The following is a 72,089-nucleotide window of genomic DNA, read 5'->3' as shown; positions in this document are numbered from 1 at the left end:
CACATGACTTTAATTCTGATTGCATTGTATTGTGCAATCATGTGGCGGGTTATTAAGTTTTGCATTTTGAACTACAGATTTACAATTTGGCATGTTTACTTGCTGGCCTATTTATTGATGTTTAATGAACAGAAATATTTGTATGCTGCTCACTCATTCAAGTGTGGCTTAATCTGCAACCATGGTTAAATAAACCATGGCTTAATGCACTGCGTGAGCCCAATCTGCCATGTATTAAATATGAGGCCATATCTGAACTCAGAAACCAGAAATCAGTGCCAACTTGCCAAAAGAGACTAAATGCTGATGGAACTCCTTTGAGTACTTTTTTGGCAATGACTTTTGAAGCACACCATGGAGAAGGTCCTTCATTCCAGAAGATGCGCCCAGCATCTTCAACTTGCTTACGACTCAAAACTGGCAGGTGGTGGAGGGGGGGTGTCTCTTCTGAGCACCTGGCAAAGGGCCTTTGCAGTGATGAAGGCATTTTATACCCTTTAACAATACTGCTATGCTTTCTTTTTCTCACAATTGTTTTATTTTTAGCCATTTTTTTTGTTTGTTTAATTGTTGATCTATTTTTATTTCTTTATTTCCCCTTCTTTTCACTTATCTTGCTGGCAATCACCTTGGGAAGCAAGTGACTGAAGAGATATATACAAAAAGTATACATTGTATGAAAGAAACAGTCAATTTTCACTCTTTAATACCATCATAAGCCTGCTGTCTGTGGCATCATCCCCATCTCTTTTCTTCTAGATCTCCCATTGTGATCAAAACTGGAAACATACAACTAGCGTTTTCCAACCTGGCAATTTCCAGACGTGTTACACTATAATTCCCAGTCCCATTCTAAGACATAACAAATTGAGGAAGCTGCTGGAAACAATCCATTTTCAAGGATCAATGAAAGGGATGATGTTCCTGTTATCTTTCTTTATGATTCTAAAGATTGTTTTGGTCATGTTTTATTCTGTTTAACAGAGAAATGTCTTTTCTTTTTTTCTTTAGTTTTCTAATAGAAAATAATTTTTTAAAATAATTTGAGAATGTTTGCATTCATGTCTGGCTGCACATTTGCAGCCTTTCTGGATACATAAGTTTATTCATTAAAACCCTGTACATATAGCAGTAGACTTATATACCGCTTCATAGGGCTTTCAGCCCTCTCTAAGCGGTTTACAGAGAGTCAGCATATTGCCCCCAACAATCTGGGTCCTCATTTTACCCACCTCGGAAGGATGGAAGGCTGAGTCAACCCTGAGCCGGTGGGATTTGAACCGCTGAACTGATGATCTAGCAGTAGCCTGCAGTGCTGCATTTAACCACTGCGCCACCTCGGCTCTTCCATAAAGATGGTGATTGGCATAGAGGCAAAGTGTTTTTTTTAAAGAAATAAAGGCAGATATCAATGTCATGGCAAGGGTGTATGTGTGGAAATGTGCATGACATACTACCATAAAACTATGTATTTGAACCATATTATTCTTAAATGGATAAATCATTATTATTATTAGGCAAAAAAAGCCAAATGGTGGGAAGTCTAATATCCTTCTTGATGGACATTGTTGTATTTTATTTGTATACAACCCCTCCCCTCCAATTTTGGCTTGGTGAGAGTTAGTAGAGTAGATGCTAAGCTAACTGCAGTTTATCCAGTAGGGCATTTGAGGAATTTGTGTATTTCTGGGCATAGAAACTGAACAAGTGAAAATGGAGAAGGTCCTTCTACAAACCTGGGAATTTTCCTGGTAATGGTGGTTGTGAAGATGAACTTGAAGTCAAGGAAAAACTGCTTGAGGTGAATTTCCTAAAAATAATCACAACCAAATTCATGGTTATCACTTACCATTTGCTTAGTGCTTCATATGCATTATCTAGTTATAACCCTTACAACAATCCTGTAAGTCAAAATTATTATCCACTCTAAGGTATTTTGCAGGGATGTACGTAAGAGGAAAAATGGCTTGCCTAAGGTTAGAGAGTTCCTCAACATAGGTAAGATCTGAATTTAGTATGTTTGCAGTGTTTATATGCAACACAAATAAAAAAAAAACAAGTGAAGGTACACTCTTCAACTTTTACCAAAGTAATTGTCAGTTTCTGGCAAAAAAAGTCATAAATCGTGGTCCATGGGATACTGCAAATAGCCATAAATGCAGAGCTTAGTGCTCAAAATGCAATCTCTTGACAAGGGGTGGGTGGGGAGAATCACAAGAACAACTACTCTGGTTTGTAAGTACCATTTTTTGGGGAGGGGGTTGTTGAAACTTCAAGTAATTAAGTCATGAGTTGAGGACTATCTGTACCAATTTATCCCGTGTTTTCCTTATTGCAAGCCACTCCCACTTAAGAGTCCCTGTCTGCAACGGGCAGTTAAGAACACAGGTTAAGTAACCTTACAGGTTTATTGTAAGTTTCCCAACAAGATAATGTTTGTGAAGTGCTATACAAATGCTATGTTCTTACGTGGGATTTCCCACTGATTTTGAAATCCAGGTATTGCAAGTATTTCAATGAAAAAAAATATCTTTTTAAATGCAAAGAACAGACACTTGCTAATAGATGTCTTCACCAAATGGATGAGTCTATGGCTATTGTACTGAACATAAGAGGGGATGTGAACGACCTTTATGAATTTGTTAAGAGGACTTTTTTTTATACCACGCTAACATAACAGGCTCAAATTTAATTGCACTAAAGTTCAAGTATGTAATTTAATCTCATATAAAGCATTCATGTTAAACTGCAGTCTCTTTATTGATTACTGTTCTAGCACCTTGCTGGTTTATGTTTTTTAAATGTTCTACAGGGCAATCATAATAAGTTTGCTTAATAATCCTGCTCTTCTTAGTAGAGCTTAGTTCAATATTTCCTTAGTCAGTGTTCATCAATCTGAATCCCTCCAGATTTACTGGAATTACAGTTCCCATGCTTCCCAGCCAGAGTGAAGCACATCAAGTCAGCAAACTTTGTCTTTAAGAAGTCCAGTCTCTCATATTTTAAAAAATGTGGATTTTTAACATTTATGTAAAATTGCATTATTTTTACCAGAAAGAAAGCTAAAATGATATAGCTTTCTTCCCGCCTCCTCTACAACAAAACCCTTGTCTCTTTAAAATAACTGCATCCTTATCAGCCATATATGCATGCAAAGATGTCTTCCAGCTGTCAACATCAGCCAAGATAAGAAAAAGTTCAGCTTACATTGGATGGGAAACGGCATTTTCTCCCTTTTTGTTATAGCAACCAATCTTAAATTGATTTAATAAATGTGAGCAGTGACTGCTGGCATCTATAGTTACTACGTGTATCTGCACTGGTCAATTTTATTTACCAAGGGTTTGGGTTGTTCTTTTTTTTTTTTTTTGCAAATGTGTCAAAATGAATTATAGGTGACCCACCTGCAGGGTTGAAAACAATTATAGCTTAGATACAGCTTTTTGGTACTGTAATAAATATAATATGCTTCCCATGAAGCTTTGCTTAATGAATTGTAATGAATGTGCTTTGTGTTGGTCTAGAAAAAAATACTATGCTTGACAACATTGAGGGAAACAAAAGAAAGGCACATTAACAAATAAATAGATGGACAGGATCAGGGCAGTCACTGGAATGTCCTTGGAGGAGTTACAGGTTATTGCTTGGACAGATCAAGCTGATGGCCCATACAGTCTCCAGAGGTCCAACATAGTGTAATTCAATGGTATTTTACTAACAGCTTTTCAGTACCTTGGACAAGTCTACCAAGCAGAACTATAGTACTCAGATTCCCAGGTATACCCATTTTTACATAGCCACTCAAATGAGACCAGCATGGAACCAATATTTCTAAGTAGTCATTACTTTCTTCCCATTTCCTCACCCTCAGATTCTCACACACTTTCTGGAGTGGATATATGCCGCAAGAAAAGACAAACATAGGAACTTCAACATTTCAACTGAAGAGAATATATGTAGCTCAGGGGTTGAACTATGGAGTTCTTGGTGCTCTCTGAGCTTATGCTGCGCTGATAATGTTACCCACTCGGGTAATGAAATGTCTGCATGAAAATAAAGAATCTTAGAGAACACTAAGGACTCCATGCTTCAAAGTTTGTAGGATGAAACTATTCCATTCAGATAGAACATCTTCTGTGATTTTATTCCCAATTCCAAACAGATACTTTGCATGCTTGGTCATTGAATATGTTCATACTTCAAGAGTCTTGTTCAATGATTTCCTCTCTTTTAAAAAGGCTATTGCTTCCTCTTTTGTATACTACTTTGGTGTTTCTACATCAGGACCAAAATCCAGAGGATATGTTTAGTGTAAAGGTAAAGCTTCCCCTTACACATATGTGCCAGTTGTTCCTGACTCTAGGGAGTGGTGCTCATCTCTGCTTCAAAGCCAAAGAGAGAGCACTGTCCAAAGACGTCTCCATGGTCATGTAGCTGGCATGACTAAATGACGAATGTGCACGAAATGCTGTTCCCTTCCTACCAAAGGTGGTTCCTATTTTTCTACTTGCATTTTTACATGATTTTGAACTGCTAGGTTGGCAGAAGCTGGGACAAGTAACTGGAGCTCACTCCATTATGCGCGCCAGGGATTTGAACGGCCAAACTGCTGACCTTTCTGATCAACAAGCTCAACGTCTTAGCCACTGAGCCATCGTGTCCCATGTTTGGTGTACAGTAATAATTTATATAGCACCCCTGAGCAATCAGCGTTTGAGACATATTATCTTGTTATCCTTTCAACAACCCTGTAAGGTAGGTTATTCTCACTCTTCCTGTGCTGAGTCTAAGTGGCTTTCATAAAACATCTGCATAGATCAAAGCATAGCTAGCAATTGAACCAAAAACCTTTAAAATAATGGTTGAACCCACCCCTGGCACTTCTGTTCAAGATCCAACATTTTTCCACAAGTATTTGTGGGATAGTTGTGCAATATGAATGTATCAACTCTTCCTCTATCTGAGGACTCTGACATTCAATTGATAGTGAAGTTTTGAGTGGATTTTTAACGGATGAGTAACCAGTATGTATTTGCTAAAGCAGGTAGAGATAATCTTTGGTGCCTCTCATCTGATCCTAATGATTGTGCTCAAATAACAAACCTAATCAGATCAAATAAAGATTAAACCCACTAAAAACATTTGCAAATCCTAGTTATTATCAAACTAGGCTAGGGTGTTTTTGTGGCTTAGCATATTGTGGGAACCTGAGTCATTTACGGTAGTTAATATTCAGTTCAATGTATCATGCAAAACTAAAATATTAACCAGAATTACTTGAGTAATGCAGCTATGGAATAATACATTTCTCCCTATCATCTGGTAGTAAGATGAATATTTTTATATGGAGAAATCTGGTTGCCTATGTTGTTCTAATATCCAGACAGAGAATTTTGACTTTTTTCTCCTTCCTGGACTATCGAAATACTAACAAAGAATAGTAAGATCTTCTTCACTACAAAGGTTTGGCAGGATGATCCATATGACCAATTAACCAAATGGCTACAGATGCTTCCTTTCTTCTCCAGGCTTACCTGGAAGGTTTTGGAGTTTCAGTCTTATAGGTCTCAAAGCTCTCTGCTCTCAGAAAATCCTTCATTTCAGTACGAGTCATTTTAGGTTTTTCCTGAAGTCTTTGCTGCTCATCCTCAGTATATTCTTCATCAGGGGAAACCAAGCTCTGGTGAGATATTTTTGGGGTCTCTGACAATTGCACTACTGATTTTTGCTCTGGTTCCTTCTGTTTTTGCTCTTGCACCTTTGAAAGTGCAGAATCGTTAACATCTTTATGGAATTCTTCCTGGAATCCTTCTTGGAATGTTTTTGGGACTACTTCTTGGAATGTTTTTGGGACTTCTTCTTGGGGGTTTTGGGGGACTTCTTGGAATGTTTTTGGGACTTCTTCTTGGAATGTTTTTGGGACTTCTTCTTGGAATGTTTTTGGGACTTCTTCTTGGAATGTTTTTGGGACTTCTTCTTGGGGTGTTTTGGGGACTTCTTCTTGGAATGTTTTTGGGACATCTTCTTGGAATGTTTTTGGGACCCCTTCTTGAACTCCTTCATGGAATCCTTTTGGGAATTCTTCTTGCAATTCCTTTGGGAATCCTTTTTGCAATTCTTCTCGGAACCCTTCTTCAAATCCCTTTGGGAATCCTTCTTGCAATCCTTTTTGGCATTCTTTCTGGAGCCCTTCCTGGAAATTGAGGAAGTAAATAAGAAATAAAAAGATAGTTACATCTACCAGAAAAAAACTCGAGTGATCTACACTGCTAGTGATTTGCTAACCTGCTTAACCTAGTAAGCCTTAACAAAGGCATCCTAACTGTCCTGGAGGAATCTAGTAATGAATTTCACACACTTAATAAAATCATAATTGATATTATCTGAGGTGTGTATAGTGCCAGCCATCCCAGAGGCACTTACAAGACTGTGGTTCCAGCAACTGGCATCAACAAGTAGAGAAGGCCAGTTTCTCAATATCTCATATAATATGTGCTTTTGCCTCGTTACAAGGGAATTAGAAAAAAATTACCTGTTATTTATCGTACTGCCCTGTTTTCACTTAAGCTAGTGGAAACTGTCTGGAGCCTCTCCTCATCTGAAAATCATCTTATCATTATTTAATAAAATTAAATGTCTAATGAGTTTAGACAAGACGACAATGCTATGGAAATGAGCACGCTTTGCATGTGCGGCTGCTAAACAGAAACAATATTTTATCAAAAGTTTCTGATTCTTTTTCTGGATTTTTTCTGTAATTTTTTTTTTTTTGGTCTTATGATCAAGAGGCCAAATTGTGTAAGTCCATGTTTGTCCTTACAATTTCCTCATCGCTTGGGATGATTTGAATGCTTAGACTGTCAGTTACTGTGCAGGAGGTGGGTTGAGGTGTCAGGTAGCAAGATGGAGGATGGTGAAGAAGATAGACTAATGTTAACCAGCGTTCAAACAGAGCCTCCTCTTCCTTAGTAGATGCCTGAAACTGTAGGTAATAAGTCCGTCCATTGATCAGCTGGATTTTGATGAGTTGCTTCTTGGGATTGTAGATGGAAATCCGCACAAACTTCAAAGGGAGGAGTCTGAAATTATACCAAAGTAATAAATATATAGAACCTTTCATTCCAAGCACTCAAAGAACTGTGGATGTATTTGCCCTTTATTTAAAATATTAGTAAGAAAACAACAATGGTCCAAACAAATGAACAAACAAAAAGTGTCAAATTCATCTATGCTATGCCATTAACAAGCCATATTGTCTGAATGAGCAACGTTGTATACAGTTCATGTGTGATTCAGAAGTGAAATTTTATAATTTTTTAACGTTGCCGAACCTTTGAAAAGTGGCTGGAAATTGGATTGAAAATGTGGTGCCCTAATTGCTAAGATACATGGGTTCCATGATGCCCTTAATGAAAGTCCTGCCCAATGAACAGAATTTAAAGAGCTGGGATTAGAGATTAGTGCCTACTTCTGGGGCCACCTCTCCTGCAGATCATTTTGATCTCTTTAAAAATGCCACCCCCACTATATAGCTTCTCCTCTGTGTAAAGGAATTACAACAATCTGACGCTCTTAATAGTTGTCACAAAACATCCTTTTTGCATAACATTTAGTAATGGGTGGTGGTAAAGCGAGGCACAATTTCTAATTATGCATTTTTACTGAGGCACAATTGAGAGCGTTTTAACAAACCAAACAGGCATTCCTGTTTGGTTTGGTGGCAGCAGTGCTTCAGATAGAAAGTCCATTCAGAGAGTGGTAAGGACAGCCAAGGAGATTATAGGAAGCTCCCTTCCTGTTATTCAGGACACTGCTTATAAGGGCTATATGCTTAGAGCTCAAAGCATTGTTAGAGACTACACACACACACTTTACGGTCTCTTTCTGTTGCTCCCCTCTGGTAGGAGATTTTGAAGTATTTATAGCAGGACTTCCAAATTCTGTATTAGCTTTGTTCCCTATGACATTCATCTGGTAAACTTGCAAGATTCATTTTTCTCACCATGTACATGTATACATCCAGGGGTGGATTGAAAAATGTTAGCAGTTCTCTGCCTGGTTGCTGGGTGGGCATGGCCATGGTTGGCGTGACCTACTTGGCCTCCTGTACCACAGTGGGTGGGTGTGTTTTCACCCTCCCCAGGCTCCAGAAGCTTTCCTCGAGCCTCCAGGAGGGCAAAAACAGGCTCCCCCAGACTCCGGAGGCCCTCTGGAGGTTGGAAATGGGCCTATTTCTGGACTTCCATGAGGTCTGTTTTTTGCCCTCCCAGAGCCTCCATGCCTTACTTGGCATGATGAATGGGCCATGTGGAGACTCCTGGGAGGAGTGGGAAGGACGGGGCTAGCTGGTCCTTGCAACAACCAGTTTGGTGAACCGGGTGCAAAATTAACATCCGGTTTGCCCGAACCGGTATGAACCAGCTGAATCCCACCTCTGTATACATCCAAACTAGACTGTGTTGTTTCTCTGTGTCATATAATATATGTGGGTGTATGCATAATTTTGTATTTATTTATTTAGTCATGTTTATGTAGTGCATATTGGAGGTGGTGACCCTTTGAAAGCTGTATGTAATGAAATTTCATTTTAATATATGCCAATTAGTGTACATTCAAAGTGAAAATAAAGTTATTCTAACTTCATACCTGGATCAATATCTGGGGCTCTTTGTGTTATATTACAACTCCTATCTTCTCCCAGTCAGCCTGTGATTGGCAGATGGTAAAGTGCTTTATGTAATTCAACAGATCTAGGGGGCTCCAGTCTACAGAAGACTGTCCAAACGATCATCTCTTTATTTCTTCTTCTCCCTAGCACTATAATCCTGTTACTTTTTATCCAGCTGTTAGCAAATGCAAACATGGAACAGATGCAGTTGGATCACTTCTGTAACTTAACCTGGTGAGTGTCAATTCCTCTGCTTGAGAGCCTGGCGAGGAGACCTGTTCCGCAACAGGACGAGCAATAAACATCAGATTGGGCAGTGGCAACTTGCTGTTGGTGGAGGCAATACCTATTATGGCTTCATTGGAAGAGTTCTGGATGAAGACATGTCTGCCTTTTCTTGTGACCTGGGATGAAGGAAACCAAAAGCAGATGTTAAACAGAAGGGTTTCCCCCCCCAAGGAAGAACATAAACAAAGGTTATATGTGTGAGAGGGATAATTAAAAGCTCCACCGAAGCAATTTGTTTTTCACTGCTGGTATTGAGATGTATGTATCATTTCGAAAGATCTAGAGCAGTGTTTTTCAACCTTGGCAACTTGAAGATGTCCTGACTTCAACTCCCAGAATTCCCCAGCCAGCGGTTGCTGGCTGGGGAATTCTGGGAATTGAAGTCCGGACATTTTCAAGTTGCCAAGGTTGAGAAACACTGATCTAGAGAGATAGGTTTATTCAACTTGCTAAACTTAAAGCTGGGTTTATAACATAATAATTTCTAAGTCCTCCTTATGGGCTATACCCAACAATTTAAACACGTCATAACTTTAAATGTAATGAACTGTTTTGTATATAATATGTTAAGTCAGTGGCTAAAGCCCTACAATACACTGAAACCTGGACTATCGTAATTCCAATTTAACCTACTGCAGAAAATTACATGGACCCAACTAACATTTTATCTGATTTATGATGGTACATTCCCCACCCCAATATGACATCCTCTGACCGGGAAGTGTTTGAACTGGGTTCACTGTCAAGTAAGGTAACTATTCTTGCCAATGCAATTTTTTTCATTTTGATATTATTAAATTAAGTTTAGCTACTGGTGACTGCAGTATATTTGCCATCTTGACTTGTCTTTAGCAATAATTCAAAGCTCTTCCAAGGTCTTTTCAGTAATCCCTTTGATCAATCTTAACCACATTCATTATCTTCACTTCCCTTTACTTTTCTCTAATACCTTGCCAAATATAGTCATTTGATGTAGCCCATTATCAGCTTGCATCACAGGGACAAAATAAGTGAGTTTCTGCGTACTGATTTTTCTTTAGGGGATCAGCAAACCTTTATTTGCTACAAAATTGATTAGTTGGTTATTCAAGTCTACTGCAATGTTAGTAATTATCTCCAAATCCATAATATGGACCACCTATTTTGCTCTTGTCAGTCTCCAATATTCACAGCCATGTGTTACTGCAGAGAGACTATTGCTTTCACTATAATGGCCTTTCTAAAGACTCACTTCCTGTCCAATTCTGAACTATTTTGCTCTTTTGCTTCTCCAAACTTAGTTTTTACATAAGTTCTTGTTCATTTATAAAGAGTTCTCAGAAAAATAGTCTGTACTTCTGTATCCATTAGCCTGTTTTACATTCAAAAGCTGTGCTATACTAAATGAGCAAATATGAACCTGCTTTTCATATTATTTTGCTTTTTCCATTATTTAGCCTGAATTACTTCTCCGATTTCATATTCCTCAGTGGCGTCAGGAACATGCCTGCTTATTTAGTAGCTCCACTCTTCTTTGTAAGACCTGAAGCAAAACTGGTTGCAAGAGGAACTAGTCCAGTTACTTGTTAATCTTGCATTCCCTTGCCTTTCCTTTCTTGTGTATACGTACTGTGTATCACAGAAGTGAGTACACCCCCTCACATTTTGTAAATATTTAAGTATATCTGTTCATGTGACAACACTGAAGAAATGGCACTTGGTTACAATGTAAAGTAGTGAGCATAAGCTTGTATAACAGTGAAAATGTGCTGTCCCCTCAAAATAATGCAACACACAGCCATTAATATCTAAACTTCTGTCAACAAAAGGGAATACAAGTAGCCATTTCCCCTCTCTGGTGTCATGTGATTCATTAGTGAAGGTCTCAGGTGTGAAGGGGGAGCAGGTGTGTTAAATTTGGTGTTAGCACTCTCATTCTCCCATACTGGTAATTGGAAGTTCAACATGGTACTTCATGGCAATGAACTCTCTGAAGATCTGATAAAAAGGAATTGTTGCTCTTCATAAAGATGGCCTAGGCTATAAGAAGATTGCCAAGACCCTGAAACTGAGCTGCAGCATGGTGGCTAAGACCATACAGGGGTTTAACAGGACAGGTTCTACTGAGAACAGGCTTCACCATAGTCGACCAAAGAAGTTGAGTGCCCCTGCTCAGTGTCATAATCAGAGGTTGGCTTTGGGAAATAGCCTAGGCAGGGGGTTGGACTAGAACACCTCCAAGGTTCCTTCCAATTCTGCTATTGTATTGTATTGTATAAGTGCTGCCAGCATTACTACAGAAGTTGAAGGGGTGGGGTTGGGGTCAGCCTGTCAATGCTCAGACCATACGCTGCACACTGCATCAAATTGGTCTGCAGGGCTGTCATCCCAGAAGGAAGCCTCTTCTAAAGATGATGCACAAGAAAACCCATCAACGTTTTGCTGCAGACAAGCAGACTAAAGACATGGATTTCTGGAACTATGTCCTGTGGTCCGATGAGACCAAGATAAACTTATTTGGTTCAGATGGTGTCAAGCGTGTGTGGCAGCAACCAAGTGAGGAGTACAAGAGCCGAGGTGGCACAGTGGTTAAATGCAGCATTGCAGGCTACTTCAGCTGACTGCAGTTCTGCAGTTCGGCTGTTCAAATCTCACCGGCTCAGGGTTGACTCAGCCTTCCATCCTTCCGAGGTGGGTAAAATGAGGACCTGGATTGTTGTTGGGGGCAATATGCTGACTCTGTAAACCGCTTAGAGAGGGCTATTGCTATTGCTAAGTGTGTCTTGCCTACAGTGAAGTATTGTGGTGGGAAAGTCATGGTCTGGGATTGTATGAGTGCTGCTGGCACTGGAACCACGAATGCCAACATGTACTGTGACATACTGAAGCAGAGCATGATCCCCTCCTTTCAGAGACTAGGCTGCAGGGCAGTATTCCAACATGATAACAACCCCAAACACACCTCCCAAAAGACCACTGCCTTGCTAAAGAAGCTGAGAGTAAAGGCAAGGGACTGGCCAAGCATGTCTCCAGGCCTAGACCCTATTGAGCATCTGTGGGGCATCCTGAAACGGAAGGTGGAGGTGCGCAAGGTCTCTAACATCCACCAGCTCTGTGATGTCATCATGGGGGAGAGGTAGAGGACTCCAGTGGCAACCTGTGAAGCTCGGGTGTTTTTCAAGGTTGAAAAACATTGATCTAATATTTCTCATACAGGATGAAGTTTCACAGCTAGGAGGAGGACTACAGCTTATATTCCTCCTAATATGTAAATGAAGTGTCAGAAACTAAAATCAAAGCAAAAATTAGTGCTGCATTGATGATGGTGATACCACAACAGAGTGGGAAAATAAATCTTAGCTGTTCTCAAACTGGTCTGGAGTCTTCCTGTGATAATGCTATTATTTTCACCCATCAAAACCTTCTGTTTTTTCATGGGGAAAGGGGATCAACCATTGTGCAAAGAAAGCTACTGAGCAGATGTAGTAGGAAACACCTTGGCTGTTGTAGAAAAGAGGAAATTTCAGGATCTGGGAAGTGAGCAAGGTAAGAGTTCCCACCACTATGAAACAGCTTGTCTCTTTTTGAAGCATTTCTTCCAGAGCAGAAGTTGAATCAGTGACTACTTAGTTACTAGCATATTAAGGTATTAGCTGACCATCACAAGCCACATGAAAACCATTGAGCACATACAAAGACCTTTACTAATTTCAACTAATACAGTTAGTTCTTGATTTACAACAGTTCACTTAGTGACCATTCAAAGTCACTGCAAAAAGTGACTTATGAGCGTTTTTCACATTTACAACCATTGTAACACCCCCACGTGATCAAAATCCAGCCATTTGGCAGCTTACTCATATTTACGACTGCTGCAGAGTCCTGGGGTCATTGCAAACTTCTAATAAGCCAAGTTAATGGAGAAGCCAGATTCACTTAACAACCGTATTACTAATTTAACAACTGCAGTGATTCACTTAACAAATGTCTCACTCAGCAACAGAAATGTTGAGCTCAATTTTGGTTGTAAGTCAAGGACTACTTATAATCTTAGTATGTGAAAAAAAAAACTTAAATCTAATATGTCACCTCGATGTCTGATGCACTGACTAATAGGAGGTTGGATTTAGGTTCAAATATATACAATCTTAACAAGATTTTTAGGAAGATAAAAAGGAGATTCATATACATTGCCTGAGTTCATTTGAATTATAAACGTAGCATCCTCCAAGTAGTTAACCATCTATTAAACCAAGTCAAGAACATTTCTGCAAATGCTTCCACTGTTCATATTGACCTAGCATCTATTTATATTTCTTTAATGTACTCCCAAGTGGCAGTACGCCATGAAGAACCTGTAGATTTTGGGGCATTCTCCTTCCCCATTATGCTCTCTCTTAGGTGTATTATACTCCAAGTCCTACCTCCAACTTGTCCCATTGGATGGGGATGGTGGAAATTGCAATGGAACACAACCAGGAGTTTCCAGATTGGGAGTGGTTGGCTGGTTCTTACCTGGACAAAGCTGCTTTCAAACATGGCAACAGACTGAAATGAAGGGTATTCTCCTTTTTCAAGGTATTTCCGCAGAACTGCCTTGCTAGGGGCTTGGACCCCAGAAGTAAAATCCGTACTCTGCTCAGTCCTGGGAAAGAGATCCAGCATCAGGCTATCTGCAAATGACACATCAGGGCCTTCAACGATCATCTCACGTACAAAGATTCAACTTATCAAGCTAAACATAGAGGTCTTGTCACTGCTATTTTTATTTTTAATACAAAAATAAAACAACTCCTGAAAAGCGATAGTCAACAAACATAGTACTAATATAGGATATTAAGAGAACACATATTTGACCAGAGCACTCTATAGTTCTGAAGAATCTTATTATCTTTAATAACATTTATAAAAGAATGACATGTATTATAAAACCTTTTGGGTCTGTATATCTTTTAAAACACTCTATTTTACTTTTTCAATGTACCATGTTTTATTTTACCATATGCCAAGTGATATGAGTGGGTGGAGAATCTGATTTCCAGCACTGAATTATTGTCAGTCTGACAGATACAAGCAGGATAATTAGCATGTCTTTTAAAGTAGTTCTTAACTAGGCTTAGAACAGATAGACAACAAATATAATTTTACTACCGCTGCAAATGGTTTAAAAATAATACAGCTACTTTCCTCACTTGATTTATTGTAGAAATTTTTATTTTATTTTAGGTATTCCTAACAAATATATAAAATATTTCCTTTTTATCCATAGCCTTTTTAGATTAGGATTTCAACTAAGCTTCTGTTAATTTTTAAAGATATATTTGTCAGGTCACAAAACCATGATGATCATGAAATGAATCTTTGAAGCAGACTTTTAAAATCATTCCTCCCTGATAGACAGAATCTTGCCAAACTGAAGCATGCTAACATTATTAAAAAAAAATAAAAAGGTACTGTAAGAATTAAAAATTTAGGCCACCTGTTTCAGATTTTCAATGAATAATTAACAATTACATTATCAGTTGTAAAATTGTCACTTTTTAAAAGTGAAAAATATATTTTGAACACATGCAAAACCCAATATAGTTGAGAAGTCCATAATTCTGGGAAAGCTGGAAGGAAAGAGAAGAAAAGAAAAGGCTGAATTCAATTAGAGTGGAAATACTGTTGGAAAACCTGAAGGCAAGGTTGAGGTCAAATCATTGTCAAGTACTTGCTAGGAATTGGTAACTTGATCATATATAATCAAATACATTCTGGAATAATTAATAGTAAAATGAACTATGGAGTTATACACCTCTATTAATTGTATTATATGAACTGAGAATACTTGCAAAATATTTAGCTGTTGAGAATTTCAATCTATTGTATAACCTATAGGTTCTAAATTGTTTTCTAATATAAAAACCAAAGGGTCCTAAACAAAATATAAATAACAGAGTGAACAGTGATCACTCTTGTTCAGTAACACTAGCAATTCTAAATTGTGTTGAATCTCTTTCATTAATTCTAATAGTAGGAAATGATTTAAAGTACAATTTATTTGTTATATTAAGAAAAGGTAATCCAGTTCTAATTAAAAAGCACAAATTAAGACAAGTGGTTTATATGCACAGAGAATTGTCAAAAGAAGTCTGGTAATTTTACTATAACTATATTATATTTAATAGCCTTCTGATAAGATCTGAAATTTGTCTGCCCTTCAAAAACAGACTGATTAGAATTAGCATAATGTAAAATATATGAACTGAAAAGAATTGCTAATATAGAGGCCACTAATTTTAACTTTGATTTAATAATGATGTGGGTCTCTAGTTGGATACTTAAATTTTATTCTTGCTATGTTTAAGGAAACGGTAAAGGAGTCCCTGCAGATTTTACTCCACTACTCTTTGCCAACCATAGGGGGCAGTGCTCATCTCCATTTCAAGACCATTGAGACAGCACTGTCTGAAGACATTTGTGCAGGCATGTGGCCAGCATGATTCCATAGAGCACTATTACCTTCCCACTAAAGTGGTACCTATTAATCTACTTGCATTTACATAATTTTGAACTGATAGGTAGGCAAGAAATTGCGAAAGGACAGGAGTTCATCTAGGTTTTTGAACCTGGGCTGCTGGTTTTCCAGCTGACAAGCCCAGCAACTAACCACTGGGCCACCATGCTGCCCCTACTATGTTTAGACACAATAGACATTTAAAAAATGTAGTTGCAGGAGACCTTATATCCTCTGGATTATTTTGGTGCCTCTAACAGAGAGGAAAATTGCCAGAAAAGGGAAAGGGTTTACTAGGACAAGGTTGCTATGCAGAGGAAGGCAGAGATAGTCCTTCACTTATGACCATAATTGAGCCCAAAATTTTGGTTGTTAAGCAAGAACATCATTACGTGAGTTTTGCCACATTTTACTCAATTCATGACAACTCCTGGGTCTAAGGGTCATGTGTAGGCTAGGGAAGTAATCTGAAGGAGTAATGTTCTAATGTACAGAAGTTACAGTTAAATGTTTGGCAGAAAGTGGACTCTGGGTGTGTTTTTCCAAATGCAGTAGGAGAGGTTGAACGTGTATAGTTTTAGAAGAGGTGTTTGTGTGTGTGTGTGTGTGTGTGTGTGTGTCCGTCCATGTGTACATACACATACTATATATAGTATATAATGTATCTTTTTGTGTGCTATACACACAGTATACTATGTAATATGTATGTATACATATGGCATATATACATTAAAGAGTGCATTTTGGATGTTCAGCAGTAATAAATATATAGACAGGGAATCGTATATCATTGATGTCTTTGAGGCAAGGAGAAGCCAGGCAAGGCGTACATTGACATGAGTGATGTCAAGTTGGCCACCCCCACCCAATCACATGACAGCAACGCGCACCCAGCCACACATCCATCAAGCTACGCCCACCAAGCCATGCTCACAGAACCAGCAGTAAAAAAATTTGAATCTCACCACTGGTTCAGATAATCTATTTTATCTGTAGCTGAGCAACTGCAACCTGTTCAAGAACTTTCTGCAGAAAGGGAAAGTTGGAGACTGGACAAGCTGCCTAAAATAGTTGAATGTAAAGATGGCTTCTTGAGAAAGGGCACACCATTGACTCTTTCAGGGTAGACCTCCATTATCTGGATGAGCACATAAATCTTATTGGCAATATTGGTATTGTGCCTTGTTAATTGTCAGGCTGGTTCTAAAAAGCCTCTCAGTTGCTACCACAGAACTACAATTCCCAGTTATACTCAAATGGAGATCAAAACAATTACACTGCCATGTTAACATAGATGGCCCCATAGGTTATTTGTGAGACTGTCTTCCTCTGTTACTGCTAGTTGGAGTAGATCTGGCAAGGTGAGCATGCTCCAAGTCACATTTATTAAGCAGTGTCATCTGGTAGAAACTTTCTGTGTAGCAGCACCTGCCCTTTGGAAAAATCATATCCCACAAAATTTATTTAGCCAGCTAGTATTCCATAAATTCTCAAAAATCTGTTTTTCCCCCCCAGGCATGGAGTCTGTAGTATGGGTGATCCCATCACTCTAGTTCAGGGGTGCCAAACTGGTGGCCTGCAAGCCGGATGCATCACGTGCTGATCACGCCCCACCCCAGGTTCGCGAAGGGGGGAAACACCTCAATATGTCATGTGACGGCAATGTGACATGGTGAGTTTGACACCTGTGCTCTAATTTCTTTATCATGACTGTGGTTATGTGGCTCAAGTTTGATTGCCGTCTATGCGGTATCATTGTGTTATTGTTCTTTATAATTATTATTGTTGCTTTTAATCCTACATTCCATATCTTGAGGACTACTGTGAGATGAGTGGCTGTACAGATTAATTCAAGAAATAAATAAGTAAAAGAAACTGCATTTATGGGCATGTCACACCATGCAAATATTGATCATATTGATCATTTCATCATAATGTGCTGCATTATTTATAATGACTCTTCAGCTGGTTATTAGAAACCCTGTTTTTGCCTCTTAGAGATAATTGGCAACATTCACTGTCTTGAGGAGCTAGTGAGATCTCAAAATATATGTTATCCTATCTGGTCTCAATATTGAGATTTTGACTTTTCTCTACCTTTAGGACTCTCTATAACAAGTTGCCAATTCCATTATCTTTCAGTGCTTAGACCTTCATGAGTCTATAAATTGCATGTTTTAGACCTATACTCAACATTATTGTAAGCTACAGTTAATTAAATAAACTATACTTATCTGAATTATACACGTTGCTAAGCTGTAAGTCAAGATTTACAGAGGCTCAGTTCCTACAATATGCTACGCCAAAATCCAGCAAATTGCATTTTGGCTTAGTGGAATATGAGATCCCATCCTTAGATACGGACTGGTGGTTTTATTTGGGTTATAAACACATTTTATTGCTCTTTATTTTCATTCTGTTCAGCTAGATTGGTTTTTTAAAAATATGTAAAGATAAAATTATGAGAGTACGCTTACATTTGAAAGAGTTTCATGAAGGCTAAAACTAGTTAGGTCCAGCAATAATATAGTTTATTGGACTAGCTCCACGATTAGATAAAGTGAGGTGATCAATCTGTCTAACAGACTTTAAATAATTTGAATGGATGATAAACAAAACAGCTATAAAATTTGATCTTAATGTTTTAGTACTGCTTGGGCTAAAGGGATTTTTCCATCCAATGGGCCAAAATAACTTACCTCAGTTAGGGTACAAAGCAGTTTTGTTTTGAGGCAATAGGGCAGTGGTTCCCAAACTTGGCAACTTTTAAGACTTGTGGACTTCAAGCTCTGCTGGCTGGAGAATTCTGGGAGTTGAAGTCCACAAGTCTTAAAGTTGCCAAGTTTGGGAACCACTGCAATAGGGGAAAGCCATTTGCTTGCACTGTTACCAATTGTTACTGTGGTTTAATTGACATATTCTCTAAAAGAAAGGATTGTGGCTTACAGTTTTCTGGATGGACAGTGCATCCTTTTGACTCACCTGAAATACATTTGACTCACCTGAAACACTTGGATGATGATGATGACTCCTTTTTTTCTTGTGAACTTCTCTGTCTGGTACAGATTCTCTGCTCGAACTCTTCTGAAAGCTCAGGACAAAATTTTGTCTTTTGATCCATGACAAAAATCCCATCGGGCCAATAGATATGTCAGTTTAGGCCTACTCAGCTTGATTGTTTAAGCTGACTGGAGCTCCTTTAACCTTATCAAAGTTAATCAGAGTATATGAAAATCAGAGGGATGCAATCTATACGAAGCTTAATGGCTATGGGTCTGGTTTCAAGACCTCCCTTACTTGATCTAAAAATAACAGATCTCCATTTTTTCTCTACCAAACATTCTAGGTTTTATTATGAGACTAAACCTACTGTCATGTGTGTGTGTGTGTGTGTGTGTTTGTACCAGGGGTGGGTTCCTGAACTGGTTGGTACCGGTTTGCTTCACGTGCGCTTCCAAGCGGACTTGCAAGGCAATGGGATGCGCATGCGTGAAAAAGATGGCGGCGACGGCAGCCGCTTTTTCGCCAACCAGAGGACTTTTCAGTGGCCTGCAGCCAGCCTCTTTGAGAGCTGGTATGCAAAGAGGTGGCACAAGCGAGCGGCGACGGGACAGGTGGGGTGAGCAACCGGTGACAAGGGGACCGGTTTGGGGGTGTGGCCATCTGGCCATTGCTACCGGTTCGCTGAACTGGGCAAAATGTCTGCCACCAGTTTGGGTGAACCAGTACGAACTGGCTGAATACCACCTCTGCACCCCCCCAAGCTCCGTTTTCACTGGCAGAGGGATGACGGAGGCCGTTGCAGCCAAAAATGGGGCCAAGGTTGCTCATGGCCCTCCCGAACTTCATTTCCATTGGCAAAGGCATAGTGAGTGGGTCCTTTGCTGTTTCCCGAGCAGCCCCGTGGGCCAGATCTAAGCACCCAGCGGGCTGGATCCTCCCTGCAGGCCTTGAGTTTGACACCCCTGCTATACTCCAAATGGGGTCTGACCAGGGCAGAGTAAAATGGAACAGAAACTTCCCACAGTCTGGATTCCATATCCATTAATGCACCCCAAAATAACATTTGTCTTTTAGTAGTTGCATCATACTGCTGGCTCATATTTAAATTGTGGTCAACCAGGACACCTTTTTCATAGATATTACTGTCAAGCTAGGCCTTCTCCATCCTATATTTGTACCTTACACTTTCCCTATCCAGTTACATAACTCCAAATTTCAGCTCACTGCTCAAACGTGTCTAGAACCTTTTGAATCTTCCTGGTTTTCCCATCCTACCTGTTTTATTTTAAAACCAGTGAAGTTATTGAAAAATTAGGAATTGTAACTTTTTTACTGACCTGTCTCTGTGTTTAATTGCACCATGACATGCAGCAATGTGGCAGGTGAAGAATTTTTCTTTTCTTTTCCTGGCCCAGAGATATGGATATTGGATAGAATTCTTTTAGTCCAATAGGCTTGGCCCAGGGACCCACTTTTGGCCAGCAGAAACTGTGGGGACCCACTTTGATAAGCAGCTATTCAAAAGAGACCTGGTTTTCTCTCAAGAATGGCTGAAAAACAACCATTTGTTATTTTTAGAGTTGTTTTCTCTCAACTTCAAGGGAATGTAATTCCAGCTGTTCCAGTTGGGATGGGATAAATAGCAATAGCAATAGCAGTTAGACTTATATACCGTTTCATAGGGCTTTCAGCCCTCTCTAAGCGGTTTACAGAGTCATCATATCGCCCCCACAGTCTGGGTCCTCATTTCACCCACCTCGGAAGGATGGAAGGCTGAGTCAACCTTGAGCCGGTGAGATTAGAACCGCTGAACTGCAGATAACAGTCAGCTGAAGTGGCCTGCAGTACTGCACCCTAACCACTGCGCCACCTCGGCTCATTCAAAATGGCCAGATTAATGAACAGGCCAACCAACTGGCCACCAGGACATTGCCTAGAGCAGTGTTTCTAAACCACAGCAAAATGTGGACTTCAGCTCCCAGAATTATGGGTTTCCAGAGGACTCATACCTATAAATTCATGTAACATTAATATGAATTCAAAATTCAGAGTTCTGGGAATTGAAGTCTACATATCTTAAAACAACTAAGGTTGAGGAAACACTGGCCTATACATTCATACTGGCATTTTTTTTCAACAGGACTTCACTTTGATCAGTGTTAACTTCCTCAATGGAGTCATCCCCAAATGTAGTTGGCTACATTTCCCCTGCTAGCACAGCTAATATAGCCAGAGAATTTCTAGTTGGAATGGAGGAGCAACCTTTTCATATCTGAGTACTACAGATAACTAATTTTGGATAACCAGAAACTGCAGAGTAAAAGTGATGCAAAATAGGTGGATGGGTCAATATTTTCTTGATAATTTTTCTTAAAGGGGAAGGAGTATCCACACACTAAAATGGGGAGAGGTTTTGGTCACATAGTCCTCCTCATTTATATTTGGGCATTTTGAGCCACTGATGGGTGAGGGATTCTGGATTTATTAAAAATATATTAAGTCCAATTTTAGGATGGAGGAGTAGAGCTGCACATATTCTGGGGACTGAAGTTTCTGGGGAATGCTGCTATTTATATAGAATGTATATTTACATTCTAAAACTGATCCACTCACATCAGGATTAGATCTGTTTTCACATCTGCAAAAAGTCAGGCAGATTTTTTGTGTGGCCTTCACAATTAAACAAAATCTCCAGCTGAGAAGGCCATACACACTCTTCTGTATATGACCAACAGTCCTATTTGTAAAGGATACAGTTTACTCTTAGCCTGGTTGAATCTCACAATAGCAGCACTAGTTATGGGATAGGGAAAATAGAATTCTCTAGAAACATCTAGCTGGTTAGGAAACCACATGTTAGACCAAGCAGCCTTTGGGTCTGCTTAAGACACAGGAATATTCTGGTTTTGTTTTTTTTAAAAAATAAAAAGGTAACTAGCATGCCTAGAGGTTGAAGTTCTTCTTTGGAATTAGCACAATGCCCCGTGAATGGGCTTCTTTTCAGCTCAACTGTTGTAGATGAGATGTTGTTACTGAGGTATCTTGTAATCTGTTGTTCTCATGGATGCAGGCAAGCTGGTTATGTAAAGCAACTCTGAGGTGGAAGGACATTGCCCCCAGTCTGTTCTGATCCTGCCTTGTGATGTCATTTCCCTGGTTGCATCACTGCATTCTAATCTATAACTTTTTAGCACCTTACTCTGAGGCAATTCAAATTTTTGTTCATCATTTTTATTGTCCCTGAATGATGAAATCTTTCATCTGTGTACCTGCTAATCATGATATATATATATATAATGTTAGCTTCCTCCCATAATTGGGGCTTACCAGGGGTTGTGACACTAAATATATACCTTCTTCCCTGGCTTCAGCTGATGAGGAGAACTTGTGGCTTAATGGCTAAGACGTTTGCCTAATATGTAATATAGCACAGGTTCGATTCCCAGTAAGGGTATGGCTAGCTGATGAGAGCTAAATAGCTTAATCTCAATCTTACATGGGAAAAGACCCGAATACAACAAGACCAGCATACCTTCACCCGTGAAAATCTACGAACACACACACACACACACACACACACACACACACACACACACAATGTTAATAGAAGACTGTTTAAAAATAGATAATGATGTCCTTGACTTGGGGCACTGAACGGCTGTCCTTCTGTAGTCCACTTTTTTATGTACTGTGGGCCATATCCTAGAAAGCAATTTTGAACAAAAGAGTTCAGAGTTCCTAACTGTCTTTTCTACTACAAAGGTTCTAAACCTCATAATTCTGTCTGATTCAAAAGGTGTCGGCAAATGACACCTGGTCTCAAAACCTATTCTATGGCATGCACAATAGTTAAGAGGCTAAAAATATGCTCTTGGTCCATTGTGTTTATTTATTTATTAAATGAAGTATATAGCTTCTCATCTCCTCCAAAGGGAACTCAGATTTCCCTGCTGCGCCTGGTATACTATAGCTCTCCAAGCAGAAAGAGTTCATTTCATATCTGTCTTTCATTCATGAGAAACTTGGACTTACTGCATATAAAGGAATGCTTGGTCACTAAGATCAGAATAAAATGATCCTTGGGTGTTGCTGATAGAATGACTGCATTTTTAGAGAAACTCCTTTCCGTGTGCCTTTGGCAGGCCACGTTGTCATTTTGTTACGTGAGCTGTGGAGATATCTGGAGCTTCCCACAGTCCAGCCATCTCCTTTTGGGGTCTCATGATCTGACCTTTCACCTCATAGCTCAGCCCAGACTGATGCTGCTAATTGCAGGCAAATTCTCACTACCCTGAGGAACAACAGGATTCCCATCCTTGGGAGGGTGGAGGATCTTTGTTTTTGTGCTTCTGTAATGAAGATTGATTGTTCTTTGAAGTACCTTCTGGGCAAAATCTGTGTGAGGCAGAAGTTTCTACAATTAGATCCTCTGACCCAGGCTGAATTTTAAATATATTTTATGATGAAAAATCTAAATTCAGTCAGACTGCTTCAAGAAGAAGGGGTGTGGCCATTAGAGACAATTCTGTGATTAGTCTGTGAGAGCAAAGTGTTGGCAAATAATGTTATTACAAGAGGGTGAAAAGTTTTCTCTAAATTACCAATACAGGTACTGTGGTAGATAATTGTTTGTTTACATTACTAATCAAACTCCATTTGCCAGTTGTTCTGGCAATAATTCAATCTGTCCACATATTTATTCAGATGAAGAGATTTTGACAACTTTGTCCTATATTCCAGTACCCAAGTCCATTGTCCAAACAAAATCTAAGTTCCTTCCTTCCTTCCTTCCTCCCTCCCTCCCTCCTTCCCTCCCTCCCTTCTTTCCTTTCCTTTCCTTTTCCTTCTTCCCTTCCTCCCTTCCTTCTTCCTTTCCACTCCCTCCCTTCCTTCTCCCTTCTCCCTTCTTCCTTTCCTTTCCTTTCCTTTTCCTTCCTTCATTCCTTCCTGCCTTCCTTCCTTCTTTCTTTTCCTTTCCTTTTCCTTCTTCCCTCCCTCCCTTCTTCCTTTCCGTTCCCTCCCTTCCTTCTTCCTTCTTTCCTTTCCTTTTCCTTCCTTCCTTCCTTCCTTCCTTCCTTCCTTCCTTCCTTCCTTCTTTCCTTCCTTCCTTCCTTGGAGTGAAGCAGATTAAATTTCTTGAGAGGAGGACATAAGTACATTAACCTTTATTGTTTTGGAATACTTCAAATTGTGATGTTTGGACTTAGCCATTCATGACTCAAAGGATGCAGTCACACAAGGTTGGTAAATGTGAGGCTTGATTAGGCTTACTAGTCACAGCTTGTTTCTTATTGGTTAGTTTAGGTTTCAATGTACTGCATGCATTTTAAAGAGTTTAATTAAACAGCCAGATTAAGCATATTGTGGAACGCTGTCTGGGTTTGGATTGAATCAATTGACAATTAAATAGTGTACCAATTAATACAGTGTGCCAGTGCTAAGTTTCATAAAGTTTTTAGTTCTCTCTTGTGAGAGGAAATAGAGCTTTATATTGTCTGCAGCTGATTGTATCCCCTGAATAAATTGCTAAAGCTATCCAATTTGGATTCTATTGATTCTTTTTAAAAAGCTGATATCCTATTTGACACTATCTCCAATTTCATTAATATAAAACGTAAATTCCCATCACTCACCTTCTTGGTATTCTCTTCCCAAGAAAACTTTGTTTTATTAAGAATGGAGGTAAATTTAACTCCAGGTGGATTTCATGTTTTCAGAAATGAAAGAAGAGTTGTGATTCCTTGCCTTCTTTATCTTTACAGGTCCAAGTGCCCTCTAGGGAAAGATACAACCAAGGTATTTATTTGGAGGCATTTGTTTAGTAATCCTGAAGCAAACTCAATATTACATGCATAACAGGGGTGGTTTCTGGCTGCTGCTACTGCCGGTTTGCTCAGGGAGGTGCTTCGTGTGTGCACGCGATTGATGCGCACTATGCACATATGCACAGTACTAAAAATGCTTCTGCACATGTGCAGAAGCAAAAAAACCAAGATGGCAGCACCTATGGCTCCAAGAGAACCAGTTCAGGGGTGTGGCTGTCTGAGTTACTACCTACTCAGCTGAACTGGTCTGAACTGGTAGGAACCCACCCCTGATGCACAGCCAGAACATGGATAGTGTTCTTACTGGTGAGGGAGGAGCTGAAAAATCTCTCATCTGAACTTATAGGGCTATGGGACTTGTCCACTGCTTCTCCCCCACCTCTCAATTGAATAAGCAGCTCCTATTAAGCGCAAGAACAAGGCTATTTGTAGAGGGGTCAAAAAAGTCAAGAGAAAGCCTGTAACCAGACGTTTGAAACTCTGCAAACGTTTAAAAAAGGGATGAGGTTTTCACTACATGGTTGAAGACACCATCTGTCTCTTTGATACTTGCTCCTCCTACCTCCAGCTGATTCTGAGCTAGAGTATAGTAAAGGCTCCACAAATTGTGTTTATCAGTGCTCTTCAACTATTTCATTCAGTGCCATACCCAAAGAAATGTAATCTACCCTGTATGAAAATCAAGCAAAAGCAAGTATGAGGAAACCCCCCCCCCCCGGGGATGGGATTGTACACTTTCTGAGGGAGAACTGATAAAAACTCTGATGAAACATTCTGCTGTGGATGAAACCAAAATGTCATAACACAACCCTTATTCTTAACACTGGTATACCACAGCGTTGTGTGTTGAGTCTCCTACTCTATACTCTTTATGTACATGACTGCATTCCCAGTCACACCAGTAATACTATTATTTAATTTGCAGATGATACAACAGTGGTAGGACTCACCTCCAGGCGGGATGAGTCTGCCTATTGAGATGAGGTGGACCGGTTGCTTTCATGGTGTGGAGACAATAATTTGGTCCTTAACACCAATAGGACGAAGGAGCTTACAGTTGACTACAGAAGGAATAGATCAGACATCAGCAGAGATTATACTACGTGGGGCTTCTCAGGAAACAACTGAATTAAAAATTGTTGATGACCTTCTACTGCTGCACTGTAGAGAGCATCTTAACTTACTGCATCTGTGTATGGTTTGTTAATTGCACAGTGGCAGATAGGACAGTGCTCCAGAGGGTCAACATAATTGTCCAGAGGATCATTGGTTGCCCTCTCCCCTCCTTGGAAGAGCTTCATAGCTCTCTCTGCCTTAAGAAAGTTCAAAATGTTTTTAAAGATCCATCTCATCCGGGGCACCCTTTTTTTTTTGAACTATTACCATCTGGCAGACTGTACAGGACAATAAAAACAAGGACAAATAGGCTGAAAAACCTTCTATCCCAGAGCAGTAACGATGTTGAATTCTACTGTATAGTGCAATATTAATGCAGTATCAGGGGTTTTCAATTCAATTGTGTAGAGTGTGATGGATATGTGTTTTTGTTTTATTTTTTATAGCTTTCTTAGGTATGATGTACACTGAAGGTGGCATTTAACTTCATTATATGAAGGTGCAATGACAATAAAATAAACTTAAACTTAAGGTAGAGCATAATATCAATGCCTCTCATAAGTGGACAAATAAATGAAAATCTGATAGCTTGAATATCAGCTGCTCATTTTTTTCTTCTGCCCTAATTTCTAGATTGTTGGGTTTGTTGATTCTTTGCTAAAAGGTAATAATATTGCTCTATCCACCATCAAACTTCTTTCCCTTGGCGTGGACTATCTTCTACATCTCTGGGAAGATGATATGACTGCCCCCAGGTTCCAATACGTCGCCATTTTAAGAATTGACTAAGAGAAAATGTTATGATTAACTCATCTTGCTATTATCCCACTATGTCTGCCTGCAAGAGATAACTTCTAATACACGTTTGTGAAGAGGACATTTGCCCACTCTTTATAATTGAGTTTTTAATCTTGGTTTGTCCTTTTTTTGACATTTGTAATAGACCATTTTCTCTGGGATGGAGATAATCCTTTCTCCAAAACCCAAGAGATTAAAAAAGGATGTAAGCAATGTATTGCAACACAGAATATAGTGTATGATCATGGAAAGATTGGCTGGTCCGGGTAACTTGATGGGATATAACGCCCCCTCTGTGGTGTGTGTGTGTGTGTGTGTGTGTGAGTGTGTGTGTGTGTGTGTGTGAGAGAGAGAGAGAGAGATTTGGTTCATGTTTGCAATCATCACACTATATCATCATAATTATTATTTCTGCTATATGCCTGCTAGTTTCTGGATTTTTAAAATAGTCTTTCTTATTATACTATTATAGAGATATTTTGTTGTGCAAATTAGATCTTAGCACAATGAGACTGAGTGATCTCTCTGGTATCATCCTTCCTAGCTTGGTGTCCTCTAGAGATACTGGTTGATAACTTTCAAAATTCCCACCCAATTCATTGCCAAGCGTTCTGAGTATTGAAGTCCTGTACTGCCATTTTAAGAACACTGTACTGTGTTAGACTGTCAAGCGGGAGATGAGTATATCTGCAGGAGTTGGAAGGCTTAGCTACCTGAAAGCAATACTTAATGACTCCTGGATATGTTACATGACTTAGTTGGGAAAATGGGAGTGGAAAGAAAAAACAGAGTTTGTTTTGTTCACAGTTTTCTATATAAGCAACCCAACAGAGCACAAGACAACTGCATGGATGCAGCCTATGGCGGTTAAGTTTTACTTAAAGCTGCCTTATATGTCCATAGCAGAGGGTGGGAAATTGGTGCAATTGGTGCAATTTAACCCATTTATACTTGGACATAGGTCCCACTGTGTTCCATGGCCTTTCTTCCTTATTCAGTCAATTTAAAATGTGAGCCCAAATTCTGCAGCTGGCTAGAAATAAGGAGATCTGCAAGAATGCATTATTGCTTTTTGGAAAGACTTGTTAGCTTAGAGCAAAAGTCAAACAGCTGCATTCATATAATGTGCTACCTCCAAAAGAATTAAGCCATATTATAACTTGATATGATTCATACAACATGTGAAGATAATGAATGACTACCTCAGTTTACCCAACCCCATTTTAATCTAATCTAGCAAGTTGTACAAACCTAGTCAAACTGTTTCAGAACTGGAATCACATGGTTCCTTGACTAAGTTTCCTTAATTTTTGTTTTGTATAATTGTAAATTAAATAGGGAGAACTGTAGCTATCCAGATACTAAATATTATTGAATTACAGCTCCCAACATCCCTAGTGAACATGCCCAGCAATAAAGAATACTACAGTTTTAATTTAGCAGTAGTTAGTGGGTCGCAAACTATCTATTTGAGTAATAAATTTCAATGCATATAATTTAAAATAAACCAAACTCCTTCCACCTTAGAAAATGCACACCTAGCCCACTTCATATGACAATCTTATTAACTTCAATAGTCTGTAGTGAACTCCAGAGAAGTAAAACATAATTTCCAATTGGTTGTAATAACTGTATTCCAACCAATTATACGCAGGTGTCCTGTCCTATTCTCATAGCATGCCAGTCAGCACAAATTCAGACAAATCTCTGTATTTTAGTACATAATTACTTTAACCGGGTGGAAAATCATCATTTGGGACACACAATGTTCTCCCTTGACTTAAGTGTTCCCATAAGACAATCAACAAATGGTGCTAACTTAACTTGTTTTGAATTAACTTTAACCCGTGGGAGAAATTCGGTAGCCACTTTTCAGGCTAACACATTTTATTCAAAAGGATAAACTCTTGTTAGCTGGTAAAGGTACTATCAAACTCCTGAGGTTTTTTGTCACCATGGACTAACACTTCCTCCTACAATGTCTAATCCTTGGAAATTAATTGTCTAGGTTAATTGATCCATTCTTAGTATTTCTATAATATCCTAGCTCCATCATTAACCCTGGTAGGTATGTTGTGAAAATAGAGCTAGAATGTTGGGTTTGATTTATAAGAGATTAAGTTCCACATTAATATGTATTGTCAGATGCAGCTGCATATGCTGGGAGAGTGGGAGGAGGGATGAATTTTGGCAACGAAATAGTTGGGAATATACTTGTAAACAAAAGAAAGAGATAATAATGGAATATTGAAGTAAAAGCTCAGAAAAGAGCAGAGGATTGAAGTATCTTAATATGGACCTGTCTGTAAAGAAACTTTTACATGATGATGCGTATTTGCATTAGCAAATGGGCTTACCTCAGACAATTTACTTTGTAAATAAAAACCATAACTGAAGACAAAATTGAAGAGGAGATGTAATGGTATGTAGGAATGACCCTGGGAGAGAGGAAAAAGAGCTGCAGCCTAGAAAACCAGAAATGGATTTTGAGGGATGAGGTTAGGAGGGGTAGGGTGGAGAATGTGTCTCAGAAGGGACTCTGCCTAGTTTTTGGAGAGGAAAAGTAAGGGATGGGAGTGGTGTATTCAAGTTTGCATGATTCTGTTAATGCAGCCATTCAATAAAAATAGAGACATTCACGGTTGTTCTTCTTGTCTGAACTACTTTAAAGAGATAAAAGTTCATTCTACCTGCACACATAATGCTCCAGAGGTAGAGCTGCCCCTGGTGCAATCAAACTCATATCAGAGGTGGAATTCAGCAGGTTCTGACCAGTTCTGACAGTGGTGGGATTCAGCCAGTTCGCACCATTTTAGGAAAATCGGTTCTTAATTTTCTGAGCAGTTTGGTGAACTGGTTGTTGGAAGAAATCATTAGGGCAGAGAACCGGTTGTTAAATTATTTGAATCCCACCACTGGTTCTGGAGAACCAGTAGCAGAAATTTTGAGTAGTTCGGAGAACTAGTAAATACTACCTCTGACTGGCCCCGCCCTCATCTATTCTCTGCCTCCCGAGTCCCAGCTGATTGGGAGGAAATAAGGATTTTGCAGTAACCTTCCCCTGGAGTGGGGAGGGAATGGAGATTTTACAGTATCCTTCCCCTGCCATGCCCCCCAAGCCGTTCCATGCCCCCCCAAGCCATACCCACAGGACCAGTAGTACAAAAAAATTGAATCCTACCACTGACCCATATCATTGATGGGTGGCACTGAATCAGGAAAAAGGGGAATAAACTACCAAGCAAGGATGACAACCCCTCAGACTTAAGGCTTAATTTGTTTGCTTGAAAAAAATTTGTTCAGTTTTTTGTTCAGAAATGATGAGGAGCTGGACCTCAAAGAGGTGCTACCTGTGAAAGGGTTTTCTGACAACTTTCCACAAACTGTTGACCTCAAACATCCAACGCTACATCTCATTGAATTCTTAATTAGCATCATTCTGCTAGGTAGAAGTATTGGGTATTGGAAGTTCAGTGTGTCTGGTGAGCATCAAGTTAAGGAAAGCTTTTATTTATTTTTCAGTTATGGGCTTCAACAATCTAGATGACTTCCAAATAACAATATTTTCCTCTATTTCTTTGCTATCCTTTAGTGGTCCTCCCAATTTTTTGTAGTCTAAGTATGGCCTGGATTTTAGCATTAGAAACCTGTATGTTTATAAGATGAGCAAGCAGAGCTTTAAAGTTGTGATGAGAAAGCATGTAGTCATTGAAAGTGTGTCGATCACAATGCTACAGTAGAAATAGAAAACTAATTTATTAATCTTTTCTTTTTCTTTTTGCTATGTACAAGTTTAATGGAGAAATCTTTGTGCCTGAAATCAAAAAGGACAGAATTTGTTTCCCTTTTTAGATATTTAACATTCAATAATTAACAGAAGAAAAATACCCAAGCCAGCTACATCATTTCTTTATCGATCATGCGTCTTGTCTGAAAATTGTTAGCAGGCAGCAGTGAAGAGGAATTCACTTGCTCCTGGTCCTGGCAATTAATAAAACACATCTTTGAAAATGACAGCATGGAGACAGCAGGCTTGACAAAATACATGCCATGGAGAGAGAAAGAAAATGGGGAACTGATAATAAAAATCCACAAATACCATAGCACTGCCATATTAAAGATGTCAACCCCCAGTGGGAAGCAAATCAGGGATTGTTTTTTTTAAATTCTGGGTAAATCTCCATTCTAAAAAAAACTCTGAAGCCTTAAACCAGGAGTTGGAATCTGGTTTCATATCCAGTTTTCCTAAGTGATCAAAAACACCCCAAATGCACAGGAGCAAAACTTGGTCTTCTTTCTAAGGAACAGGCTTGGTAAGATTCTGAATTGGATCCATGGAAACAGCTGGTGAGAATGAAGTCGGCTGCTGTATTTTGGAAAACTCACTTCCCCGATGAAAATGATTTTTCCTAAACATAGTAGGGTAATATAATAGAAGGAAAGAGTTACCATTACCTGCTCTCTAGCGTGTTAACCATACTAAATGTAGATTCCCCCCCCCCCAATTTTATTCATACAAATGTAAAAATTGTGAAATATTATTACACAAAGCGATTCTGAATTTTATTTCAAAGAAAATAGACTTCCCTTCCGATGCTAAGACTGGTTGGCTGATCATTGATAAAGCAGAATAGTACGAAGGGGGTTGGCTTCTTTGGCCATGGCAGCTCTGAAATCAATTCACAACATGTTCATAATCTGAGAAGGAAACGACAACGACAACAACGACAACAATCCAGGAAAAGTCCATTTGTTTAAATCTCATTCGGTTCCTTCAGGTCATCAGCCAAGTCATCGTACTCAATGGAACGTGGGGACATCCCCAGATACTGCTTCAGGAATTGACTGAACCTTTTCTGGTTGTGCCACTTCCGGGCGGATTTCCGAACACCGATGAAGCCTCCAAATCGTTTTTGGAGCGCTTGCACCTCGGGCTCTTCCATCTCCCCGTAGTTGAATGGCCCCCTCAGGAAATCGCCCACCCTCTTGGGAATCTTGAGCTGATCCTGTAAATCCCCAAGTGGAGTTTGGCTTCCATCACTAGTGTCATCTTCTGCCTTTGGCTGACGGATGAGACCACTCAATTTGGACACTTGCTTATCTTCTCCATCGCTGAGATCCAGCATTCTGGTCAGGTCACTGTGATGTTTCAGGTTACTTCTGGCTCCTTTCAGGCTGCCATCCCACATCTCCAGTGGCCATTTCATTTCTTCCAGGCTACTGTGGTCTAGGGACAAAGAACTTTTTCTGCTGATGGCTTTATTGCAAAGTCCCCAGGTAGCACTGGAAAACAGTTTCCCTTCACACTCCATTACACAGATCTGTAGGGAGGAAACAAGGACACTTAGTAATATGCCTCACTTTCTGAATGTAAGGAAAGGTACACATCATAATCATTGTGTCAAGGCTCTGACTAACAAACTCAAGCAAATCAGAACTCTGAGACCTGGCTCCTTTTCAGTCCTCTTTAATGAGTACATCATATCGGCATAGCTTCAAAGGAAAACCAAATCTAAATCTTTCCCACAGTTTTAGTATAATTAAACTAGGAAATAACTCCATCCCCAAGTGTTGCAGGTCACATTGGCCAATTGGGTTAATTGGCGGGCTCCTTCCCCAACCTTATCTGTTGCCAGTAGAGATGACCTTGGTTCTTATGAGAAAGCTCTTTGTTGTGCCTAGTAATGCATTCCCCTTCACCTCTTCCCCCTCTGGGTGGCAACTGAGGAACATAAAGATGGTTGTGGCAAAGTTGACACTTTGCTGAAGAAAGTCAAAGAGGTATATTACAGTAAGTTATGTTTTAAAATAATCCTGTTTCTGCTTTTTCTTAGGCATATAGCTTAATTTACAAAGAGTGAATTTTAGAATCCATGGTTGCAATAGAGAATATAACATTCCTTCTGATTTCCTTTCCTGGAAATTCTTTATGACTTTCCTTAAATCCTACAGGTTTACAGACTAATTCAGAAGTCAATACATCTGTTTGGATTTGGTCTTTGCAGCGAATTCACCAAGAATTTTTACTCATGATCTGACAGATAATGGTAATCTAATAGTAGTAGTGGTAGAAACAGAAGACAGTTTCAAATCAGTCTCCTATTATATGAATAGTGGCCACTGAAGACTGATAAGAACTGTCATTCAAAATGGAATTGTTCCATTATTTCCTAGGAGGTTGGTGAGAAAATGCCATCAATCTTTCAATATGCTACAACTTTTGGATTTCTTTTTCTGGTCCTATCTTCTAAAATTGTTGTTTTTTTCTTAGTCTTGCTCATTCTTCTGTAGATTTAATCATGGAGAAGATCTATGTGCAGAATTCTCAGAAGCCAGATGCTCAGGCTGTGTTGCTGTTGAATCACCAGATCTGTCAGAAATTAGGAGTTTGTTCTCTGATGGTGATTATTAATAAGAACAGCCACTCCAGGATGCCTTCAAGAATCTAGCTGTGAGCCCAGTCAAAGGGGGTTCTGGAAACTGCACTCCAGCAATAGAAATAGCATTATACTGCTTCATAGTGTTTTACAACCCTCTCTAAGCTGTTTACAGAGTCAGCACATTGCCCCCAACAATCTGGGTCCTCATTTTACCCACCTCGGAAGGATGGAAGGATGACTCAATCTTGAGCCGGTCAGGATTGAACTCCTGGCAGCAGGCAGAGTCAGCCTGCAATACTGCATTCTAACCACTGTGCCACCACGGCTCTGCCGACTAGATGCAGGACATCAGCTTGTCTACTTTGAATTAAGTAGTTTTTATTTTCTTCTTAAAAGTTTGAAGAGATGAAATATTTAATTCAGGGGAATGATGAAGTGGTAGAGCCTACTTGTCACTAATGCCATTGATTTCCTAAGGAAGCATCTTGAAAGACTAAAACATGGTAACTTTTGCAGCCACTAGAAGCCAATGTTCAAGTGTTTGTTCCTATAAAACATTGTTGAATACCGATTGTACCCAGTTCTGGCTATGGATTGGAGAATATTTCTTGTTCTTTCTGTTTCTTGTTATCAATCCCCTAACTCTGAAACTACTCTCCATTAGACTCTGCAAGGGAAAAATGTATTTTCTTTGGTATTGGTTCTCCAAGGGTTCAAACATAAAAATGCATATCTGAAATGCTTATTACCTCTCTAAAACAAAAATAGGGCTTCTGGTCTTTGTACCATTTTCCCCAATAAAGAATTCTAGATAAGTATCTATGTTAAAAAAAACATACTGTCAAATGATAGATTTTGCATTGTTATTTTTTTAAACTTATATTCATTATGTATGTACCACCAATTTCCCAAGAACTTTTAACAAAGTTATGTAAAAACAGTATAAATATTCTTATAAATGAATGCATCAAATCAAATCCCAGGATTTTCTGCCACTCTTAATAGGCTGTTTGTCTAAACTCATGTCTGTAGATGTACACCAAAAAACCAACAACCCCAAAACATGATGAAAACAATAGCTTGTGTACCGTTAAAAGGCAGCTAATCCAACTGCTAACAGAGAAAACAATTGCTTCTAGAAATACTAAGCATGACTATAAAAGCTTAGCAATGTGGGCATGAAAAAAGAAAGTGGGGTTGATCACACTTGGCTTTTAATAACCTCTTACTGTGAATTCAATTCCCTTTGAATGAAAGGGAAGTGTCAGCCCTGGTTGCCATCTCATAATTGCTTTCCGTTAGATACTAACAGCCTCTTTAAATGACTATTTGTGATGAATTAGCTCTGTAGTGAGAAGATGCTTGAACAATATGGTTGGAGTCAGAAAAGGTCTTCTCTGTCACTATTACCAGAAATAGCAGCCCTTATTTTTGAACTGGGATTTTCTGGAGTACGTAGTAAGTGTCATCACTTGAGTGAATGTCAATAATTGAGGGCGTTTGTGCATCACGATCTTTTTCACTTGGTGATCTCTCAGGTAGAGTTGAAAATGATCAGCAGTTGTCTTTACTTCTTGAAGTCAAACAAGGAGGAATGACTACCACTTCCTGAACCCGAGCTGCCTCAGATAAAGGATTGGAGAAAGAGAAAAAGAGATCTATAAAAAGGGAAAGAACGAGCGAAGCAACCTGGCCCCCTTCGTAATTACTGGCCCTTTGTCAAAGAAAAGGAGGAAACTGACCAATTTGTCAACCTCATCCACTTTATTTCATCAGGACTATTGAAGGGTAGAAATTATCAAGCCAATGTATTCCCCTTAAAGGTCTTGTTAGGAATGGGAGGTGGGTAACAATTCCTTTTAAAAGAGGAAAACATTTCAAACCCTTGCAGAAGCTTACAATGTTTTCAACCATTCTGTTGTCATCATATGGTGACAGAAATTAGGAGCTGCTTTTAAACCAGCACGGAAATCGTCATTTGGAAGTGTCTTCAGGATTTCAAGCTCCTCATTCACAACCTATGTAAATTATACCTATCTCCACCTGGGGACTCTTTATTCTGCCTTATGCCATGCCCCAGTGCCGCATACACAGAATAACTAGGATGTTCTTGTAGGATTTATGGTTCTTCCAGCATTACACAGGTCTTCAGAAACAGTCTAATTGTTATAAGTGTTGTGAGGATCACTGGGAGAGGTTCCTATCTTCTCATTTCAGCCCACTCCCCTCGATATGACCTATCTCATGGGTGTCAAACTTGTGGTGTCACATTGCCGTCACATGACGTTTCATGACTTTTTTTCCATTTGCGGAGCTGGGGTGCGCATGGCCTGCATGGGACACATATGGCCTGCGGGCCAATTTGACACCTCTGAATTTTCTGGTGAATGTGGAATGAGGTGTGAGGAAGCAATCAATAGATGCTGCATGGGGAAATCAATTCTGAGGTTTCATTTTAAGCTACAATGCAGATTATTTATGTGGGCATGGTATGTTTGGTGACTATAACAGTTAGAATTGAAGAAGCTTCTTAGAAGAGAATGTCTATGGAGATTCTCAGTCATCCAGGTCATGGTTGTCCTATAGATGCTTGCTTTCCAAAAGCAATTGGACTTTTTTGTTTGAAGGTATTTCGTTTCTCATCCAAGAAGCTTCTTCAGTTCTTCATCACTCACTCAGAACCAGTTGCCTTTGGAAGGAAAGCACCTTTGGAACAGGTTTAGATGAAAAGCAAAACATTTTCAAAGAACACCACCCCCCAAAAAAAACTCCAGTTCCCTTTTGGACTCTGCCTCTGTGGTCATATACTAAATGATTTTACAAAAAGGAACTAATGTTTTGGGAATTAGCAAGATTTGCTTGCATCTTTGCCCTCCCCTACTTAACTTGACCTGTACTGTGTTTTCCTGAAAATAAGACAAGGTCTTATTTTCTTTTGACCCCTGAAATAAGTAGTTGGCTTTATTTGGGGGGAGCTCTTATTATTTTTGAAGGGCAGTAGGTGGCAAGTGTGGTCACCTCATGGCTGCTGCTGTGTTACAATATTTTCAGGGAGGGCTTATTTTGGGGGAGGGCTGATTTTAGCGCATGTGCTCAAAAGTCTGATTGGGCTTATTATCCGAAGAGGTCTTATTTTGGGGGAAACAGGATAGCTGTGGGCAGTCTAAAAGCAAATAATTCATTTTACCTCTACCCCCTCCAAAAAAAAACCAAAAAAAACCCCTTGTCAGTGTTGGCCTCATCTCAACCAGTACAGTCTTCATCTTCTAAGGTTTCCTTGTGGACCCCAAGCACCAAAAGCTTGAAGAATAGACTGCTCAAAGAAGGTGAAATTGAAACAATAGCATTTTCTAGATTACCTATAAAAAACCTCTTCATGGTGGTGGGCTTTCAGAGGAGCCTGTATGCACCTGCCTTAAGATCTATTTGGCTCCGGTAATCTACTGATCATTATCTATACTCAAATTAAGAAAAACCAGTTGTTTCCACCTCATCTAACATGGTCCTCGTGTCTTTACTCTCCTGGGGGCAGCTTGCAAAAGGTCTGTTCCTTCTGCAGTGCCCTTGGAAGTTGACTCAAGGTGGAGCCAATTATGGAAATTTGTTATTGCTGTATAATGAGGAGGCCATGCGTCATGGCACAGAGCAGAAAGGCTATTCAAATGAATATTAATGATCTGTCAATTGCAATTTCTAATTGTACAGAGGTTCTACTGCCAGCAGGATGAAGACTGGTCTAGTTAGCCACTTTTATTCATTCATTATGACTCTTAAACTGCCCAGCCATGTCAGTAGATAGGGAATTAGCAATTCAAGTTACAGATGAAAGGTTACATTTCCTAATGTTGAGAACAGCATTAATGACAGCATTCTTACATCTTACTGTGTTAGCCTGAACCACAAGTAATGAACCAAAAGAACAATTGTGGTTGTCATAATCTCAAGCCACTTGCTAAAGGCACACAATATCTGTCCATCTGTCTCACCTATCCACTCACCTTGCAAATTATGGTTTTGGTGGCTAACATAGACTTAAAAACACAAGCAAGATTAAGAATGAATATAAAAACCATGAAAACAAAATATAAAATAACACAAACAGAGACCAAATGCAACGTATTCAACAACTCAAGCTGTTTACTAATTGGGCTCACTCTAAAGTCAGACCCAGTACCTGCATGGGGGGTGGGAACCTTAAAAACTTTTACGTTTGGGAAGAACAACAGGGTTGGGTCATCTGAATCTCAGAGATATGCTACTCCTAGAGGGAAATGCAAGCCTCCAGGTTCCTATTAGATGACATTGTTTTATGAAAGGAACCCAAAGCATGTCTATTCTCTCAGATATTGTGGGAGAGACAGATGCCTTCTATTGGAGTGTAGAATAAGCTTATTTAATGGAAAGTCTCTTCTTTCCTTCTTTCCTTCTTTCTTTCCATCCTTCTTTCCTTCCTTCCTTCCTTCCCCTCCTCCCTTTCAATTGACAAGAGTTCAGTCAGTCAGGCAAGACATACACAGAACATGAATGTATATGCTAATTGCTGGGATTACTCACCAGAAGGCTGAAGTCATCTTGGTGGTTGTATAGATGTCTGTGGCAGTTCAGGCAGTCCTTCCGGCAGTCATCGTGGGCATAGACCAGCAAGCAGAATGACAAGATCCCCCACAATAGCATCCTCATGATGTCACGTTGGAAGCTACATGAGAAGAAATTAGAGAACGGTTATTTCCAGTAAGAAAAAGCTTGGCAATGTGCTATCATTGGCGCCACCACACCAACAGCCACCTTCCTGCATCCCTGCAAGGCATCTTGCTCTCTGGTTTTTATTCTTTTCATTAAAACATGAAAATAATAAAGCAACTGACATGTTACCAAGTTAAGAACTATCCTCCAGCATCACCTCTCGTTACAAAACTGCTCCTGGTTCCACATGAAACATAGAATTTTTAGAAAATAAAAAAGTTGATGGCTACTAGAAAGTATATTGTTTAGGACTATGCCCACCTATTCAAAGTAAGATGTAGGTGAGAACCACCATCTTCGGGAATTTCAGAAGATGACAGGAAATAAACTCACTGGTTTACTTCATTCACAGCTATTTTGTGAACAGTCAAGTCTCTCTCCCGATATCCTCTAGAAGCCATTTTGTAACGGTGCCCATCACCTGTTCTTAAAATTCTAGATATATCCAGGAGGACCATCCTGGAATATGAAGACATATTTCATTGTCCTTTGAACTGAAGGCAAACAAGGAACAGAGATATATGGTTTGCTTCATCATTTGTCATTTTCCTGCTCAGGTTTGTTTCTGCACTACTGAGAAAAAATATGAGCACAAAAAAAGAAAGATGCTGCATACTGGCTCATTCATATGATTTGCTTACTGAATTGATCTATTTTTCTGGGATTGCACAAACACTGAATCTTAAACTAATTTCTGTGTGTGTGTGTGTGTGTGCGCGCGCGGGCACACACTTTAAGCCCTAATAGAGGTTACCATGCTGGGCAAATATATCTCCTAAGTGTTTGATTTGATTAAGAGTATTGTGGGAATGCAAGGATTTGTTCATGCCTAAAAGGCACTGCTTTATAAATATATGTAAATGTACATTCAAAGCAAGTCTATTAATGTCTTTATAAAACAGCATGACTCTAAACAAAAAAAAAAGGTAAATTTATCCTATTAGGGAGCTTTATAACTCATCCTATTGAATTACTGTGTTTGCATAAAAATTGGTTTTATTTAGAAATCTATTCCCGTGGACTATTCTAAACAAATATTTTTCAAAAGTGGTTAATTATAAGTATTTAATGTTTAAACCAAAAAGTTGCATTCTTATATTTGTTAGTTAATAATATATACTGTATTTCTAATTCAAACTCTATAAAATCACTTATTAGGATAAACATTAGCCATTTTTTTCACTTTTGTACTTTGAAAAGTTAGTAATAAGTACCTAGATGTGTCAAACTATAAATCTCATCGTCCTTAACCAGCATAAATTGGCTTGTCACACAGTCAACCCTATGTTGAGACTGGATTTGGCATTTTTATCTACATATCATTTTTTTTCTGGATCATCAAGTTACAGTCCAAACTGAGTTCTTAAATGCTGTCTATATTTATAAAATGTATTGGCCACCCATCTTATCATAGAGTAACCCTATGGTTACCCTATGGTAAGATTACATGGGTGGATTACATCTATATTTATCTAGTTACAGCTATTCAGGAGCAAAAGACTGTGAGTCTCCTTTTTCTGATTTTATACATGCAGATGAACACAGACATTGTGCAAAATTTTGGAAATATTTGAAAAAAGATGCTTGAAGCACCTGAGACCCAAACATAGCCCCTCTGTGCAACTACTGTGTAATCCAGGAAACAAAGCAGCTGTTTTCAAAGGGGGACCTATGTTCCAAATCACCTCTTTAGAAACTACTCTGAAGCATAGCACACCCCTAATACACAAATAGTTATCCCACATTATCACTAGTTCTTCAATATCTTACTGGTTTTCAAATTAGCCCATTAGCTATATTGCAAAGATGTAATCTTGAAAGCAATTAAGTTACTGTAAAATACACTGGCAATGGCATACAGAAAACAAACGCAGAAGAGATTAGTCCCTAGGAGTTTATTATTTATATTTGGGGGGGGGGGAATAAGACTGCAGATTGTCTTAAATGGAGCTATGCAGACTTTTGTAGGAATGATCTATGAATATATAGATATAATAGATAAATGGAACTTTATTATGTAGATGTAGTGTACCTCTGTAATCCAGAGAGAAAAGGAATTGTCTTCACATTAATATCTTCTTATTGCTTTTAATTTTTTTATAATTCAAAATTCCCAGAGCTACCTGGGAATCAGACAGCCTAAAATCTTAAAAAAACAATCAGTTTTGCTACTAATTTATCAGAGGCCACATAGCTATCAGATTTGGGTTTGATCAAGCCGACCAGACCCCTTTTATAGCTTTCTACAGGCATCTCTTTCTCCACCCCTGTTTGATTTACAAGGTTGACAACTGGAACATCAAAAGGCTCTGCCTTTCAGCTAGCTGAATCTGTTTTGGGGATTCCAAAATTAAGTCAGCAAATTTTAGATTGTGAAGATAGATTTGAAGTATAAGAGAGATGTCAGCATTATTGCAAATGCAAGGAATCTGTGAACAAGCTGTGCAAAGACTAACATTCAATGGATGAATTGTATCAGTTGTTAGGGAAAGCACTATCACTGGTGGTGGGGAGTGGAAGATGCCTCCTCTCCCAGCTTGTTTCATTTGTATAACAACCCAGGAAGAAAGTGCTATGCAATTATACATTCACTTAATCTAGCAGAATAGCCCCAGGCAGTTCTTCCACCAAGACTGTTAAAAAGGCTAAATTGTGTTGCGTATTTATGAGAATCTGCTCTTTTCATTTCTCTCTCTGTGTCTCCTTGTCTCTCGCTGTCTTTTGTGAAACTTCTCTTCTGTGTTTCATTGAATAAGAGAACAATGACTGCCAACTAAGTTCAGGACCTTTTGACAGAAAACTGAAAAAAGTGCTCCCTGCCTAGAAGCAAGGAAATTCTTCTGATAATCCACAGATTACTTATAAACTCTTCATAATCCTACCTCTCAGCTGCCAAAGCTTTGAAGTGAACATTGCGTAAAGCAGCAGGTATAAAACAGTGATGTTATTTGCTCATCCCCAGGGAAAGAGCTGTTTAAAAAGACTATTTTCTGAATACAGCAGGAAATGTGAATTTTAATAATACTCCTGATAGACAGAGACATTTGTAACTATTTTCTAACATAACAACTGACTGCATATCAGATATTCTTGTTACAAAATTCATATCAGAACAATGACTGCATTAGGCCAACTAATGAAAGGTTGCATAAATGTGCACGCTCCTGAAATTTACAAATCTCTTCATTCAGGCAATTTTCTGCAAAGAGCAAGTTGCAATGGGAAATCACTGCAGTGCTCCATCACTGGAGGCTTTTAAGAAGTCACTTAGCAATAGCAATAGCAATAGCGGTTAGACTTATATACCGCTTCATAGGGCTTTCAGCTTTCTCTAAGCGGTTTACAGAATCAGCATATCGCCCCTACAGTCTGGGTCCTCATTTCACCCACCTCGGAAGGATGGAAGGCTGAGTCAACCTTGAGCTGGTGAGATTAGAACCGCTGAACTGCAGATAACAGTCAGCTGAAGTGGCCTGCAGTACTGCACCCTAACCATTGCGCCACCTCGGCTCATTTTATCTGAAATAGTACAGGAACTCCTGCTTGAGCAGGGGGCTGGATTAGAAGACCTCCAAGATCCCTTCCAGCTCTACTCTATTCTAATTCTAAAGCAGGAAGGTTGTTGATTTCTTTTTAACAATTCAATGGATCTCCAATTAAAAACCTTATAACAATTAGGAATAGTGCTAAATGTATACTCAACAAATCTACACAATCTCTCTCCACTCATACAATTCCATATGTATGTATATATGTATGTATGTGTATGTATGCTGTATGCTGTATGCTGTATGCTGTATGCTGTATGCTGTATGCTGTATGCTGTATGCTGTATGCTGTATGCTGTATGCTGTATGCTGTATGCTGTATGCTGTATGCTGTATGCTGTATGCTGTATGCTGTATGCTGTATGCTGTATGCTGTATGCTGTATGCTGTATGCTGTGTATTGTATTTAGATCAGTGGTTTTCAACCTGTGGGTCGGGACCCCTTTAGGGGTCGAACGACCCTTTTACAGGGGTCGCCTAAGACCATCGGAAAACACATATTTTTGATGGTCTTAGGAACCGAGACACCAATTTTATGGTTTGGGGTCATCACAACATGAGGAACTGTATTAAAGGGTTGCAGCATTGGGAAGGTTGAGAACCACTGATTTAGATTATGACAGCATCAGTTCTTTTGCTAAGGATCTTTAAAAATTGGCACTGACAGCTACAAGAGGAAGAAGAAAGTTCTGGAAGGTGTCCCAGGATTCAGTCATTTGTTTTGTTTCACCTGCTTTCCTCCTGCCCTGATCTTTGGTTCAGATCAGCATTCTACCCATTTGGATTCTTATTATTCCAAGTATTCGAGAGAAATGCTAACATTTGGGGAGGGAGGTGAGGTACTAGAGAGCAGCAAATAACACTGTAGTTCAATCCCTTGTTGCCATTCAGTGGTTTTTCTGAAATTTTGCAAGCCTAATATGGTAGTTTCATGGGAGATGAAGAAATGGATGAGGCAAAAAAAAAAAAAGTGGAAAAAGTAAGATTGCCAGAGACTGGAAACAGATAGGGCAATTCAGGAGGGGGCAGGGAATAAACTAACAAACAAGATAGTTCTGAATAATTCTAGAAATCTGGCCAACCTGATCAGACTTCCTCTCGTTTCTGAGAAAACTACATGGGCACATCTTTGAGTCACCAGAAGTTGAGCTCAACTTGAAGGAATCTTTATCTCCTTTATGGGGCCTGGAGGCTCTTCTGTAAATAAAAGCAATGTTTGGTGTGACTGTTCTGTTTCTAGCAGGCATTCAGTTAGTATTAAGTCTGCTGTCTGGACCAACACAGAACAGACCTGTCCATCATCTGAAGGATATTCCCTTCAGCTATTAAGAAAATGCAATCACCTCCCGCTTTAAATCTCTCAAGAACTGTGCAATGTCCTTGAGACATTAAAAAAGGCTTAGTGGTTGAATATTATCGGGCCAATTACTGCGTTCGGCATAGATTATCCCTAGATATATATGTGGAGTTTATGGCACATTTTCAAACCACCGACATAAAAATAAAAAGGCAGCAGAGTGATAAAACGTAACAACAGGTTATCAGTGGCAGCAATATGTCCAACAGGATGAGTAAACTCATCAAGCCGTTGAATGCTACTAAAGTATGCAATCATTAAAAGTCATTATGGAGAAAGTGCACTCACACATACTGGGAATGAATGAATTTCTCCTTCAGCTCAGACAATCAGTCAGTCAATCAATCAATCAATCAATCAATCAATGAGGCAGTCAGTGAAAAGCACCAACATGATGCCCTGCTTTCTGTATTGCAAAATCTACCCATTGTTTTGCTCATTTTTTACAGCAAACAGCGTGATCTCCTAATGTATTGATGTGGTACCATCAGAGCATCAAAATGGGCTGTTTGGGCCATTAAACTCAACCTTCTGGTCAGTGCAGGAATCCATACAAAAGCAGGCCTGACAGATGGCTGTCAGGACTCTGCTTAAACCCATCTGGAGAAGAGAAATCTACTAACTCTGTGGGTAACTAACTGTATTCCACCATCAAATTGCCATTATCATTAGGATGTTTTTCCAGATACTCATAACTGCTTTTCTATAACTTGACTGTTATTTCTTGCCCTGCAGCCAGGATGGCAAAACAAGTCAACAACCCACATCTTGAGAAAACAAAGCATATCCTTAAGACTTTTTTATTTTACAGTTAGCATCAATTTTGTTAAATTAGCCTGTGTAAATATCTTGCTTAAGCATATACTGCAACCATCGCATGGACTTTTATCACATCCAAAATTTGGGTTTCTCTTCACATAAGGCTTTAAATTAAAACATTAGAATTTATTTTACTATCTCAAGAATGGACTTCTTAAATTCGATAACAGTTCCTATTAATTGTCTACTATGATTAATGATTCTTATTACATTTGTCCAAGGGTGACCAATTACTCATCATTATATTGATTTCAAGAACAGTTTAAGATTATCTTATATGAAGTTATTTCGAACATCCTTATTCAATTTTATGTACATCTCTTATTTCTTCTTCTTTTTGCTTGTCCTTTGTGTGCCATGTGAATATGGCCAATCATTCCATTCTAGCTGCTAATGTTTTGATTAATGACAGTATCAATTGTCATTATCATTTGACCAAAGGCATTGTAATTAGCAAACTATTGCTCTGTAGTATATATAAATTGGCCATGTTCAATTAATAAAGAACATAGCTTAGTGCGATGGCACTATCCCATAACAGTTAGATATCATCAAGACCTTTTATTTCAGTCCACTTGAGGGTGCTTAACACTCTGGTGGACAGCACATTTTACACTGGGAAGTAACATGCTGCTATTTCAAAGAATACTATTCAAACCATTGCCTGCCTCTTAGCAACCTTTTTTTTTTTGCAATTGCTGGGAAGAAGCCTTGAGAGAGACAAGCTAGGATAAAAATTGCTCATGGTTGATTAGGAGCCACAAATTCACAGCCCTCTGCTCCCGCTTGAACTTCTTGATTTTAAGCAAACTTGTTCAATCATGTCAGGAAAAGATGACTACAGACTCCCTTTGGTTTACATCGAGGAGCCCAAATGTATGTTTGGTGGGATTGATTAACAGCTTGATTAGATGAAAATAGCAGGTGAATGATAGATGATAATGCATAGTGTGATGGACAATGGGCTCCTAATTTGGAAAATGGATTCGAGAGCTCATGGCTGGGGTGCTCAAAGGTGCAAGTGTGAAATGGAATATTTTATTGTTCTGTCAATCATGGCTGCGGGTGATTTAACTTTGGAGATGATGGGTCACTGCTTGCAAGATTGGGTGATGATTACTGTAGCACACAGAGGAGTTGCCACTTAACTCTGGTGGTATATGGGTGGTTCAAGGAGAAGCTTACCTTGGTGATATGAGAAATAGCACAATGGACAATTTGGACAATTGGTGTGAGGGGAGAGAAAACTTACTTTCTTCTTGCCCATACTGCTTTCTTCTCCATGTCAATTTATTTCAAATTCTTTCTGTATTGATTATGAAAAGCCTGTAGTTGTTTCCCCTGACAAGTTAGAAAGAAATTCTCAGCTTTTTGCATTGGTCAAATTCAACAGTTGTGGTTAAAGTATTTATGTAGGACCAGAGAGATGGAAGTTCAAATCCACCCTTTGTCATGAAATATCTTTTCTACTGAAGGGGTGGTGGTGGCCTGTCAGGCCTGGACACCATCTTTTGCATTGGTCCTTCAAGCCTGCCACATTTAGTCTGTGGGAAAATGGAAGGAGGGATTATATGGATTATATGGAGTATGGGAGTATAATATTCTTTTCTCAGAAAGTCAAGGACATCTCACCCTGCACCTGGAGTGGTGTGACTGGGAGGCATCTCCAGTTGGGACAGTGCCTGATTGGGCCATGTAATAGACATGTGGGTGCTGGGCAGGGTCTTGAACTTTCTTTTGGATGGGGAAAACCTGGAAGCTTTCAGATTCGGGTTTCCCCAGATGTGCCAATAAGACGTCTCTAATAAAATGGAACGTTGAGGAATCTCAAGCCTTGGAGTTTTATTTTGTTGGGGGTGTTATTAGGTACCCTGACACTAAGCTCACTAGATAGCCATCATTGATTCTCAGTCCAAACTAGTCCATGGAGTAGTGGTTCAGGGGTAGAAAAATTGGCAGAGTAAAATCCTGGAGAAGCTTTACATGAGATTTGGTAGCTTTTCCATTCAATCTGCAACATTTCGCAAGTTCACTTTCACAGTAAAACCGGTTGTTCACTCTCTAGAAAGGCTGCATCCCATTCAGACAACATTACTTCACTGAAGAGGCAAATCAAAATAGAAGAATATTATCAATTTTATAGAAAAGTTCCCAAGCCAAGTTAGAAACCAGGAAATTGGGAGTTCTAGTCCCATATTAGTCATGAAAACTAGTTTGGTGACTTTGGGCTAGTCATTCTCTCTCTCAGCCTAACTCACCTAACAGTGTTGTTGTTGCAAAAAAAAAAAAATAGGAGGAGGAAGAAATATTAGGTATGTCATGGATTGAAACATAGGATCTGCCAATTACAGTCTCTCTTCTGTCCACTCACCTTGGGAAGTATTACAGCTCTGAATGTTTTATGGATTGTTCATGATATCAAAATATTGGACAGTGCAGAAGCATCTGAAACATTAGTTCTATTTTTGAAACTCCAGCTCAAGTTAATTACTTTAAATACCCCCCAAGGAGACCAAATGCATCTACCTTTTCCTCTGTATAATCTCAAGGTTGACCTTCCATCCTTCCGAGGTGGGTAAAATGAGAAACCCAGATTGTTGGGGGCAATATGTTGACTCTGTAAACTGCTTAGAGAGGACTGTAAAAGCACTATGAAGCGGTATATACTATTTTTTTCGGAGTATAAGACACACCTTCCCCCCCTAAAAGAAATGTTGGTATGTCTTATACACCAAATACAGCCATTTTTGGCCTCCCAAAGCCCCACCCCTGCATCCCATTTTTGTGAAAAATGAGTGAAAAACTGCCCATTTTTCATCAAAATGGGGTTGTTTTTTTGCCTTCCCCCACTCCCCAGAAGCATTGTGCAGGCTTCAGCAGGGCTGGGGGAAGATAAAAATGCCCATGTTTTGGTGAAAAATGGGCCGTTTTGCCTCACCCCAACACTGCTGAAGCCTGCAGAGTGCTGCTGGGGGCTGAGGGAAGACAAAAACTTTTTTTCTTACTTACCTCTTTGAAATCTTGGTGCGTCTTATACATCGGTGCATCTTATAGTCCGAAAAATACAGTAAGCCTAAGTGCTATTGCTAATGGCCAGAATGTAGAATAATACCCAGGAAAGAGAATATCTGTAGTTTAGGATTGAACTGTGGAATTTGAAGTGCTTTCAGAACTTCGTTGTTTGTTTGAAGACATTTCATTATCCATATAAATAACATCTCATTTGCTGTTTATATGCAGTAGCTTGCCTTGCCTGTTTGGCTGGGTGCAAATCCCACATTCCCTACACTAATGATATTACCTAATTGGGTAATGAAAGGTCTTCAAGCAAACAAACAAGCTCAGGGAGTAATCAGAACTCCATAATAGAATAAAGTATTTATTTCAGAAGGCAGCCTGTTAGCTGGCTGTTAGGAAAACCTTTCCAAATCTGGGAAGGCTGCCTCTCCCCATAGATAGAGAGCAGGTTGCCAATGGTGGATACAGTATGTTTAAACAGAAACTGGATAGTCAGGATCAGGGGTCTCCAACCTTGGCAACTTTATGACTTATGGACTTCAACTCCCAGAATTCCTCAGCCAGCGCATGCGTTTTATTTGGAGATTCTGCAGGAGCTTAGATTTAGTGACCTGAATGATCTCTTCCAAAAATATGATTACAGGACTGTGTTCCTTTGCATCTTTAAGGAATTGACACTCCCAGTTTCTAAAACTAAATGTTCTCTGCTTTTCAGATCAAAAAGCATCTGATTGTGGGATGCTGTTTTGTAGCAGTGCTCCGTGTTCCTTCTGTAGCGGTGGCCTATTGTTTTCATCAAGGAACGCAAATCTTCTCTGTTGGACAATATATATCCTGACAGCAAAGGACAAATGGTTTGTGTGCCATAGGATCATCACACCGACTGAGTCATGCTCATTTTGTGACCTGCTCTCCTCTCAAATTACTTCTCTGCAGTGCTGCTTTTTGGCCAATTAACCCCTAAATGTTATGCCTGTGCATTTCTTTTTTATTTCCTGCCTGTAATTCCATATATCCCTATCTCCCGAGTTCCATTTATGGCTCAGCATTCATAAGCACAGTGGGCGATGCTGCAAAGATATTTGACGGCAGGAGATAATATTTGTTCAGCCTTGTAGTTTTGCATTTGATATATTGATTCGACGAAGGTGTTAAGTAAAGAAAAACTGCAACAGCATCATCTCCTAGAGGCATAGGATGGCTGGATTGATAATTTGGACTATCAAACAGGAGATGAGAAACCCTCCAGTTACTGCTGAACTATAATTCCCAACACCTCCCGCCTGTATAGGCAGGGATAGAGAATATTGGGAGTTGTAGTTCAGGGACACTTGCATAGTTTAATATTAATAACCTTTGTCCTACTTTGCTTCTATCTCTCTATTTCCTTTGTTTATGGATTGCAAGAAGATCCTCGAAAGCAAGTCCCTGGGCTAACAGGCAGAACAGAAAAAGCCACCTCAGGTTAAATCAGGGTGGAACCCAATATTTCCTACTCTAACTGTATTCCAAGTTTGGGTGATCAGGAATCATCATATTGTAAGGTAAGGTGAGGACCTCAGTAGAATAATTTTGCATCTTATGATATAATAGCAATAGCAGTTTGACATATACCGCTTCATAGGGCTTTCAGCCCTCTCTAAGCGGTTTACAGAGTCAGCATATTGCCCCCACAGTCTGGGTCCTCATTTCACCCTCCTCAGAAGGATGGAAGGCTGAGTCAACCTTTGAGCCGGTGAGATTTGAACCGCCGAACTGCAGTTAGCAGTCAGCTGAAGTGGCCTGCAGTACTGCACTCTAACCACTGCGCCACCTCGGCTCTTGGAACCAGGTTTTATTTTAGACGTGAGTGAGTGAGGGTTTTTTGGATCTTCTTTAATTGTGTATTTAATTTATTAATCATATTAGCTGCCCATCTATCCAATGAAATTCTGGATGGAGAACAAAGAAAAAGACAATCAAGTAGGCCAACATGGAAATCAAGTTGAGGCCCTTCATCATAAATATCTCAGAGTACTTATGTCATATACTGTATATCCACACCAAAAACTCCAATAAGTGACATTGTGGCCCCAAATTTCTGGAGAAAGAGCTATGGGGATAGGACTGTCCATATCTGGGAGAAGTTTCTTCCATTGGTCTTGAAAGAGAAGGCATGTTTCCTAGGAACCACCAGAGAAAACAGTGATTCAATCTTCTCCACTCTGTCAGATCTGCTAGTACAGGTAGAAACAAATGGGGATAGGTAGTCACCCAAGTATTCTAGACCTGTGTCAAGTAGGGCTTTGAATATCACAATCAGCGTCTTAAATTGCACCCTTGAAGTCCATTCAGGAGGTGATTAAGACATGAGTCACTATGAGCAGTACCTCCTGATCTAGAAACAGGTACAATTGGTGCACTAGATGTATTTATGCAAAGGCTCTTCTGGCCATTATTTGCCACTGCTCATAGACCAGGAGCCATGAATCCAGGACAAGCCGCAGATTGTGTGCCAACTCTGTTTTGCAGTATTTGTTTTAGAATTTAAATTTTAGTTGTGGTGCATTTATTAACTCAGAATGGTGGGAATGGTGAGTAGCCTCCACAGCTCTCACAATTATTTGCTTGGTTTAAAAATTTCCGTAATGGAACTATAATTACATCCAGGTTGCACCCCCTAAACACATTTATCTTTTTAAATCCAAAGCCCAATATAAAACTAATAAAAACATATTTGTGCCAAATAAAATTAAAGACTAAGCCAGTCACACATTCACCTTCAATAGTGGCCAACAGGATTTTAGATATTTATTATATATCCCACTGGAGGCTCATGGGATCATATTTTATTTGATCTCATAACAACACTCTTGGGCTGGGTTAAGAAAGAATGACTAGTCTAAAATCATCTTGTGATTTTCCTTGGGTGAAGATGGACTTGAACTTGGCTTTTCTTGCACCTGACATGTTATTGCTAAAACCTAGTTCCTTAACAACTACTATGGAGAGGCATGTTACTTCCATTCCTGGAGTGAAGATATAGCCATTGGAATTGATAGCTGTTGATAACAGGACACAAATGATCCTTAAATATTCTCTATCATATCTGCAGGCAAAGAAATGGGGCAGATGATTTCTCTCAGCTTCTCCTGAACACGGGAAGCATTTCCTTATGATGATTTCACTTGGGATTGAATTGAAGCATGAGAATCCTGATTGCTAGAAAGAAAGAAAGAAATACAATCTGGCCACACTGTAAATTACAACCACACTTATTGAATTCTTTTTTCCTATGGAGGAATTGTTTAAAAAAATGTTTTTCATTAAATTGAAAAAAATGTCTTGATTTGAAAATCACCATAGGCAGATATCAGAGAGAGTGGCCACTATGGAGACCCAAGTGCCCATCTCATCACCTTGCTGTGAAGAATTTTTACTGATATCCAGTAAGGTATTTGGCTATCCAGCACCATAGTTCATAGCCTTTGAACTATGGTGCTGGAGAAGACTCCTGCTAGTCCCTTGGACTGCAAGGCAATCAAACCGGTCAGTCCTAGAGGGATCAATCTTAACTGCTCTTTAGACGACCAGATCCTGAAAATGAAAATGAAATACTCTGGCCACCTAATGAAAAGGAAGGGCTCACTGGGGAAGAGCCGAATGCTGGGAAAGATTGAGGGCAAAAGAAGAAAGGGATGACAGAGAATGAGGTGGCTGGATGGAGTCACTGAAGCAGTAGGCATGAGCTTAAATGGACTCCAGAGGATGGTAGAGTACAGGAGAGCCTGGAGGAATGTTGTCCATGGGGTCACAATGGGTCAGACACGACTTCGCAACTAACAACAACAACAAAGTTGGCTATCAGATTAAGAGACTGGGAGATGTATAATGGGTAAGTGGGGGGGGTGGTGATTCTGAGATAGTATTCTTCTCTATATACCATTGGAGTGGGCTGATTCATTTTATTTGATGCTAGGGTTGGTTCCAGCCTGCCACCTTATAAAATTGTCTACATTGGAACTCATCAACCCATCATAATGGATTGCAAATTTTATGTTCTCCTTCTAATTAATATCTATTGCTCCACTTCTATCCACTTTCTCTACCTGATACACTGTTTTGTACATTTGATTCTTCTTCTGCTTCATTAAAATTCAGTGTTACTCATAAGCTAAATCTTTTCTAAAAAAGAATCCATTGCATCTCCCACTTATGTGCCAAAAGAAATAATTGTTTTGACAACAGCTGGAATGATCCAGAGAGGCAAGACAATTTGTAAATGGTAGTTCAAGTAAAGGATGAAGTATAAATGAGAATATTGACAATTTGGGTTCTGACTGCTTTTAATCATCATCACCAACAACATCTTCATCATCTGCTGCTTGTCAGTTAAAGCTAAGTTGGAACTCCTAGTTTTGGGCACATGTGAAAAGGTTTAAATGGAGAACAATAAAAAACACAACTAAAATCTACTCAATTCCCTTTGACTGCATTATGATGCAAAGAGCTAATAAGCAGGACTATTATCTGCTGATAAATGCAAAACCAAGATAATATTTCCAAGGAGGCTCATAGAACTGGTTATGTCTAACAGGTCCCAATAGATAATTTAATTCTCAACAATGGGATATTTTATACATCCAAACTACCTTCCACATGGGGGGTCTCTGTTCAATTACCCATAGATTTCCTTTCAAATGTTGCAGAATACCTTAATAACCTTAATAATATTCTCCAGCATTCCTAAAAGGTAACATCTACTGGTGTATTCTGGTATGACCTCAAAGCATCCCATGAGGAGCAGCTTATAGAATTTTGTACTATAAACATCCCCTGCAATTATAAATATGGATGAGCAGCCTCTGACTCAGACTGCGTGTCCTTCCAAAACTGTCCAGACCACTCTGCCAAAATCTGGTGACAATGTGCCATAATTCAGTGACCCAATTTTTCAATTTTCTTCACCAAAATAAGAAACGGAATAGGTGTGGAAAGAAAAATACCCCCCCCCCTCTTTAAATAAACAAACAAAAGTCAGATTTGGAATCTCCTTTTTCTGAAGACTTGAAATTTTTTAGTAATAGCTTATACCAGGGAGAATGTTATGGTCAAACCAGTTTTCCTACAGCCAGTTTCATTTTTGGTTATGCTGCCTAGGGCAAGGCAGTCAAACTCCCGGTCTATGGGCTGCATGCGTTATGCGTGGCCAAATCCATGCCCAGTTTAGCGAAGGGGGAAAAACTCCTGATATGTCACATGATGCTGCCATGATGATGTGAGTTTGACACCCCTGGCCTAGGGCATTCTAAGATTTATAATTCCAACATATCTGGAAACCACCAGATTGGAATAAGGCAAGTCTCCTATCCTTGAACTGCAACATCTGGCAGCAAAAAAATACAAAAACCAACTCTTTGATGTCATTGGATTGTTTTTCTGAACTTTTGCAGTTCTTAAGTGGATTATTTAATCATTAGTGATTAGGCTATCATAATCCTTTGCTTATCCCAAACTTTTGGACTAAGGGAGGCACAGACCGTAATAGGAAGGGTTAGTTGGATAGATTTGATTAAAATAGATTAAAAAGGATTTGGCGGTAATTATTGAATTTACTTTCTTGCAGTTAATGTAATGAGGGGCAGGAGTAAATGTCATTTGGATAAAGATCAATAACCTTACTAGAGATACTGAAGAATCCAGGAAACACCCCCTGTGGTCATTCGTTTGAAGTCCACCAGCTGCATTCAATTTGTCACCTTTCTTACTGACAGAGTTCCCATGTCTTTAATAGAAAAAGTCAACAGCTGTAGCCTGCAGTTATGCTCCACTGAGGCTATGATAACTACTCCTAAGGTATATTAACATTGGTTTTCTGTAGTCATTCGTTGCTTTAAAATTCTGCTTTTGCAAATCACCTTGAGAACCTACAATCTATAGCAGCCATTCTCAGATGCATTAGAAAACCATTCCTTAGAATAGTTAGAGGAGGGCTGTCAAACTTGCGGCCCGTGGGAAGGATGCGTCATGCACTGGCCACGCCAATGTCCGGTTTAGCGAAGGGGGAAAAAGTCATGATACATCATGTAATGCCGCCATGACGCCACGAGTTTGACACTCCAGGGCTAGAGTCTAACCATTAGACTGTTGTAATCTAATATATTGGAAGGACACTGGGTTGGGAAAGAAACCACATTATCTAGAAGCATTTGGAATTGGTTGGGATATTCCCATGACTGAAATATAGCAACAAAAGGTCATAATGTGTTCACAAAAATCAGAAGCAAAAGAAATGGAGGCGGAATAATATCACATGTTAAAAATTGCTGTTTCTACTCTGAAAGCAAAATGAACAAACCTGGTAATTCTGCAGCTAGCATTTGGGTGAAACTTAGTGCAGAAACAAACTCAATCAATACCATTGTTGATATCTACTCCAGTCTGCCCAATCAAGCAGAAGATGCGGACTTACATAAACAAACTGCAGATGTCTCCAAGTGGGATGAAATTACAGTGCTGGGAGGCATTTATTAATAAACACACTACCAAAAACGGTCCTTCCAAGAAAGTCCAAACTTGGCATGCGGATACATTTATCCTTCAGAGAGTGGAGGAAGCACCAAAACAACACATACACCCCCCCACACACACACCAGCACCACAATATAGAACTCTAAAGATGTAATAGGCACTTTGAATAGGTACTTTGAAACTTAACAGTAGCCAATGCATCTACCTCAAGATGGCCATGAGTTTGCAGTGTAAGTCTGGTTGTGGCATTTTGTATCATTAGTCATCTTCCAAAGCAAACCCACATAAAACTCATTTGCACCACCCAACCTGCAAAGTCATTAGGGCATATATAAGAGCCGCCGTGGTGCAGTGGTTAGAATGGAGTACTGCAGGCTACTTCTGCTGATTGCCGGCTGCCTGCAGACTGAATCTCACCAGGCTCAAGGTTGACTCAGTCTTCCATCCTTCTGAGGTTGGTAAAATGAGGGCTCAGATTGTTGAGGGAAATATGCTGACTCTGTAAACCGCTTAGAGAGAGCTGTAAAAGTCCAGTGAAGCAGTGTATAAGTCTAAGTGCTATTGCTATATATTACAGTTGCTAGAGCCTTCTAGTCTAGTAGGGCAAAGCTGGACAAATGTGTTCTGGGTCATGGTCTCCACCTGCTGTTCGGGCAGGAACCCTGATTCCAGGAAGACTCCCCAAGTCACAGATCAGCTTCTTCAGGAGGAGCATTATAACATCAAAATTAATTATTAATTCTGACACCATCAGCTAACCCTGATATCTATAGATGTACAGCAATTTTCTCTTGCTAGAGTTTAGTATGAGCTTCTTTTTTTCCCTTCCGGTCCCTGAAAGCCTCCAGATAGCAATACCAACTGGGCACCTCTACTACAGTGCTTCTGATCCCCGTGGGAGTTTCTCACACAATCATAGCTACCTCTCCTGTCCATTGTGTCCTGGCTGCTGGAGGATCTGAAATCCAGGGAGTCAGATTCCTCACAGGGCAACTTTCCAATCACTGCCCAAGCAAGGAATGCACCTGTTTCCCCTAATTTAGCCTGGGAGAGGGGGCATATGTTTACAGATTTACATGGCCATTTAATCTGCAAATAGCAACTCTGGATGGCTAACATTTGGTTAAAAATTTCAAAACAACATAACTAAAGACAACAACACAGAAACATGCCATAACATAGCAGAACCAAGGCCAAGACACAGGCATATTCCAATCCCGAAACCATGACAGTACAAGCTCAACAATGCTCTGGTCCTGTAGAAGATCAGGCAGAGCTAGGGAGGCAGAGTTAAGTGCATCTTCAGTTTAGAATTGTTGTGTTCCCAGAAGCTCTCCAAGTCCAATGCCTCCTGAGTTCTCTTGACCCTTATCTGGTGCTAGTTTAATATTGAAATTTAATTAACCAGATGCTTGTACATAGGCTTGAATAAATCTTCTACGCTATAACCTTACAAATGGTCCTACTCTTTGCATCTGAGAATTCCAGTGCTGGGGGAATAACCAGGTTTTCAAGTCTTTATGGGAAGCCAGCTGTATCAACAAAGAGCATGTACTGTGACAGAGAATAATGATGCTGATGTAACTGCTTCTCAGACCCATATAGGAAAAAGTGTATATCACAGAACACTGACAGGTCACTTTAGAAAGATCCTGGGCTATTCCCTTCTTTATCAATCTGCTGGTACTTTGATGATATCAGGCAAAGCAGAACTCTAAATTCTTAAAGCAGGGCCAAACCCCCTAGAGAAAGCTACACAGCAAGGTCTCTCAGACAGATAGGTTGTTATAGTGACATCCTGGCCTACCACTTCTAGAGATAGTGGCCTCTTCAGGTGTTATCTCATTCCAGCAGAAAGAAAAAAAGGTCATAGAGAGAAGTTGCAGTGATTGAATAGCTGTGTTTACAGCAGTGAAAAGAGCCAATAGGAGCTGGGCAAATTCCAGCCACTGCAGCAATTGTTGCTAAACTCACACAAATTGTGTAGACGACAAGACTTACAACAGGGAAAGATGGAAAACATTCATTCTATGTCATATTGAAAAAACCCAATTAGGTAAGGCTAAGAATGAGAAAAAGAAGACTTGCTTAATGACTACTCATTCAGCAACTGTTCAATGTTACAATGGTGCTGAATGCGGGGGACTTACAAAGAAATAATATGCATAGGTAGTTCAGAACTATAGAACTGGTGCCAAGAAAATTCAGACTGAGATAAGTTAGCAAAGGATGTTAGGAATAACAAAAAAGGCTTATTTAGATGTGTTTAAGACAAAAAAGATCTAGCGAATAAAAATGGAAAAATGTTAATAAGCAACGAAGAAAAGGAAGAGCTACTCTACCCTATTTGTGGTTCTGTCATCTCCAACAGAAAGTTATGTCTTGCACCAAGAAATTGTGAAGAGCAAACTGAAGGGCTGGATTGAGATGGGAACAAACAGGGTCAAAGATTATTTCTTTATTTCAAATGACTTCAGACCCTAGGATCTCGAAGTTAATTTTCTAACCAACTCCTTATGTAAATTTCTTTAAGAAATCTTGGCACTAGCTGGTGAGCAAATGTTCTTATCTTTAAATGTCCACAGCAGCATCTCTTGGGTGGGGAGAGATAAAGGGAGTCAGATCGATGCAATTGCATCATTGTGACGTCTTTTCTAAGTGCATCACGATGTGCTTCCCCGAAGTGGAAATTGCACCATGACACTATGATATCGTGATGAAAGCATTGAGAGCTGAATGTCTCCTAGGTTCAAAATGGAGGGAAACAAAAGATCAATCAAGCCAACCAGCCCACATCAGTGCCTGTGCAGATTCTAGAGCAGGTTATAATGAGATTTTATCAATAAGCACCTTGAAGAAAATTACTGGAAGTCAGCATAGATTTGTCAAGAATAAATCTTGCAAGACCAATGTTATCTCCTGTGTGGTCAGGTATCGTTTATCTAGCAACATTTATATATCACCCTATCTAAAAGAATCTGGGTTGTATACAAAATCAATATAATTCTCTCACATACCTGCACACATGATATCTTGACTTCAATAAAGCACCTTAGAAGGTGCTTTACATACATCATTACATTCTGATTTAGCAGTTAAGGGTAGGATGGTATCACAAGTAAATGTATACCCAGCTGTCACGAAAATTGTATTCAGAGGCCTCTTCAATGATTTCACATGACATTGAAGACTCAATGGGGGTGGGGGGCAATGATTACCCAAGGTTCTCTATTATAGGAGTTCTCTATTATAGTAGCCGAGGTGGCGCAGTGGTTAGGGTGCAGTATGCAGGCCACTTTAGCTGACTGTGATCTGCAGTTCAGCGGTTCAAATCTCACCGGCTCAAGGTCGACTCAGCCTTCCATCCTTCCGAGGTGGGTGAAATGAGGACCCGGACTGTGGGGGCAAGTTGCTGACTCAATTTGCTAAAAAAAATTGTAAACTGCTTAGAGAGGGCTGAAAGCCCCATGAAGCGGTATATAAGTCTAATTAATAATAAATAAATAAATAAATAAATAAATAAATAAATAAATAAATAAATAAATATTTGTATTGATGACTTAGATAAAGAATTGGACGGAATACTTTCATGGTGACATAAAATTGAGTGGGATAACTAATACCTTAGAAAACATAAATAGTATGATTATAATGTTCTTCATAATGTTCTTCATGGGTTCAAGAAATGGGCTAAAAAAATAGCCTGAAATGTAACTGAGATAAATTCAAAGTTCTATACCTAGAAAACAACAAATCCACAGGTATTTGTGCACAAGGATATAAATATCTAGGAACTGGGCATGGCCAGTCTAGTGAAGAGAAGGACTAGGGGAAACATGATAGCAGTGTTCCAATATTTGAGGGGCTGCCACAGAGAGGAAGGGGTCAAGCTATTTTCCAAAGTACCTGAAGGCTGGACAAGGAATAAGGGATGGAAACTGACCAAGGAGAGATTCAATCTAGAAATAAGAAGAAATTTTTTGACAGTGAGAACAATCAACCAATGGAACAGCTTGCCTTTGGAAGCTGTGGGAGCTTTATCACTTGAGACTTTCAAGAAGAGATTGGACTGCTGGAGGGCAGGGCTGATGTCGCTATGACACGACATGCAATCTTGGGGCTCCAGGACTGCTGTCGATATCTCTGCTGCTGGATGGTCCTTTTTGGACCTAAACCATCCCATAGAGACGGTGATAGAGAAGGGTACATCCTGCTGATCTCAGGAGCATCGCAAAGCCCCTGATTGAGCCAGGAGAAGTGTTTTTTTTCCAGCTACAAGAGAAGCAGCTAATGAAACTGCAGAAGGTTGGGACAGCCCCCTGAAATGGAAGCAGGGCAGGAGAGAGAGTGTGTCGACATTGGTGAGATGAATTTCACTATTAGAGAAGAGAAAACCCAAAAAAGACTTTGAGTAAAATTAAAATTGAAAATAGAAGAGAGTAAGCAGCGAATTAGCCTGAATTAAAACTATTGTGTTTTTTTCCCTTTAATTCCATTTCTTTTCTTTGGATGGAACATTTTACAAATGCCTCTTACTTTTAAATTGGACTGGTCTTCTTTTTCCTTCTTCTTCTATTTTTCCCTATTATCTGTATTTGTGGATTCAAAATCTCTTTCCTCTCAATGCTCAGCTGATCGTAACTTTTAAGCATTTTAAAGCTTTTTTTCCCTTTCACTTCCTAAACTCGGAGCTTAAAGAGAGAGATAAAAGTAGAAGAAAAAGAAGTAATGCTGCCATCTAGAGGCTGGAGGCTTGGTTACATCAGATATCTCAAGGCTGTTGGCTTTGTTTATCGAAAGGGACACAGAGAAAACATGTCTTGTTTATACAGGTGGTCTTTTGGAATAAAGAGAAAGCCTTGACTTGAAAGATTACACTGAATTTATTTGAAACCTAGCAAAACGTTTTGAATGTCTTAGTGGCAGTGTTTACAACCTGGAAAAATGGCGCAATATGAAGAAGAAAAGGAATTTACATTGCAAAGAATTATGCTAGAAACTCAAAAAGTCCTAATAAGCACAGAAAGAATTAAAAAGCGACTGGAGGTTATAGAACAAAGAACAGAAAGAATGGAGGGAAGAGTTCAGAATATTAATGAAACAATGATGAAATTTGAAGATAAGAGTTCAAAAAATTACAGAATAGCAATAGCAATAGCAGTTAGACTTATATACCGCTTCATAGGGCTTTCAGCCCTCTCTAAGCGGTTTACAGAGTCAGCATATTGCCCCCAACAACAATCCGGGTCCTCATTTTACCCACCTCGGAAGGATGGAAGGCTGAGTCAACCCTGAGCCGGTGAGATTTGAACAGCCGAACTGCAGAACTGCAGTCAGCTGAAGTAGCCTGCAGTGCTGCATTTAACCACTGCGCCACCTCGGCTCCAGAAAAATATGAACAAAGTGATAAGAAGATTGTTGACATTGATAGCAAACTGTGAGTGGAGGGAAATGATACATGTGGAATACTGAAAGGAGAATAGATGAACTGGAACTCTATCTCATGCTTCAAAACATAGATGAAGAAAGGGGACAAAATTTGGCAAAAGCAATGAGTGTAATTTTGGCAGAAGCACCAATGATAACTAAAGGCAAGCTGATGGAAGGAACAGATGGAGGGTTTGAGCCTCTATAAGATATGGAATGAACAACAAGTTGTTAAGAGAAGTCCACATAAGACTTATCAAGAAAACACTTAGAATACAGATTCTACAAATGGCAAGAGATATTGGACTGCACTACTGCTGGAAGGATACAGGATGATGAAATGAAATGTTACAATAAAATTAAGTTAAACTTAGTTAAATTTTGAGTATTATGTAGAAGACAAAGTAATAACAGTTATAGTCAAATAAATGATTATCAATGATAATGCATTTATATATACTAGATTGATAATATGAAATTTTATATAAATTATAACTGGGACTATGAAGATGAAGTTGAAAAGCTTTTTTTAAATAAAAGATAAATAATTCTATATAGAATAGAATATAAAGATGTAATAGCATTGGATGATTTCAGGATGATGTAATGAAATGCCATAATATAAAATTTACTTTAAATTTAGTATGTCTCATATAAAAAGGATGTAATAATTGCTATACCCAATGAGTGTTTGATGGTCATGGCGATTGTATACATATGTATTGGATTGATGATACTAATAATGGAAAGAACATGGAATTGAAAATTATTAGAGAATGTTATCAATATTATAATAATGGAATGACTTAGAATAGGACATAAAATACTTTATTATTGGATATATTGAAGATGATATGATGAATTATCATAATATAAATGAATCCATATTTAGAATATCTTGTTTAAAATGAAGAAACAATAGTGATAAAACAAATGGAGTACTATAATGGTAATGTATGCAAATATGTTTGATTGACAATATGTGATTTTAGATAAAGTTTAAGTGATGACTATGGAGGACGCACAGAAACCCTGTAACCAATTGACACACTGTATGTAATTGAAGATGTTTTTATGTTACATGTTTTGTTTGTGTTTGTTTAAAAATAAAAATGTATAATAATAATAATAATAAAAAAGAAGAGATTGGACTGCCATTTATCAGAAATGGTGTAGGGTCTCCTGCTTGGGCAGAGGGTTGGACTATATGACCTATAAAGTCCCTTCCAATTCTGTTAATCTGTTAAGCTACTGGTGCAAGGAGCGGTTATGGAAGTGGGTAATAAAGGTCTCACGGAGGGGTTTGGATGAGGCATCATGCAAGCTGGAAACAGCGGCAACAGAGTCTGGCCCAGAACAGCAGCGGCCATGAAGGGAATGTGGAAGAGTAATTTCTGGCCCTAATAAACTCCCTGCGAGGGGTGGGATGGTCTGAGGCCTCTTAATCAGATGGCGGGTAGAACACTACAGTGCTAACTATAATTTCATTTCACTCCGTGCAGACACGCTGTTACTGATTAAAGGTGATTGTGACTGTGACTCTGTCTGCAATGTTTTGGTCTCTTCCTGTGGCAACGGATTTCTGTAAATTTCCTTGAAACTTTCCCTAGGGCAGTGTTTCTCAACCTTGGTGACTTTAAGTCCTGTAGACTTCAACTGCCAGCTGGGGGATTCTGGGAGTTGAAGTCCACAGGACTTAAAGTCGCCACGGTTGAGAAACACTGGCCTAGGGCTTATTTTGTTCCTCTTCTAGTCTAATCTTCATTCTGAAGCTCTTCAGAAGGTGCTGAACTCCAAGTTTGTGTGGAAGTGAACATGACAAATAGTTAGTAAAGTTGGAGGTTGCAGTTGTGTTCAGCAACCTCGGGAGAGTCACAGGATCCTCATTCTATTACATTTGAATATTTGTCAATATGGCATCCAATTTTGTCTTTCTTTGAAGATTTCCACTTGATCATACTTACATCTGGAACTGCTCTAGATCCTTGAAAGTGCCACTGCCACCTCCCTTGCTTTCATAAAATCCAACACCCAACTTTTTCAACCAACACACATCATGTCTATTCCTTTGGAGCTTAAATACAAGTAATTCCTTTTCCATTTGTCTATTTTGGATTATAAACCCTTTGGGGTATTATATTTTCAGTTCATTGAAAACTGCCATGAACACTAAGATCCTCCTGTTATTCTAGCAGTAAGTGGATTTTTGCTATTCGTTCAATGTATCTAGCATAAAAACTTATAGCAAAAGGTGAGGGTGTCCATAAAGCTTGATGGAGACTGTCAGAAGGACATGCCAACCCATGCTTATCTTAACATTATTTTACCTAATATAATTGCTTGAGGTTTGCACAGCACACCAAACCCTAAATATATATATCTCTCTCCCTCCCTCTCTCTCTCTCTCCACACACACACACACACACACACACACACACACACACACACACAAAGCGAAATACCACTCATGCATCATTACAAAATCTCCAGAACCGTAAAGCCTATAAACTTGAAATTTGGCACATATGTTCCTCTTGGCTTCTAGGTGCTTGCTAACAAAGGATTTTTTGAAATGACCATCAGATCATTAGTATTTTTATATCATTATCAACATGCTCTGATGCTAAGGAGTTTGATGTTCTACTCCCCCTCCCCACCTGAAAAGAACTCTGTTCCAACTGCCACTTGGGCATGGGCATGGCCAGTGCATGACTCATCTGCCCTGCAGGGCTGAGAGTTTAGACATTCTACTCCCACTTTCCACCTGAAAAACACTCTTAATGCTAAGGAGTTAGACTGTGGGAGAGAAGGGGATAAGATAGGAGAGGCCTCTGTGCAGCAAGCCTGAGGGAGAGAAGGGCATAGGAGAGGATCAATAGGGCCAGCCTGAGGGAGAGAGGGGGGAATAGAAGAAGAGAGGCTTCTGTGGGGCAAGCCTGAGGGAGAGAAGGGGAGAGGGGAGTCATAATTACTCATTAATGTTCAAGCTTTAACTGTCAATTTATCAAGCTCGATCACATAGTTCCATAGCAAAGCATGGGTATCAACTGACTAGTTAACTATAATTGCTGGATTTAGATAAACTACACTAAAATATTAGTGTAGGTTGGTTAATCACAGGGATTGTGAAATGCTATAAGGAGACAACCTGTCCCCCAACTGTTCTGGTTTCAGAAAGTTATTCTCCTTGAATATTGCTGAACTGAATGGGAGCTTGATTTATTCAGTGGAGCTGATGTAGGAATGACCATGTGGACTGGGCTAGGTCCATAGAGTGTGTCTAATTTAATGCATTCTTCTCACCAATTCCATGGAAATCTGCCAATCTCCTCACAGCCCAGCCCTCTCTTACAGTTATTACGAAATATGTTGCCTGCTATTCACAGACTTCTTTAAATACATTTCAGCAGACAAGTTAATGCCGGCAGTGTAACAATGAGGCAACCAGAATTGCAGCTCAGATATTCACCAGCCCTCTACTTAAGAAAACTAATTGGAACTCCCCCCCCAAAAGTTTGGCTGGACAAAAGCAGATTTTCTGGGAATAATTTCCATGGTTATGCATCTCCATTTGCCAGCTATTTCAGTAATAACTGTGCCACTGTAATTACTCTGAAATTGAAGCATTGCTTTCTGCTTAGGATTCTACAATCTACGAAGACTATTTAACTGAGAGGAAAGATCTGAGGAACTGGGCTATTTGGCTACAGCTTTCAAGCCTCTACGAACCTGCTTGAAACTGGGCCCTACCTTTTGAAAGTAGGTGCCTATGCCAGGAGGCTGTGTTTCTACTGTACAGCATGTTTAGCTATGCTTAACTGAACCTCACATTACCAGCTAACTAGATTTTCTGGCTCGATACCAAACACTGAATATAATCTAGCCATGGTTGGCCAAGCTAGGCTGGAGGCTTCCCCCAGGTCCCCAGCCTAAAATATGGCTAGTTAATCTGTGTTTTGGCATGTCATGCAAGCATGGCCCATAAATTATGGTGAAACTGCACTGCGGTGCTATCTCATCCCCTGTTATGTACAGCTTATTAATATTCTGCAATGGCTTAGCCGGTTGTTTGAGCACAGATAAGCCTTATCTGCTGCCAGATTTCCATCCTCTGAGTAAATCTAAACAACCCTTAATTCTGACTAAGCATTTGTAGGCTTAGATTCCTTATTGCAATCCAGGGCACTTACTTGGGAATAAGTCTTGTTGAAATAGATGACTAAAAAAATACAATCACAGAAATAGCTATCCAGAGCTGTGATCTTTGGCACTCTTGCTTCAAATAATGCCCTCTGGCTTTATGATAGAGTTGAGTAACCGTGATCAATGGACACATGTTCTTCCTAGAGCATAGTAGCTGCACTGTTCTGTATTTTTGTCCCACTGCAGTGACTTAACTATTTTTGGATTATTGCTGAGAAAATTGGATAGTTGTGTCCATGTAGATGGGAAGAGATTATCACCAATGGAGGGTAAATTTATCTTTCCCTCCAAGAGCTGAAGTTGATTTTCATGGCATTTCTTCCTCTTCCAATTAATCTTTACAACAAATGACCTGTTAGGTAGGTTTGACCAAAAGATAAAGACTGATCTACAGTCATCCAGTGAGCAGCCATAGCTGAAGACAGATTTGAACCTGAATTTTCTGGGCCCCGGTCCAGTGCAGAGTGTTGCATGGATCTCTACAAGTCTATCTTTTATAGCAACAGCCCCCTATCTGTTTGGCACGAGGGACCAGTTTGATGGAAGACAATTTCTCCATAGACCAGGGTGAGATATGGTTTCAGTTTTGCTTGCTCACATGCTTTAAGTCTAATGTTGTAGACACACTTCTGGAGTTATCTTGTCAACAGTTCAGAAATGTACTGTATCCTCCCTGCCATCTGCTGGTTTGGCTTTGTTTGAACTTCTCTATTTAGTGTATAGCCCAAGTGTACAGCTATGAGTTATGCAGTTCCAGCTTGCTTCGCCTTTTCAGCGACTTGCTACTCTGTAATATTTTTTCTTAATTTAAGAAAAAGCTAACATGTATATGTTGCAACACAAGGTACAATACAAGAGCCCATTGTAAGAAGAGGCAGCCTTCCCCCAAATGTGGTGTGAGAGCAATTACGTTTGTAGGAACACTGTTTTGCCATTCCCATTGATCAGCTTAGGTTACTAAGGCTACGTAAGGACTTTTCCAAAGAAGATAAAATGGAGCTTAGCCAATCTGTTGGCTCTTCAAATGCCCATCTTTCTAAGTCTTCAAAAAGCAAGGCTTCATTTTCTACCCCTGTGCTATAATCTCTTCCTTTACTTGGAGAACAGAAAAAGTCTGTTTATAATGTGTGATGCCTCATCCTGAAGTCGTGGAGCAAATTATGATTGTAGCAATTAAATCTTCATCTCATCTTATCTGTGATCACCAAAGGACCGCCCTGGAATAAAAATAGTACAAGCTGCGAATCCATTTACTAGAGAGAGAGAGGGAAAAAAAACCATTTAGCATATCAGTAGGACTTTAGGTTTCACTTGCTAGTAAAAGTACACAAAAGTATGCAAAGACTGCAGTTGCTATGCTACTTCCTGAAGAGGAAGCCCAGTTTTTGGTTTGGGCAAATCTCCAAAGAGAGATAATTTGTTTCTAACAGGTTAATTGAATTCCAATTGAGCTTGTAAGTAAATGCATTAGAAGAATAGAAACAGCTTACTTGATTAGTGGATCACCTCCACTCCTTTTAATTCCCCAGGAATACAAGGAAGATTAAAACATATGTGGTAAGTAAATTTGAATCGTCTGAACATACATTCACAACAATTGCCTTGCAAGTACCAAATGCTGTTCAAACCCCCTTCAACACTTGCATTCTTCAGTCTAACTGCCAGCATTAACTAAATCGAGTTGAATGAGCTCCTATGGGGGCGTCTAAAATGCTAAAAGCATTGCCTTTTCCATCAATCACTTTTTTAACTTCTGAAAGTCCACTTTTGCAAAATTATTTCCAATCACCTCAAACCTTGGGCTGATTCCCCAGTCTCACTTTCTGACCTTCATTATAGACACAGCAGGACAAAGTACAAATGAGAAAGGAATTGCCAAAGCAGGGTTTGTAAGCCTGATATTTGCAATAAACATAAATTCACTGATTTTTTTCCATGTGAAAACAGTCCTCTTGTGATTATTGTCACTGGAGAGTGTATCACATTTTTCCTAGTTTTTAGGTGCTCAGGCAGTTTGCAACAAGTCATTTTGGAAAAAAAACATCATCCAAACCAGCTTATCAAAAAAAAATTTTCTAAGCTTATGATGGAACAAACATGCATTCAGAGTAAAAAAAATATCTGGAGGAAAAGTGCAGTTTATTGGTCATGCAAAAATGGAGTACTGAACAAATAATTCTCTCTCTCTCTCTCTCTCTCTCTCTCTCTCTCTCTCTCTCTCTCTCTCTCTCTCTCTCTCTCTCTCTCTCTCTCTCACACACACACACACACACACACACACACACACACACACGGCAAAAACCATTAAATGTTGTTGTTGTTAGTTGCGAAGTGGTGTCCGACCCATCGCAACCCCATGGACAACATTTCTCCAGGCCTTCCTGTCCTCTACCATCCTCTGTGGTCCATTCAAGCTCAAAAAACCATTAAATAGTCACACTCAAGCTGTTTAAGACATTGAATGTCAAAATTTGAGCTGCACATAGAGACTGGCTGACAATTTTTAGCACGCACACAGAATCACTTTCAGGCATTCAGTAGTCCATGTTTGAGAAGACCAATCAACACTTTCCAAGCATTGTGAACAAAATACTGTCCAGAACCTCAATCCTGTATAATGGAAGCCAATGGAGCATAAATTAAAACCCAAAGTAAGACTGTTCCTTCTTTACAGTTTCTGTCCTGACCCCTTGAAATTTAAAGGAGGAGGAAGAGAGGATCTATGACTTTGCAGTTGTTTCTCAACAATCAAATTTTCTTCATGATGTGTACTCCTCTTCCATTTCATTCCACCCAGCCAGACTCTAACCTGTCTTTTTATGATTGCTGGTGAGTCAGATTGTTGAACCTTGCCTAGGAAAGTCTCAGCCAGTTAGTTTACAGTTTCCACAAATAAGATAGGACAAAAGTGAAGGAACACTGCTGCCTTTGTTTCTTTGTCAACCAGCTATTGCAGATGTGTTCCCGTAAGCATAGCTAACACATGTCTTAAGTGAATAGGTTGGAAGTTGCTTTAATACTAACTGTATTTATTCCACATATTGAACTATGATTTGCTTAACCATGACTTATTAAATAAATCAGTACTGACTAGCTTCACATAGTAGTACATTAAGCTATTGAGTATGACTTATTTACCAGGAACGGAGAATTCCCGCTTAGTCAAAAGGAAGCATACCATGTGTTGTAGGAACCCTGCTAGGAAGTAGAGTAAGAGCCTGGGGTTGGAAACAGGAAGCCCCTGCTCTTGACTACTATTTATTCCAAACTCATTATATAGAAATTAGACTCTTAGTCTTATTTTCCATTGCAGTATAGAGTATAGTAATACCATCTGATTTATTTTACAGGTGCTAAAAGCAAGTGCTTTTCATGTTCTGAATGCTATGCAAATATTAAGGGGTGGGAAAGCATCTTGAGGGGTGTCAAACTGGTGGTCCATGGGCCAGATGCATCACACCAGGCCACGCCCATCCCAGTTCCATGAATGGGAAACATCACTTGATAGTAATGTGAGGCTGCAAGTTTGACACCTGTGATCTAGGCCAGTGTTTCTCAACCTTGTCAACTTGAAGATGTCTGGACTTCAACTCCTAGAATTCCCCAGCCAGCGAATGCTGGCTGGGGAATTCTGGGAGTTGAAGTCCAGACATCTTCAAGTTGACAAGGTTGAGAAACACTGATCTAGGCTGATACATTTCCTAGATGTATTCAGTATCCATAATTGGAGGATTATTGAACTGACCTGGAGATACTAGAAACTAAGCATTTATTCTAAGAACTTTTCAGACCTTTTTCTGAATTGTTTCTTAAATCCAGATCTTAAAGTGAACCCAACTATGGAGGAGAGGAATGATGGTTTATGTTTCTGTTCTTTGTCCCTAACATGATCTTTTCCGGTTCCTGTCTGGTTCTGCCTCACCCAGCAATTTGAAAGCTGCTTTAAACCAAGTCAGCCTGGTTTGTCTAGCTAGGAAACTGGAGATCGAGGCCTGGAGACCGGAGATCTAGCCTAGATTGGAATCTTTACTAGCCTTAATTAGGAATATTGCAGGTTTGACCTGTGGACACGAAACTCAAATTGGCATTAACAGCCCCCTTTCCACTGTTATGAATTCAAATGCTCAGAGTAAATGTCTCTTCTTGTCTTTGTTCCTGGTTTGTATAGTGGGAATAACAGGAACACTTCATCAAATTAGTAAAGCAGGCCAATGATTCGGCATATTAAAAAAACAGCAAGGTGGGGGATTCAACTGCATGAAGTCAACATCTTGCCTTCACCCCCCTCCCCAAAGTATGGCCCTGCAAATAAGGGTAATTCTGTTTGTAACATTGTTAGTCATTTTGGTGAGAGCAGCTTTTCATAATTTGGTGTTCTCTAGGTTGGTTGGGTCGATCAGAAAGGTTGGCAGTTCGGCAGTTCGAATCCCTAGTGCTGCCTAATGGAGTGAGCTCCTGTTACTTATCCCAGCTTCTGCCAACCTAACAATTAAAAAGCATGTAAAAAATGCAAGTAGAAAAATAGGGACCACCTTTGGTGGGAAGGTGTTCCGTGCGCCTTCGGCATTTAGTTATGCCAGCCACATCACCATGGAGGTGACTTTGCACAGCGCTGGCTCTTCGGCTTTGAAACGGAGATGAGCACTGCCCCCTAGAATCAGACGAGGGTTGGTTGGATTTCAACTATCTAAATTCTCAGGCCATAAAACAACATCTTTCCCAGTATCCAAGGGAAACGTTGATTAGTGTACAGGAGTATTGCATATTGAGTCTTTTTAATTGCATAAGATTTTTTCCTCTTAAGGAACTCAGTGTAACTTAGAAATGCGATTTGTTTCTTTCACTCACATCTGTTTCACCCACCCTCAAAGAAGCAGCCTCTGAACTATTTTTGGCCCTCCCTTTTAAAACTTTTTTGCCTCTGAAAAGTGCTTACAGCTGAAGGCATAATACCAAAGAAAAAAGACATAATTTTCTTTGTAAGACAGAAAAAGAGATACTGGGTTGGTTTTTTTTTTTTTACATTTTTCCTATAATTATATACAGTATTTTTTTTTGAGCAAGACAGGTGCATATAATTCTTATTATACATATAGTTCATTTACATACATTGCATTTTGTAGAGACTGAAGACTAGTCCTTAACTAGGGTACAATGGTTAAAGAGTTAGACTGTAATTATGGAAACCATGGTTCAACTACTTGCTAAGCCAGGAAGTTTATTGTATATTCCTGAGTTAGGGATATTATCTCTCCCTCTCCCTCTCCCTCTCCCTCTCCCAGACAGACAGAGAGACGGACAGACAGACAGACAGACAGAGAGTCTCTCTCTCTAACCCTAACCAGCTATACAGGACTATTGCGAAGATGACACTGGAAAACTAGGGGGCCACATTGACCTATCTGGAAAAAGGGATTACAAACCAAATCAATACCAATTTGTTTGAGTAAAGGAAAAAGCTTCAAAGGGAGGGGAGGAAAATGAAACAAGTGTCAACTGAAAGAATTACGTGTTTGGTTCCATTACACATCCCTTTAGCAAGTGATGAGGGTGATGTGGTTCTACCAAAATATCTTCTCCTGGGGACTTGAAATGACAAGAGATAACATGAGGGTGCTCAGAAAGTGATTGCAGGTATAAGGGGGCAATAAGAAAGAATGGGCAGAGACAACTGAAGGAGCAGGAGATCTGTGGATGGCTGAAGTTGTATAAAGATTGTGAGAGGAGATTGAGGTGGTAATAAAGTGACAGGGTGAGGATTCCCCCTTCCCTGGAAGTGAATGTTTCACCATAAAGACATTCATTTTTAAGGATCTGCAAGGCTATTTGTCAAGATTGGCTACATGTAGCTTCAGTCCTTCAGGTTTTTTTTTTATTGGATATGGGCTGCAAAAATCCAGAGGATTATTAGCCAAGACACAAAGAAAACAATGCATCATGTGTTAAATGACCCTGGTTAAGTGCATTGTCTAAACATTGCCACAGTGGGCAAACAGAGAGACAATCATTTACTGTACCTTAAGAATATGGGAAATTCCCTTACATCAGCTTAAGTTATTTGGCCTCTTTAGCCGATTGCTTATTAAAGTTGCACCCCACGGTCTCAAGCAGTTAATTTTTCCATTGCCTTCTGCCTGCTCCTATTTTATTTACTGTATACACCAGACATCTGCACACTGGGAGAACCTTACAGATAGATGGGCTTAAATCCTCAGAATTTTCTTCAATTTCCATGCTGCCTGAATACTTCTGGAAGTTGAGATCCATGCATCTTGGAGGACATCCAGGCTACAGAAATTTGGTGGGACATTTTATATACTCCTAGTCTGATGAGAATCTGCCTCTTTGACTTTCATAATTTTTGATTAAGTGCATAAATGTGTGAGAGCATTCTCCTCTTTCATTAGCAGGATAGTTAAAACACAAAGCCTGCACCCACAGCAGGTGCAATTAAATGGCTAGGCATGTCATAATTTGTACCCCTGAAGCATATTTAAATTGATGCTTAAAGTAATTCTGAGCGCTTGTCTGCTCTCAGATGGAATGTTGTCACATCAATGTGATCTTCTACAGTTGTAAATTGTGCAGAAAAGGCACATAAAGTGGGAAAAGAAAACATTTTCCTATCATCTCAATTCATAAGAGTATTACTTCAACCAATAAAGATGGTGGCAGGGGGATTCAGAGAAGACTAAAGAGAGTTTTCCCCTCACCCAGTGCATAGCTGACTTGTGGAATTTGCTGGCACGGAACATTAGTAGTAAAAGGAATAAGATGATGAAAGAATTCAGCAACAGCATGATGGGTGCACTGTTGGAAGATTAGAAATACCAGGTTAAGGCCAAATCATCCTGGAGAAAATCTGTATAGATTTGCTAAAATAACACATAATCTGTCAATTTTAAAAAAAGGGATAAGACTGCTTTGGTTGGAAGCATCCATCAGTAGCTACTAATGATGAGTGCAACCTTTGGAGCAGAAGCAACATACTGTGAAATAATTAATAGGTGTCTTAATATGAAAGAACTCTTGAGAAGGGATTTGGAGAAGTGATCCCACAGTCCAGAAGATGAAGAAAGTTTGAGAAAGAAACTCAGAATAACCTCATCTTGGTTACCATCAAAGAAAGCAGAGAGAAACTTAGGAAAGTTTTCAAGATTCTATTTTTTTTTTGCCCTGCTACAATATAGTAGTTTTCCTGAAATCCCTGCAGTGTCGACCTTATGACCTAGCCTACCTTGAAGGGTTGATATACCTAATTACAAGGGAGGTCAGGAAGCAGTACGAAAGGACCTTTTCCTCCAGAACGCTAAAGTACTTTGATCTTATGGAAGAATTCAGCATGCAGTTTATCCTGCTAAACGACTCGATTTGATCTAGATGTTTTTTTTTCTTAGCACAGGGGAAAAAAAGCCCCATTCAGTCTGAACACAAGATGCTTGGAAATAAATCATTCTGCCTTCAATTATATTGGAGTGCATTTGAAAAATAATCCTGAAATCTAGAATTATGTATTTCTCCTTTCCTATGTAAAATATATCAAAGTCTTTCAAAATATACAGTACATATTGCCAAACAAGATGCCAAACAAGTGGAAGATGGAACTAGAACTGGAAAAGAAATTAGATGGTTTTGTTAATAGGTGGGCATGGTCCCACAATGTTGTTTAGATGATGCCAGTTACATCTTGCCTCATTTAATTTCTCTCTCTCCTCCCTGCGCAACTGCAATTAGCTTTCCTGTCTGTCAGAGAGTCAATCTATCAACATGTCAAATGTCAATGTATTTATTTGCAAGTTGGCAATGATGATTTCAAAGAGGCTACATTGAGATGCCCTCAAAAATTGCAGACTGCATTGCCCAATTCCTGTTAAAAATCCAGTTTTTTGTTTATCTGTGTCTGGAGACGGGGAATATAGTAAACATGAGCTGCATTTCACCGTAAGAGCATTGAAACTTTTATGGTATTTTAATGCAATTCAGGAATGTGAGAATTCAGTCTGCGCTGAAATTTGGGCAAGTACGGTGCCTTTGCATTCTTTCACAACAATGCCCTGAAAATTACACTCAATCTGTATTTGCCACACATTTCTCTAGATACCAACAGAAATTTAAACAACCCCGATGTTCGCTGTGTGGTAAAACTAATAATTATTGCTTATATTACACATTGCAGGGAAAGTGGCAAGCTAGAATTAGAGATTGAGATATAGAAAAACTCTTCCAGAGAAATCAGATGTGAAAAAGGGACACCAATGAACTTTTGCTTTGCCTTGTAGACACAACTAAGGCTCTGATTCTTCGGTTCATTCTACACAGTATCTTTAAGTAGCAATCTGTTCTTTTTGCAGGCTTCTCTTTTTTTAAAAAAAAAGCTGCGTTCTTCGTTAAATCACTTCTTAGAATACAGCTTTAGCACTCATACTAAAGTTTAAAAGTTTTGAGAGGAGAGGAAGGTAACAATTGGTTCATATGCAGGATGAAAACATTTGCTGTAGGAAAACGATAATATTGAAAAACGAAAGGAATCTCTATCGAAGGGAGATTAGCAATAACAAATCTACAAAGGCATCTTCCCGGAGGCATTATAATCCCTTTTCAAGAGAAGGAAGCGGAGGGAAAAGGGACCAAGCAAGCAAACAAGCATCGCACGCTTTCTCTAATCAGTTCAAAACAGATTTTCAGTGTCAAATGTTTTGGAAAATAAATAGTTTAGTAGGAACGAGAAAAAAAAGAGCAACAGAAAAGTAAAAGGTGACTGAGGCGAGATAAATACTTAGCACTTACTGGGGAGGAGGGGAAAGCACAAGAAACATCTTATTAGCAAATGCCTACCAATACTTAATACATTTCAATGCATACAGAGATATTTTTCCCCTCTCTGAATTGATGAAATTTCTCTACATGGCTCCCTTATCCCGGTCCCTACTTTTCTTTCAAAAGGAAACACTGATTTGACAAAGACAAATTCTGTTTGAACCATCCTGGGCAGTTCACATTCAGCTAGCCAGCTTCCTTTCAGCTCTATTCTCACACCAAAATATCTTGAAGAGGCTTAACCCTGTGAAACAAGGATTTTGGACACAGGAGGAAGTCATTGAAAAATCCCCAAAATCCACTCCCCCCAAAACACCCTCTTTCCAGTCCGCCCCATTGAAATCTGACAGTTGCAAAGAGCTAGGCTAGGGAAACAAGGCTCCTGCAGTGCTAGAAACTCAATTCCCAAGATGTGAAAAGGTACCCCAAGACAAAGAGAACACAGAGGAACATGCTGGCAATTTGGCTGAGAAGCTGCCTACCTGCTGGTGTGCTCTGAATCCCAAGATTTCTTCCGATGTCCGAACCTTGCACTGTTTCTCTGTCAGCGTGGCCCTTATATATGTACAGGGAAGGCACACAGAGAGAGATACACACACCTCCCCAGCCCATTAACATGTGTATCGGTGAGTCCAACCCTCTGAAGAAGCCACCTGACTTACACACTGCCTAACAGCTGGATACCCCTTGGCACCCGCCAATGAAACCTTCCCAGAAAGGGTTTGTCACACTTCAAGCAACTGAAACAATGGCACATGTGCACGCACACACACACACAAAGATACACACATCCCTCTCATCCCAGCCCTACAGTCATCTAGGCAAGGCTTTTACTGCATGCTTTGTTTGAGAGATAACACTCTCGCACCTCTGGCTCCAAGGATAATAACAGAGTGGCTCACTCAAGCATCCCTGATGAGGTGTCTGGATAGAATTTGATGCTTTCAGACCTCTTGGAATCTGTCATAGACCAGGCACATGGTTGCTTAAGCTAGGCTGGGGCAGGCAGTTTTTCAGAGCCTTGCTTAAATCTTTATGGCCAAAGGTGGCATTCAGAAATCAATAAGCTGACTGTGCTTGTGAAAATGGAC

The 72,089-nt window shown here is 39.5% G+C and overlaps 1 protein-coding gene across 1 annotated transcript; it reads right to left on the bottom strand.

The window, feature by feature from the left end:
- Window positions 1–29,908: 29,908 nt before the first annotated feature.
- PNOC (prepronociceptin) lies at window positions 29,909–71,643 on the bottom strand. The gene is made up of 3 exons (XM_087719101.1): window positions 71,481–71,643; window positions 37,111–37,252; window positions 29,909–31,497 (listed from the first exon to the last, which is right to left on the bottom strand). Exons 2-3 carry the CDS (start codon window positions 37,234–37,236, stop codon window positions 30,931–30,933), a joined length of 693 nt encoding a protein of 230 aa, XP_087575227.1. The 5' UTR covers window positions 37,237–37,252; window positions 71,481–71,643; the 3' UTR covers window positions 29,909–30,930.
- Between the last annotated feature and the right edge of the window lie 446 nt (window positions 71,644–72,089).

The sequence above is a fragment of the Thamnophis sirtalis genome, unplaced genomic scaffold (genome assembly GCF_051295495.1).
Source record: "Thamnophis sirtalis isolate CommonGarterSnake01/CBP01778 unplaced genomic scaffold, rThaSir2_p1.2 scaffold_6, whole genome shotgun sequence".
NCBI classification, from domain to species: Eukaryota; Metazoa; Chordata; class Lepidosauria; order Squamata; family Natricidae; genus Thamnophis; species Thamnophis sirtalis.
The sequence above is the reverse complement of the archived record's forward strand: the minus strand, read 5'-3'. Positions and strand labels throughout refer to the sequence as shown.

Coding starts and splice junctions, on each gene's coding strand:
- PNOC (XM_087719101.1), bottom strand. CDS start 37,236: ATGAGGATGCTATTGTGGGGGATCTTGTCATTCTGCTTGCTGGTCTAT. Junction 31,498..37,110: donor AAGATGACTTCAGCCTTCTG/GTGAGTAATCCC, acceptor TCCTCCCTACAG/ATCTGTGTAATGGAGTGTGA.